Here is a 72089-nt window from a genome sequence, read left to right on the forward strand (position 1 = left end):
TTAATTTGGTATTAAATATATGTTTGTGGGTGAATATCAGGAATACAGCACTCTATTGTGATGTTAGCATATTAAAAAGCAGAGACATTACTTTGCCAACAAAGGTCCATCTAGTCAAAGCTATGGTTTTCCCAGTAGTCATGTATGGATGTGAGAGTTGGACTACAAAGAAAGCTGAGTGCCAAAGAATTGATGCTTTGAACTGTGGTGTTGAAGAAGACTCTTGAGAGTCCCTTTGACTGCAAGGAGATCCAACCAGTCCATCCTAAAGGAAATCAGTCCTGAATATTAATTGGAAGGACTGATGCTGAAGCTGAAGCTCCAATACTTTAGCCACCTGATGTGAAGAACTGACCACTTCTTTCCTAGGCCTGACATTTGCTTCTTCTCATCATTTCCACATACATATTGCCTGGAAGCAGGGGACTGAATCCCATGGCCAGACCAAAGCCCAAAAGTAGGGAGAGGACTGACTTGCAGCCCTATAGGTTACAGTTATGGTTAGCCAAGAGTTTTGGTTGTTATTGTTTTGTTTTCATTTGCTTATCTTTTAAATTTCCTCTTACCCACTAGGATCCTTTTATCTACCACCAGCTTCTCAGAAAATTTGACATATCAGAATAGCTTGGCATGATAACGTTGCAAAGAATAAATGGAGGAGAATTTTTCTAAATGTGGCCTGCCCTACATTTATCCTTCTGTGGGGATAAACAGTTCAGTAGAACTGTTTCCCTCTGATGAAATCCAGCATGACTTTGAACACATATGCCCATGTGCTCCAAGTGGTGACTGGCAGCAAAGAGAGGTTTTCTCCTGGTGGAGTTAGGAAAGATAAGGAGAAGCAGATGGTGCAGTGAGGCAGCTTCCAAGGGCTCAAGAGCCAAAGTGTTCCTTCTTCACACTGGTGAAGTGAACTTTAAAGTGTGTTTCCAAAATTAGGGAAAATCCTTTACTGAGAGTTAGAAATGTGTTGAGTGGAGGGCAGATATTTGAGAAAAGTGGAAAAAGTATGAAAAAGGTGAGATAGAGGATGGCAGAGAGATGTGATGGAGAAACACAGTTCAGATGGTTTAGTATCCACTGGGTTGTCTTATTTCTCTAGTAGATCACCCATTTAGAAATGGGCTGCAAGGGGTTCACCCCCTTGGTATTTGATCAGGAAGATACAATACAATGGGAGAACTGGGCACTGGAAAGGAAAAGGAAGTGAGAGGTCAGAGAATCTCAGTCAGAAAAGGAAGGATTGTAAACAGGAGCTGAAAGAAAGTGGAGTCACTCAGTCGTGTCCGACTCTTTGCCACCCCATGGACTATAGCCTACCAGGTTCCTCCATTCATGGGATTTTCCAGGCAAGAATACTGGAGTGGGCTGCCATTTCCTTCTCCAGGGGATCTTCCTGACCCAGGGATAGAACCCGGGTCTCCCTCATTGTAGACAGATGCTTTACTGTCTGAGCCACCAGGGAAGAAAAACAGGAGCTGAGAGAGAAATAAAAAGTAAAGGAATCTATGAATTGAAGAGGACAAACAATGGTAGACTGAGAGTAATTGATCAAAGGTTTATGTTCAGAGTTTGCTGTCTAAACAAATATTTTTAGAGCTGGAACAATTCTAGATGAAAAGTTCTAGGGTGTGCCTATGGAAATGGGTAGCTGAAATTTCACTGGAAATGAATACATGGAAATAAGTGTCTAGGATGTTAAGTGTGGATATGATATCATCCTGAAAATGAGTGGATATTGGGTGGAGGAGAAGACTGTGAGGATGCCAAAGCCTTCAATGAATCAAGAGCAGTGGTGAAGGGAGGTCAGGAGCTGACAGCAAGCAGAAGGCATGGAATGATATTGCTTGGTAGAACTGTTTCCATAGAGGCAGGTTACTTTTCAAATAGTGGAAGAGAAAGAATATGAAATTGACAATGTGGAACAAGCAAATTATTTACTAATAGAAACCATGGAATTGGCAAGGATGAGTTGGTATTTTTATCTTTTCCTTTTAGAAAAATTTAAATAGAAAATAAATTAGCATCATGTAAATGACATGCAGTTTGTTCTCTAGCTTGTATATTTTCTTTGTCATGTTTTCTGCCTCTTAAGTTTATCCTAGTTTTCATCTGTCTTAAAACTGATCTGTTCTGCTCTGTGCCTGGTAGAAGAGTTTACTTGTTTGTTCAGCCATGTGGTATATTGTGACAGAGCATATTATGTACCACACCCAGATCTCTGTAACTTCCCTGTTCATCATTTCCTGAAGCTTGCTCAAACTCATGTCTATTGAGTTGGTGATGCCATCCAACAATTTCATGCTCTGTTGCCCCTTCCTCCTCCTGTCTTCAATATTTCCCAGCATCAGGGTCTTTCCCAATAAGTTGGCTCTTTGCATCCAGTGGCCAAAGTATTGGCGCTTCAGCTTCAGCATCAGTCCTTCCAATGAGTATTCAGGGTTGATTTCCTTTTGGATTGGCTGGTTTGATCTCTTTTCTGTCCAAAGGACTCTCAAGAGTTTTCTCCAGCACCACAGTTCAAAGACATCAATTCTTCAGTGCTCAGCCTTTTTTATTGTCCAGCTCTTACATCCGTACATGACTACTGGAAAAACTACTGGAAAAGGTTGAGAGATATTTAACCACTCATTTGCAGGTAAGTGATCTGATAGTTTATTATTACAAGACCATGAAAGGTGGCTGCTATATGCACAGCCCTTGACAAAGAGAGCTAATGAAAGGAAAGAGAATTTAATCAAATCTCTGGTCCTTGGCAGCTTCACTCATTTGCCCATTTATTTACATGTTTGTTGAATGTATCATATGTCATAAACCACTAGACAAACACAAAGTTAGTTTCTAGAAACATAAAGATGATTTGTTCCTAATCCTTATTCTTGAGAGGCCACAGTTTGGTGGCATTAGCAAATAGAGCTGGCCATTGAATAAGATAGCTTTGAACCTTGTGGGCCCACTTATATAAGATTTGTTTCCAGTAAATACTACTGTACTAGATGATGGTTGAATCTCGAAACGGTTGAATCTGTAAACCATGGATGTGGAGGGCGAACTATGAGACTTGAATTTCCACAGATTTGGGTATTTTCAGTGGTTCCTGGAACCAATTATGTATTGTTCAAAGGTCAACTGTAAGTACAGATCAGTTAAATGCTGTAATAGAATACTGAACAAAGCATTATGAATGTCTGGGTGGGAAGATCACAAACAAACCACAGCTTACCTGCATCTTGAAATAAGAGAATCTTAGGTAAAGAGCCTAGCGGTTGAGGTTAAAAAGAGTACAGCACAGAGGAAAGAGCACATAATTCAACTAGGCTTTAGCATCAGGTGAGTGAGGAAAGAGGCAAGTGATATCAAGGGGAAGGTAGAGAGGGAGCAGATCATGAAGTGGGTTGAATGTTATGTTCAGGAGTTGGAATTCTAGTCTATGAAAAGTTAAGGCTATGTAGGATTTTAAATAAATTTCTTTAAGGTGGAAACACTTGTAGCACAGATTGAAAATAGAGTCGGGGTGAGGGTAGGGTTAACTCAATGCCAGAAGATAACATAACAAATTATTACAAAAGAAAAAAACTGGTATGGTAAAAGAGAAAAGGAAAAAAAAAACAGATGTTTAGGAGGTTGAATTCATAGGACTTGGTGAATGATATAACATGTTGAAAATGAAAGAAAAATAGAGGAATTCTAGAATGACTGTTGGAGTCTGGCCCAGACATACTGTTATCTTATTGTGCCATTAATTATGATTAGAAACACTAGAGGAAATGAAAGTTTGGTTGAAGAAGAGGTTAGAGTTGCTGGTTGGACAGGGGCATGAAACTATCATTTTTACAGGGTGGATTTGAGACAGCTCTAAAAAATTCCCATTAATGGTCTCTTTACAAAGCAGTTGGTTATGTGAGTCTGGAACTCAGGAGAAAGTTCATATTGAAAGGGCAGTTTGGATCTCAGGGTCTGGATTTTCACCAAGATAATGAAAGTAGACCCTAGAAAGTAGGCAGAGAGCACTCAGCCTGAGAGGCCTGAGATGCACATTGGGGCACCCATGAAACAGATACACACAAAACTGTTTTTTCTTTTAATTCCTTTCCTGCTACTTTGAAAATTATCTTTGTTGTAAAGAAAGTATTGTTCCCCTGACAACACAAATAGGGTAGAAGTAGGTGCTACTGTAGAGTCTGACAACCTACAGTCATAACTGGATGAAGGACATTGGGAGTGTGGAGAGCATTCAGCAGCCAAAGGAAATAGTCTCTACTCCACCCTGGGAGAGTGTAAGCCTGGGGAGACACAGACCCGGTGCGGCCTAGTCTGACTTTTCAAGGAGAACATGAAATATGATATTTTATAAGAAATATTCTGATTCAAAAAAACTTTGTGCATGAATTCATTTATTTAACAAATATATGTTGAGCACCTACTGTATTCCAGGCATGATTCTAGGATCTGGAGACTTCTCAGGGAATAAAGAAGACAGCAATCTTTTTTTCTGGATAAAGTTTACCTTTAAGTGTGGAGACATATACCATAAACAAAAGAAATGAGTAAATTCCTTGCTTAGTGAGTACAAAGAGTCCAGTGCAGCTGAGGCAGTGAGACCTAGAAAGAGTCTGGGGAGAGATGAGGTCAGAGCAGTAAGAAAGAACAGGATCCTACAGGGTCTGGTTGGCCATCGTCAGAGTTTGGGCTTTTATCCTGGTGGAGACAAGAAGCCACTGGTTGCTACATTGAGAGCCTACTTCTCCAGAGTCAGGACAGACCAGGAGATCTGGGAGGAAGCTACTGCAGTCACCCAAATCAGAAATGAAGGCTGCTTGGACAAGACTGGGATGAGTGGAGGTGGGGAGATGGAGAAAGACTTGGGATGTACTTTGGAAGTAGAGACAATGGAATTTGCTGATAGATTCTATGTAAGACTTTGGCCACCTCATGCGAAGAGTTGACTCATTGGAAGACTCTGATGCTGGGAGGGATTGGGGGCAGGAGGAGAAGGGGACGACAGTGGATGAGATGACTGGATGGCATCACTGACTCGATGCCCGTGAGTTTGGGTGAGCTCCAGGTGTTGGTGATGGACAGGGAGGCCTGGCATGCTGCGATTCATGGGGTCGCAAAGAGTTGGACACGACTGAGCGACTGAACTGAATTGAACTGAAAGAAAATAAAAAATGGGGCAGTGGCTGAAGGGAGGAGAGAGGACTTCTTTCTTTCTAAAGATCAGAGTAATAACAGTATGTGTATATGTTCGTAGGAAAGATCCAATTGAGAGAAAAAAGCTGATAATACATGCAAAAGGGGAGACATTTGCTAGAAGAATATCCTAGAGTAGGAGAGGTAAGGCTAGGACCTGGGGCCCGAGTGGAGGCTTGGAGTCTAGACAGACAATGCATATCGAGTTCTGGGTCCAGCATGCAAGCCACTGGTTTGCAACCTCTGCAACCTTTGCTTATCCTGAAAATATACTGGACATTGTGGGTCCTTCACAGTAGAAAAGTCCTCCTTTGGAAACATCAATATTCAGATCTTCCTCAGTGTAAACATTGCCAAGCTAAATTTGCTGCCCATAATTGGTGGAGCTTTGAGGGAATCATATACTCTGAAAGTGGTCAGCTGGATTTGGGTTTGGAATGAAGAAATAAAACCTGAGTTGATTTCAAATTTCACTATCCACAATAGAAGCTTACATCTCTTTTTAACAGTTTGGCCTTAGCCATGAGAAATAGATAGCCATACCATTTCAGCTCCTAGCCTAAAACTACTGACATCTCAAAGAATCTGATTTGTCTTTTAAGTGCATGCTGATATCATCACAGAACAAATGATTAATTTGGGAGCCCCTCTTGGAAGCTTGAACTTGTCACTTATCTGAAATGATGAAAACTATATTTGTCAAGCAATACTTCACCTAAAAGTAAACACAATAGTGCTCTGTGCACAGACTGAGCATCTGGGGCCCTTGGCAGCCCTTCTGGATTGGCCCCTTTAGAAAGGGAAGGCTCCCCTTGGGCCAGCATGCCATGCTGTTTCATCCATGGGAGGTACTGGTGTCAAACGGTCAATAGGCCTACTTCCTGGCACAAAATGGGGGCACGATGGACAGTTGCTAAATTAATGAATAAAACTGATTTCTGTCTGATATCTGAAGTACTGCTATCTCCATTAGACTCTGGACTTTGAATTATCATTTTGTCAAGTGATCTTATTAAGAAATGTGACTACAGCCTGAAGACTTTCTTTAATAATGCACAAGAAAATTAGCTTTGGGGGGCACATATTGATGCACTTTGTCACATCTGAGGTAACATTTGGATAAGAAGAGCCTACCTTCTAAGCCATTTAAAAGGAATTAGCTAATCCACAGTTGCCTTACTTGCTGGATCTTTCTGTCCTAAGAACAAAGAATTTTCAATTTATGCCTCTTTAATTTTATTGACACATCCAGTTTTCTTAAAGTTCCTACCTGGATGCCAATGTCAAATAGGAGATGGTAAGAGTGAACATTGACATTTTAGGAATCAGTGAACTACAATGAACCAGGATGGGTGAATTTAATTCAGATGACCATTATATCTACTATGATAGGCAAGAATTCCTTAGAAGAAATGGAATAGCCCTCATAGTCATCAAAAGAGTCCAAAATGCAGTACTTGGGTGCAATCTCAAAAACAACACAATGATCTCTGTTCATTTCCAAGGCAAATCATTCAATATCACAATAATCCAAGTCTATGCCTCAACCACTAATGCCAAAGCAGCTGAAGTTGAATGATTCTAAGAAGACTTACAAGACCTTCTAGAACTAACATCAAAAAAAGATGCCCTTTTCATCATAGGGGACTGGAACGCAAAAATAGGGAGTTGAGAAATACCTGGAGTAACATGAAAATTTGGTTTTGGAATACAAAATGAAGCAGGGCAAAGGCTAACAGAGTTTTGTCAAGAGAACACATTGTTCATAGCAAACACATTCTTCCAACAATACAAGGATATCACCAGATGGTCAATACTGAAATCCGATTGATTATATTCTTTGCAGTCAAAGATGGAGAAACTCTATACAATCAGCAGAAACAAGACCAGGAGCTGACTGTGGCTCAGATCATGAACTCCTTATGCAAAATTCAAACTTAAATTGAAGGAAAACCTCTAGGCTATTCAGGTATGACCTAAACCAAATCCCTAACGGTTATATAGAGGAAGTGACAAATAGATTTAAGGGATTAGATCTGATAGAGTGCCTAAAGAACTATGGACAGAGGTTTCGTAACATTGTACAGGAGGAAGTGATCAAAACCATCCCCAAGAAAAAAAAATGCAGAAAGGCAAAATGTTTGTCTGAGGAGGCTTTAAAAATAGCTGAGAAAAGAAGAGAAACAAAAGGCAAAGGAGAAAAGGAAAGATATATCCATCTAAATACAGACTGCCAAAGAATAATACAGAAAGATAAGAAAGCTGTCCAAAATCAATAATGAAAAGAAATAGAGACAAATAATAGAATGGGAAAGACTAGAGATTTCTTAAAAAAAAAATTAGAGACACCAAGGGAACATTTCATGCAAAGATGGGCTCAATAAAAGACAGAAACGTATGGACCTAACAGAAGCAGAAGATATTTAAAAAGAGGTGGCAAGAACACACAGAAGAGCTATACAAAAAAGATCTTAATGACCCAGATAATGATAATGGTATTATCATGTCCCTAGAGCCAGATGTCTTGCAGTCTGAAGTCAAGTGGGCCTTAGAAAGCATCACTATGAACAAAGCTAGTGGAGATGATGGAATTCCAGTTGAGTTATTTTAAATCCTAAAAGATGGTGCTGTTAAGTGCTGCAGTCAATATGGCAGCAAATTTGGAAAACTCAGGGGTGGCTACAGGACTGCCAAAGGTCAGTTTTAAATTCCAATCCCAAAGAAAGGCAATGCTAAAGAATGTTCAAATTTCTGCACAATTACACTCATTTTACATGCTAGGAAAATAATGCTCAAAATTCTCCATGCTAGGCTTCAACAGAACATGAATCATGAACTTTCAGATGTTCGAACTGGATAAAGAAAAGGCAGAGGAACCAGAAATCAAATTGCGAAAATCTGTTGGGTCATAGAAAAAAAACAAAAGGATTCCATAAAAACATCTAATTCTGCTTCAAGGACTGTGCTAAAGCCTTTGACTTTGTGGATCACAGCACACTGTGGAAAATTCTTAAAGAAATGGGAATACCAGACCACCTGACCTGCCTCCTGAGAAATCTGTATGCAGGTCAAGAAGCAATAGCTAGAACTGCACATGGAACAATAGACTGGTTCCAAATTGGCAAAGGAGTATGTCAAGGCTGTATATTGTCACCCTGCTTATTTAACTTATATGCAGAGTACATCATGAGAAATGCTGGACTGGATGAAACACAAGCTGGAATCAAGATTGCTGGGAGAAATATCAATAACCTCAGATGACACCACCCTTATGGCAGAAATTGAAGAGAAACTAAAGAGCCTCTTGATGAAAGTTAAAGAGGAGAGTGAAAAAGCTGGCTTCAAGCTCAACATTAAAAAAAACTACAATCATGGCATTTGGTCCCATCATTTCATGGTAAATAGATTGGGGGAACAAAAGGAAACAATGATTGACTTTATTTTCTTGGTCTCCAAAATCACAATAGATGGTGACTGCAGTCATGAAATTAAAAGATGCTTGCTCTTTTGAAGAAAAGCTATGATCAACCTAGAGAGCATATTAAAAAGCAGAGACATTGCTTTGCTGACAAAGGTCCATATAGTCAAAGCTATGGTTTTTCCAGTAGACATGTATGGATGTGAGTTGGACGATAAAGAAAGCTGATCATCGAAGAAATGATGATTTTGAACTGTGGTGTTGGCGAAGACTCTTGAGAATCCCTTGGTTTTCAAGGAGATCTAACCAGTCCATCCTAAAGGAAATCAATCCTGAATATTCACTGGAAGGACTGATGCTGAAGTTGAAGATCCAATACTTTGGCCACCTGATGTGTAGATCCGATTCATTAGAAAAGACCCTGATGGTAGAACTATTGAAGGCAGGAGAAGAAAGGGATGACAGAGGATGAGATAGCTGGATGACATCACTGACTCAGTGATGCCTGGTGTGCTGCAGTCCATGGGGTTGCAAAGAGTCAGGCACGACTGAGTGACTAAACAACAACATATATATATACATAATGACTTTTGATTTATAATGATGAAAATTGAATATTCATGTTTATTTTTACTCTTTCTCAAAATGCCACTAAAGTGACAAGAAAGGAATTTTTTTACAAGTTAGAAAAACACAAAAGATTCACAATGGGTGAGCAGAGGCACACAGGTGTCCCAATAGTAACTGATTTAGCTGAGAGTAGGAACCTAACTCCCTTCTGAGACAGAAGCCAGTATGTTTATGAAGAACCTTAGAAAAGCTGAGAACTGGAGGCACCAAGAACCTCTCAACTCATGGGAGTGAGTGCTTGGACTGAAAACAGAGAGTATGTTCCAAACATATATGAATTATACATGGATTCTTCTTATATACAGAGTATACAGGTGACTTATCTTGTCAGTAGGAAGTGGGTATTAAGTGGAAAAATTAACTCACAGTAATTTTCTACTTTAAGATACTTCAAAGTGAAAGAAGAGGAGTAGGAAAGGCAAATATTAAGATCCCAGGATATTAGTAGCCAGGCTTATGTCTCTCTGTTCCATCCAGGCAAGGCTTTGGAGGATTTCTTTCCAGAGAAACAAATGGACCTGTAAGAAATTATTTTCAGACAATAACATATAGAGCTACTTCCTCCACACAATAACCCTACAGTCAAGCCATCCATTCAGGAAATCAACCAGGACCACACACACACACACACAGAAAAGTCTTACTCTTTGATATTAAAGGAAAATTACAAGTTATAAGAGAGTTGAGAAAAGACTCCAGCATGAGAAACAGAGGCCAAAACTAAAAAAGCAGAAAGGAAAAAAAAAAAAAAAACACACACACACAAAAATTCGAACTCAGAAGACACATGCAGACAATGCAAATAGCAGAATGCTTATCCACCATCAAACCAAAATAAAATTTACATAATTAATATATCTATGAAATTAGAAAAGGATACTGGTAAAGGCAAAAAAATATTCAGAGAATAATTAAGAGATGATGGTAATTGAAAAGCCATAGCAGTAATACAAGTTCAATAGAAGAACTAAATGATATAACTAAGGCCATCTTTAAGAAAATATAACAAAAAGAAAAGAGATAAAAGATAAAAAGTTTAGAGAACTAACAGGAATCTCAGGACTAATGATCTAACTAATGGAAGTTCAAGAAAAAAGAATACAGAAAAAAAGTTATCAAAATAATAATGTGAGAATACTTCCCAAAACTGGAGGACATGAGTTTCTAGGTTGATCTGTCCAGCAGAGCGAATGAAAAAGTATAATACAAGGCATATTGAGATAAAATTTTGGAGATCCAAGTTCAAAGAAAAGAAAGTATAACTTTATAGAGAATAAAACTGGATCAGACATAAAGAGTTTGGAGTCAGAATGATATCTAAATTCTGGAAATTAGTAATCTTGAAAATAGAGATGCCTTTCAAAATTCTAAGGGAAATAAATTTCAATTTAGATTTAAAAAATGTAGACAAACTTTCTGTCAAGCTTGTAGGTAAAACCAAGATCTTCTCAGACATTAAAAAATTAAGAAAAAAACTATGTCCTATCCCCTCCTCCTTGTCCCGCATTTCAGGAAGTTAGCAAAATGAGGAGAAACACAAGACAAGAAGACACAGGTACAGGAAGAAGGAAATCCAATAACAATAATAACATAAGAGACAGAGTTAATTCTCTCTTCTGGCAAAAGGAAGTCTCAAGATGACAGAAGTACAGATTGGCAGAAAATAATGAAGGACTACAAAAGTTTGTACTCCAAGAGGAAGAAAAAGTGGAACCCATAGTTTTATTTAATGTTTGACCATATTTTAGGGAATTTTATACTCAGTTGCTTAGTCGTGTCTGACTCTTTGTAACCCCATGAACTGAAGCCCACCAGGCTCCTCTGTCTATGGGATTGTCCAGAAAAGGATGCTGGAATGGGTTTCCATTTCCTTCTCCATGGGAATTTTACGGTACTGAGCAGTTAGTGAAAGGTACATAGGAAAACTGAGCAAACAGCAGAATGAGACAATTATCACTGGAAAGAAATGTTTTAAAAATTAATGCAAAAATTAATAATGTACTATATACCAATCTGTTAATGTTATAGTAATAATATATAAATATTGAATATTAATTCAAGTAAAGATTATTATATAACTGTATTGAGAGGCTGAGGGAGAGAAAAGAAGTAAGTATGGGAGGTTGGGGTGTAAGAGACTTAAATTCTAATCTTCCATAATAGGAAGTCAACAGATAAGGTCTAAAATTGATAAAGAAATAGTAAGACATGAAGAATAGAGTACAGAGGTATATACCAGAAGATACATTAAAGACACTGAAAATTGCTACCTTTTAGAGGGACAATAGGTCAGGTGACTACTGTTTCATATCCTTAAGGAGTACTGTTTGGACTTTTCAATTGCATACACACACTCATAACCTAAAATTTGAATAAAAAGTCACATATGAAGCAATGTAGGAGAGAAGATTTATTGTGACTATTTAAAAAATGTGTTATAGCATATAATATACTGTTGATACATATAGATTATTAATAAATTCCTAAAAAGTTTTACTAGTTGCTAATATAAAGGTTGTCTCATTATCAGAAAAATCAGCAAATACATAAACATTTTTACTCTTCATTCCCTAGTAAAACATTTTTTACTAAGAGTTGTGGATGATCAGAAATATGAAATATACTCCTTACACTAAACTAACAGCCATGACAGCTAATATTTAATTGGTGTAAAATGTATACCAAGCATTATTCCAAGTACTTTAAATTATCTCACTTAATTCTGTGAGATGGATACTATTATTATCTCCATTTTATAGATGAGGCCCGGTAAAATGAAGTAACTTATCCAGGTCACAGGACTTGTAAGAGATGGGGTCAGCATTCAAACCCAAGCAGAAGGCTTGAGAGCCAGTGCTATTACCCACGGTGTCACACTGCTTTATAACCTAGTTGAGGAAAAGAACAAACAGAACTAAACAACCTTATAAGATCTAAAAGAGTCCAACATAATGTCGGAAGAGATGTCTCAAATGCACGCAAGCATACTTTTGGGAAAATAAGTGTATTACTGTAGGATTCAGAAGAGATGGAGAATCTTTCTGGCTGATGGTCAAGGAAGACTTTTCTTGGACCAACCTGGGCAGGGAGGGCATTCTTTGAGAGAAAGTCAGGATGTAGAGGTAGGAACTGGATGCCAGAGATCAGCAAGGAAAGAAGTTTCACCAGGGCATTGCAAATTTTGTTCATTCATACATGACTGATGAGAACAAAGCAAGGAGGACCTAATGTCAAATTACAAAGGGACTTGTTGGTGTCAGGCTAAGAAGACTGGACTTGATCCTCTGCAAATGGGAAGTCATTGTTGAGCAGATGATAGTTTAATCTGGACATTGTACCCATAAGTAATGAAGAGGAGGTGACAAAAACAGGGAAGGGTTTATTGTGACAGTCTGGATGAGAGTGTTCGAGATCAGAGAGTGGTTAATGAGAATGCAAATAAAGGGCTGCATCCTGGATGGGAAGAATTTGACATGCCAAAAAATGTTGGAATTTGTCTTTTCTACCAAGGAGAAATTTTTTCAAACTAGAAAGGATGCAACTGATATGATGAAAATGGAATTAAATTGCACGAAGTTCAAGTAGAATGAATTCAAATCACTAGATTCAAACAAGTTACAACCGAGAGTGATCCAATCAAATACTGAGCAATTATGATCTTGAAGCAGATGATAGGATTTCTTTTAAAATAAGAAAAAGTTTTCTAGAATTAATAGTAATGTATGCTCAATAGAGAAAATAAAAACAGAAAGAAGAAAAAATCAGTAAGCTTACTCCACAGGTATATACTTAGATGACATTTTGGGTTACTTTTTTCTTTTATTTATAACTTTTTTTCATGTTGATAAATAGTCAAATGGATGATGCTATTATATATAGAACTTATCATTTTTATCTTGCTCGAATAACATTGTAATAAAACATTCCATATTCTGTTAGAAATTTATTTGTATATATAATTCTTAATCATTATATAACGTTCAGTAATGTAGGTATACATACTAAAATATATTTAACCAAATATAGTTGGATATTTAAACGCTTTCTAAAAAAATTTCTTTTTACGTAAGTGTAGTATCCTTTTATTTACTCTTTTCTGAATTGTGAACTGTGTCTATAGACTAGTATTCCAGATAAAGCTTTTTGGAAAAAACAGGAGAGTATGAAAAGAGCAGCCAGTTTAAACATAATTTCTATTTAGTCAGGGATGAAACAGTTAAACTGCAAAACCTTAGTGAGACAACAAAATGACCGTTTGTTTTAACCACACTGCTGCCCCTGAAGGACAACTGATAAAGACACATGGGAAATAGCATGTAGAAAACATCCACGGAGGCACAACTAGGGTTTGATAATTAACTGCAGAAGCACACTCTAGTTAGGTCTATATTTGTGTGTTTTCATATTCCATTTACATTTATTTATATGTATTTGAGGGTTTCTTGGACTGCAAGGAGATCCAATCAGTCCATCCTAAAGGAAATCAGTCCTGGATATTCCTTAGAAGGACTGATGCTGAAGCTGAAACTCCAATACTTTGGCCACATGATGAGAAGAACTGACTCACTTGAAAAGATGCTGATGCTGAGAAAGATTGAAGGCAGGAGGAGAAGGGGAAAACAGAGGATGAGATGATTGGATGGCATCACCAACTTAATGGACGTGATTTTGAGCAAGCTCTGGGAGTTGGTGATGGACAGGGAAGCCTGGCGTGCTGCAGTCCATGGGGTTGCAAAGAGTAGGACATGAACAACTGAACTGAACTGATACATATTGGTTAAGTTAACTGGGAAGAAGGACATAGTACATTCTTAAGTATGGGTACAGTTATCCCCCAATTCATCCTCAGTTCAGTTCAGTCACTCAGTCCTGTCTGACTCTTTGTGACCCCATGAATCGCAGTACGCCAGGCCTCCCTGTCCATCACCAACTCCCCGAGTTCACTCAGACTCACGTCCATCAGTCAGTGATGCCATCCAGCCATCTCATCCTCTGTCGTCCCCTTCTCCTCCTGCCGCCAATCCCTCCCACCATCAGAGTCTTTTCCGATGAGTCAACTCTTCGCATGAGGTGGCCAAAGTACTGGAATTTCAGCTTTAGCATCATTCCTTCCAAAGAACACCCAGGACTGATCTCATTTAGAATGGACTGGCCAATTCATCATATTGTTGTTTAAAAACCCTGAGTTCATGGAAATGGTAAAGTTTATGGAAAAGTGATATCTGAGCCAGTTCATAACCCACTGACACTTACGAGTGAAAACAGTGTGTTTAGAGCAAGCAGACCAAATATACAGCACTCTGTGGTGTCTGCAGTTGTTTCATTCTGCAAGACTGTATATTGTGATGTGTGAGTGGTGTGATGATCACGTGCAAAATCTTTAGTACACTTGATGGATCAAGTGCAAAATCTGGTCATCACTTTTGTGTAACTTTGCGCTGGTTAGGTAATCCTTGAAATTCACTTAGGGGAGGATCATAACACTTTTGTCAAGGAGTGGATGGAAGACTAACTGAGATATCGGTGATGAACACACCAGAGCATCTGAATTACCTCCATATCATACTAGCACAAGATTTAGTGGGAACTCATAGGATAGGTCACTGGAGGACAGCCAGAAATCCTCCTCACTAACTCTGAGAAAACATTACTAGCTCCTCAGATGGAGCAGTGAGAATAAGTTGGGGTCAAAATTGGATGGATGATGGAATCCCCTAGGTTTTCACTTAATGGGAAGTCACACTTGGAACTTCCCATGGATGTACTGGTAATAATGAGCCCTCTGATTTGACCATCAGGCACCGAGAGTGCCTCTCAGAATATAGTAAACAACAAGGGTTATACTATCCAAATCAAAAGGTTTATCCAACATGCTTATAAGTGTCTGTCATGTTGTCAGTTTTCTCACATATATAAAACACAGTTTTTTGGAAGTCAGCAAAGGTCACTACTGTTGTTCCTTATAGGCTAAGATTACTGGACAGGCTGAAATTATAGCACAAGTAAGGTTAACACTACTTAATTAAATCTGATCTATTAGATAAGGGGGCAAAAAGGAAAAAGATACTTTTGATTATAGGACTTCTATGGTGGCTCAGCGCTAAAGAACCCGCCTGCAATACAGGAGACTCAGGTTTGATCCCTGGGTCAGGAAGATCCCCTGGAGAAGAAAATGGCAACCCACTCCAGCATTCTGGCCTGAGAAATCCCATGGACGGAAGAGCCTGGCAGGCTACAGTGCATGGAGTCACAAAAGAGCCAGACACACTTTGAGACTAAACAACAACACATTTGATTGTGCTGTTCTTGATATAATGACTTATTTGGTTCTTTGCTGCTAAAGCCCACCAACTCCAGAGCTGAAAACTCTGATCTCATTTTTTATCAACTTTATGGGGGTGCTATTTACATAAGCCAAATGGCATCATTTACAGTATTCTGTGTGATGAATTTTGACAAATGCATACACACAAAACCACCACCCCAATGGATGTTATACAAAGCTTTTTTTTGTCGCTCTCAGAATTTCCCTGTTGCCCTTTTGCAATCAGTCCTCTTACCTCTTTGGCGTGCCCACTTTAGATGGTCATTAATTATATTTCTATCATAGTAAATATTTTGCTTGTTCTAGAATCTCACACAAATGAAATCATATAGTATATACTCTTATGTGTCTAGGTTCTCTTGGCCAAGCATGTTTTTCAGATTCATTCATACTGTTGACAGTAATCGCTGCTACTGCTGCTGCTGCTTAAGTCATATCAGTCATGTCTGACTCTGTGTGACCCCATAGATGGCAGCCCACCAGGCTCCACCGTCCCTGGGATTGTCCAGGCAAGAACACTGGAGTGGGTTGTCATTTCCTTCTCCAGTGTATGAAAATGAAAAGTGAAAGGAAGTCGCTCAGTCGTGTCCGACTCTTTGCGACCCCATGGACTTCAGCCTACCAGGCTCCTCCGTCCATGGGATTTTCCAGGTAAGAGTATTGGAGTGGGTTGCCATTGCCTTCTCCCATGGTATCACTAATCTGTTCCTTTTGAATACTGAGCGCATATGAAAGTACAAGTGTATGCATGCACTACGGTTTTTTTAATCCATTCAGCTGTTGATGGACATTTGAAGTGTTTCCACGTGTGGCTATGATGAATAAAGCTGCTAGGAGCATTTATGTGCAAGTCTTTTGTAGATATGTCTTTCTTTTCCCTGGGTCAATACTTAGAATTGGAATTGCTAGGTCATGGGGTCACAAAGAGTCAGACACAACTGAATGACTAACATACAAGGTATCCATTTAACTTTTTAAGAAGTGACCAAATGTTTCCCAAAGTGGTTGTACTATTTTACACTCTCACTAGCAATGTACAAGAATTCCAGGTGTTCTTATCCTCACTAATAAAAGGTCTTTTAAAACTTTAGTCTCTCTAGTGGGGAGTTAGTAGTAACCTACTGCTTTTGATTTTCATTTCCTTGATGAATAATGATGTTGAACTCCCCCCCCCCCCCCCGCCCCATGCTTGTTTTGGCCATTCAAATATTTTTTTTTTCCATAAAATGTCTTCAAGTAATAGGAGCAAGAGATGGGGAGGTACCTAGATCTGAATGGATAACGATACCATTCTTTGAATAAAGCAGATTTGAAGTAGAGAGAGGGGTGGCTGAAAGTTAAAAGAAGCTCACTTTCATGTATTTCTCAAATAAATTCAAAATCATCTTATCTTTTATCCTGGAAAATTCTTTACTCTCTTTTCTACCTATTGGGGTTCTAATCAGATACAGAGGTCATGGAAGATTTATCTAAATTATGGATTATGAGAGAGAAATGGCCAAAGTTGAATTAATGCTTTCAGTCCTTATCTTAGTATCTGCTGTGTTTATTAAACAAGTCAATAAATTCTAGGGTCATAAGGAAGATAGACTGGTAAATATAACAACCATGTATTCAATACTTACTCTGTGCATGAAATTGCACTAGGGAATAAAAGACAAAATGAAAAATTAGATCTTGTAATTGCCATAAAGAAGTTCAAACCTTCTTGCAATTTAGAGTTATCCTTCAGTGAGCCCATATGTGGCAGAATGTACTAAAAAAGAATCAGCAAGGAGAGGCAAAGGGCTTTGAAGCACAAGGATTAATATGTAGGAGGAAGAAGAAAGGATACTACAGAAGTATTAGAGGAGGTGGTAAAAAATGGAGACCTCGAGGAAAGAGCATTTTCACCAGTGATTGCAGTCAATGTTTGTTTGAATCACCTTCTGTATAGCAGACTATTTGGGTTTACATGAAAAAGTACAATTTATTCCAGGGAAATGCTCATCTTTAGGTAATTGGCTTTTATTTGACAACTAAAAGTGAAGTAGTAAGAAAATATTTACCCACTAATGAATCCTTCTGAGAAATATCAAGGAACAGTTATCTTTAATTATGTATCAACAAATATAAAGTAATGCGTAGTGGACAGAGCACAATTTTAAAGCTACTGAGACCTGGATTCAAATCTTGGTTTTGCTATATGTATCTCTTGATCCAATCATTTTCTCCTTTGAGCATTTGTTTTGTGTGAAAATGGATGTACTAGTCGTTTGCTTGTGGCATTGCCAAGATGGCTAAGCAGTGAGGTTAGTCCTCAAACTAAGAGTAGCATATGTGATGTGATCCTTAAGTACACATTTCTTTTTTCTCTCCTTACCCTTGTGCAATTCTAATGAGCTCAGATTGTAATTTTGCTTTTTAATTTGCAAGATCATAAATCAAGGCAAACAAAATGCAGATGGGATTACAGGGGAAGTAGGGAGGGGGACAATGTTAAACAAATCTGAATCTTTGTAAATGACCTAATTTTGCCAATGGTGAAATTCTACTGGGTAAGGAAAGAAGAAGGGGAATAGTGGAATGGTCTCAACACTATTAGCATCTCATTGATATTTCTGTTATAGATTTTTCAGATTCTCGGTCATGATTTTTTTGAAATACATTACATGAAAAGTGGGCATGTCCTGGTATATGAAGTGCTCATTCATGCCTGTCATTGTCACCGATTGTTGGTAATAGTCATTGAGTATTTACTGTGAGTCACACAAAGTACCAAGTGTTTTACATACATTACCTTACTTATCTTTCACAAAAACCCTATGAGGTAGGCAACATTATCACATTACTTGAGTTACAAATAAGTGATTTGTGTCACAGTGGTTGGCTACCATGCCACATAGAAAGTGAGGGAGCAATAGAGTCAGTATGTGAAATTAAGACAATATGACTCCCAAACTTCCCACTCAGCCTTTGTGCTGTGTTGCTTCCCATCACACATTCACACATATACACTAACACACATATACTCACACACACACATGAACGTACATACGCACGCATACACACACATACACGTTCACATACATTCAGAAGCACAGCCACACACACATTAATACGCATACACACATGTATATAGACACAGAGTCAAACACACAGATACATACACACACATACCACACAAGTTTCTGGTTCCTGCCACCACCTCTACTTTGGCAAAAATTCACTGTCGTCTTACAAAATCAGGGCTTGGCTAGAAACATTTGCTCATGTGAGTCAAGCATCATGTTTCCATCTAGCCTCTGAGCCTTTCCTCACACACAAGGAAGCCAGAGGCAGGGCAGGATGCCACCATGCCAAGGGCAAACATCACATGATATTAAGTCATTTTTATGGGGTACTGCTAAACCTACCCCTAGTGGAAAAAAAAAAAAAAACAACTAAATTTGATGCAGTACACTGATATCTTGATTAGTGAATTCCTGAAGAATAAACTCCCCTTAAAAGAAGCAGGAGTCTGCTCTTCAGTTTTCATTTACTTTTTACAAATACACTTATTCTATGCAGCACAGCTGCCCTGGTTTGCAACTGTGTGACAAAATATCTCAGAAAAAAGTTTTGATTTTCATTGGCGACTTTAAGATTGATGGGATAATTCTAGGCTGAGTTATGAATGCAAATATGAAATAGACTGATTTAGAATTGAGGAACTGAAAGATACTGAAAGGTGGTGGTCCTTTGGTACTGGGTCTGACTTTGTGAGCAGGGGGTTTTGCAGAGAGGGTGATGCTGAGCAGTGTAACAGAGGGGTTAAGGTCCTAAGCCCCAGCTCCACCCTTCACTGCAAAGTGATCTGGAGGCACTTAACCTCTGTAAACACCAACTGCCTCCCTGACAGATAGAGTGATAATATCTGGCTTAAGGTTTTGTGTCTCTAGGCTTCCGGGAAATGGCACTTCTTTTCTTTCCACTGTTCCCTCCTTCCCCTTTATTATTTGTACTGTATTGTGGAGGCAAGGGATTGATGGAGCAAGGCTTATACCTCAGGCCTCTTCGAGTTTCTGTCTACATTCTCTCCCTTGGTTACCATGCCTTCAGCCATATCATCTAAGCTCCAGCTCAGTTCTTATCTACATTTTCATCTTATGCTATAGACCTCCATGTGGACACCCTGCCAAGGCATTTTACTTTTAATAAGTGCACCGAATTTTTATTTCTTCCCTAAATTACCTCTTGACTTTGAAACAGTTCTTTCAAATAGGACCTCTAGGCTCAAACACCAAGGCGCTGAGTCAGCTTTAACACTTCCCCCACCTTGTTTCCTTATCTATGAGTCACCAAATTGTAAGTTCTTCCATTGAAACATGTTTGGTAAGAACAATCATAAAAATTCAAATGGCTATAATAATCATGTCAAGGGTTTTTTAGAGTAACAAGATTGTTTCCTTAACATACATTTATGAATCTAAAATTAAAGACATTTCTGTTTTCCAATCTTAAGTGGCTCAACCACTGCGCAGTTAGCTGTAAAATTGAGTCTTTGCTCAGTCACCCCATTGCAACATCCTACACACAACTGTGAAATTCACTCAACTTCCTGCTTAAAATCCTCAACAGTCCTCCAGTGCATCTGAGCAGCACTAAATGTAGAAAAGCCTTGCATTTAAGGTTCCCTCAAATCTATTGCCAGTCTATGTTTCAACCTTTTATTGCTCCAATTCAGTTCTACAAGCTCTCCTTAAATGAAACTCCTTACTCCTCTTGGAATAAACTGTGCTTTTCCTGACCCCAAATCTCTGCTCATACCATGCTTATCTATTTTCATATTTTCCCTATTACACTGATATTCATTTGTCGTATTTAGTTGAATCACTAGGATGTCAGCCTCCTCTGCGCCCAACAGCCATGTTCCTTTCTGTCTTCTCTGAACCGTCATAGCACATTGATTGTGGCATGCTCATGGCATTTATCACATAAAACCTCTCTCTTAGGTTACAGATTCTGGAACACAAGTATCACCACTTTCTTAGTGTGCTTCTGAGTACTAAGTGGCCCTCAGTGTATTGAAAACCTTTGATGTAGTCATTGAATGGTGCCTGGGACAGTGGTGGAAGCCATGTTTTCTAACCTCTGAGAAAATCATAGAGCTATTTTCTATTTTGTTAAATGTTTTTCAACCTAATTATATAAACATTGCTTTGGAATTGCAAAGCTCTGTAGAGCCTATTTTTGTCCCAAATCTTTCTTGATCAATGGGTACCTGAGTCCCTGAGAATACACAGATGGTTTTTTATGGATCAAGTATGAAGGCTCAGGACCACTGCTGTCATCAGATGTAGCTGGGTCTCAAATAATCTCCCCAAATTGCCTAATTCAGAGTCTTTCACATAGAAGAAAACTTTGCTGATTAATTCCGACAAAAAGAATATAGTGTGGTAGAGTAGGGTAGGTAAGTAGAGGTTTGGGAATAAGACAAACTGGATTTAGATTCTGGCCTGGTCACTTACTAGCTGCACAGATTTGGGTAAATTGCTTACCTTCTCAGCTTGCTTCCTCATCTATGAAACGTGGACAGTTATCTCCACTTTAAGAAGTTGTCACGGCAAAACAGTGTATAATGTCTATATTGGAACACAACAAATTGAGGCCAAAATAATCTTCAGTAAATAACAAATTTGAATATTTAATTTTTCTTAATCATGCATAGATTTTTATCATAGAACCTTTTTCTAAGTTGAATAAGTGGAATTTTTTTTTTTTCAACATTCTGAGGAAATGTTGAAATTTGGGAGTGTTGTTACTGAAAGTATTACTAGATTCCACTCAGTTACTTCTCATAAAAGTTCCTTTAAAAAAGATGAATTATCAACTAAGTAATTTGGAAGGTAAATGCTTAGAGCATTTAGTGTGGTTAAGCTGGGTGATAGACATTTTTTCCCCTACATTTGCAGACTTCAATGTTTTCTTTGAATAAAAAGTTATCACATTCACTTAATAAACAGTTCTAACAGGCCTCATAGTTAAGTCTTCTAGCAACTCCATAACTGGCCTTGATCTCCAACTATTTTTTATGATGCCACCTTGCCTTTCACACCATTTCTATGAGCTCAAGCAGGAATGTACACTACCTGCCTATGATGGTGTAGCAAAAGGGAGTGGTAGTTAAAGTCAAGGGAGGCTCTTGGAAAAATAAATGAAGATCTGGTATAACTTCTAAAACACTCTGAGCCCTTATACACTTTGTGATTTTATGCCAAATATGGAAGTAAAAATAAGGTATTTTGGTATCAAGTTTGAGGATCACATTAGTTGGTTTTAAAAGCACTCCCTTCCCCTTCTAAGGTGAAGGGGAAAGGGTGTTTTAAACTCTTAAAACTCTAAGGTGTTTTAATACTAATTGGCTTCAATGAAAGCCTATAGGAGTTCCTTTCCTGGAATGTTCCTAGCACTGGGTGACACAGAGTTGTGTTCAGTACAGTAAGCATGAGTCAGAGAAAATACTGTTGTTGAAACTGTTGTTTTCCTCCTTGTAAAGCTCACACTAACCAATAAAGAGTGGTCAGAAAGCATTTAGGAAAGGATAAGAGGCATGGACTCCACAGCTGGTCGGCGGACCAAGGCATAATTTCAAGTTGGGGATTTCATTTAATCAGGTAAAGGGTCTGGGGGGATAGGAAACCCAGGCTAGGACTCTGCTAACCAGCTCAGTTAAACTATTGAAGGGAAATATGTTCTGAGTTGTTCCCAGGAAGGTTGAATAACTGACCCTTTCATCAATGTCCTTTCGTGTTTTTGACCAGCACTGTCATAGCTCTGTGGTTCTCAACCTGGCTGCAAAGTAGAACTACGCAGAGCGCTTTAAACAATCCTGATGTCCTCCCGGTCCCAGGGATTTTAACTTCAGGTGTAACTTGAACATTTGGATTTTAAAAACATCCCCATGTCATTTTAAGGTGTGGCCACCCTGGCAAATCTCTGGCATATACTTAAGGTTTTTCTAACAGTTTCCTCTTAAAATCCACCCTCTTACTATTTAGCTTTCGAGCGCTCCGTTTTTGTTTTTACAACTTTCTCCCAGCCGACACATGCTTACAGCACAGGACGGTGACTTTCTACTTGCAGTCACACTACAGCAGTCCCTAAGTAGAATCCAAGAGGTGTCCTTGGTTTATAAGGAATACCCCTGGCGATGAAAGCGATTCTCATGCAGACATGCTAAGAACACTGTTCACTCCCTGCTGTTTCTCGACCTGTTTTCTCGGATGGTTTCCCGTTTGCTGTTTTCAGATTACAGAATGTTCAAGGAGACAGAACGCGGTGGTTCTTCCCTCTCATCTTCTTGTTGCCACTTGACAGACCTCCAAGTTGAAGACGCCAGGTCCCTGGGTGGGTCCTGTTTCTCAGCTCCCGGGGAAAACTCCAAGCCTGCCGCACCTACCGCTCAGCTTTGCCGCACTCAAAGGCGCTTCATTAACACTTAAACTAATCCAGATTCCGGGAGGAGGAACGCCTACCTACGCCGCTTAACCATTCCTCTGGCCTCCTTTCCCCCCATTATTTTGTTTACGTAAGAAAGCAGATATTTACATTTCCACTCGGCGGCTCATAGCAGGCCCCACCCTAGCAAAGAGAAAGCAAGGGTCCCAGGGTCCGGCGCCGACGAGCTGCTTTCCCTGCCTGGGGCCCCTCTTTTTCCTCTTTTTCGGATCCCAAGGGCCCGTGAAGATGGGGCTCCCGCCCTTACTCCGCCCAGCACCTGGTGTGAGAAAAGCCCTCGCCCACTCATCTCGTTCTCAGTCCTTTGGTGAGTCAGAGCCCCGGCCCCGCCCAGGGCGCTAATCTAACTGTTATTGCTTAACTTCAGAGCGCTGCCCCGACTTCAGCTCGGGTTTTCAGCCCGCTGTGTCTTCACCGCGGAGGCCCACGCCGGGTCCCCGTCCCCGCGCGCCATGAGTCCCGTGCGCCCGCGCGCCCGCGCGGTGCTGAGCCTCCTGGGCGGGCTGGGCCCGCAGCTGCTGCTGCTACTCCTGCGTCCTCTGGCTGCGTCGGGTGAGTGGGGGTCCAGGGCCGAAAGCCCAGCCCTGCGGCTCAACCTTCGGGCAGGGTGGAGGGGGTGGAGGTCGTCGGCACGACAGCCGAGGAGTCCGCGGAACGCGGCGGGTGAGCCACGTGGGCATCCCTAATCGTTCCTGGAATCCTCCACCTGTAAGGGTCAGCCCTCCTACTGGCACGATCCCTGGGAACGGAAAGAGGCTCTTCGCTGCTCACCTGCCACTAGGAGGTTTACTATGCTGGACCCCAGCTGGCAGTGTTTTAGGAGTGAGCCTTCGCGGGGAGAGGGGGCAAACATGGAGAAGCCAAAAAGACAGGCAGAGGTCGAAGAGAGTGAATCCTTCGCGTCTCCTTAAGGTTGGGAAGCCAGATCGTTGACCACCACAGGGTCCAGTCGTGCACAGACTTGGCACTACAAGTTTGTGCGTCGTCTCCTCCAGGTGTAACGTTCCAAGGGGGCGTCTGTCTGTATTGTGTGCCTCGAAACAGTATCTCTGTGAAACTCTAAAGCTCTCTCTATGTATATGATAACGAGGGGCAGGAATTTCTTTTAGTTTTGAGTTAATTGACAGACAGGAAGCCTTGCAAGTTCTTGATGTGTCAGCTCAGCACTGGATGGAAATATGTAGGCATCAAAAGCCTTTGCTGCCTCCCTTATTTGTCTTGGAAAAGAATGTTGCTATGAATTGAAAAGTGGTATTTCCTTCAGTTTTGTTTATTCCTTCCTAGGTGACTGCAGCCTTCCCCCAGATGTGCCTAATGCCCAAGCAGCTTTGGGAGGTCTTACAAGTTTTCCTGAAAAAAGAACAGTAACCTACAAATGTAACAGAGGCTTTGTAAAAGTTCCTGGCAAGGCAGACTCAGTGATCTGTGAGAATAATAAATGGTCAGAGCTTGCAGTATTTTGTAATCGTAAGTTCTTCATTTCATTTTAGAAAAGTTATGGGAATGGAATGTTTCTTAAGTTTAATTTTATCCCTCTTTGGAATGACTGGTAATTGATAGTTTTCTAGCATTATTAATCACCTGGGCATACCTGTTGGCAATTCACAATCTAGCTAATTGATGGCATTACTTCCTGGAATAGGTCCTGCTCTTCATTAACAGGTTTATTTTTTTTTCCTAACAGTGTAACTCTTGAACTGATTAATAGCGAAAATAAACAATAGGTACTGTTTAGGGAGTAAATTATCTATAACTATGTTTGGTAGTTACCTTGAGACACATAAGAGAGTCCTCTGTAGGATTTGCCCAGTACAACTCTGTGGTGATATTTTTAAAAATTCTCAATCTTTAAATATAAATCTATCTTTATAGTCATTGCCCTAGTTTAGCCTTGACATGTACAAGTAAAAATAAAAATTTAATTCCTGTGTTTGAACAACTTGGAGCAATAGAAACTACAGTGAACATAGAAACTGCCACAAGTACTTTTTGAAATCAGGTGTGAAATCAGTGTTAACGTTTTGTTTTTATTTATCCATGATCCCAAGGCAGGAGGTTGAAGGACATGTCTCTACACATGTATCACGCTTTAGTGTTTACAACTGAATAGAGTTATTCTGCATAGACTACTTTGTCTAATTCTTCAAACAACTCCCTGAGGTTAGTTAAGGACTTATCCACACTTTACAGTTGAGAAAGCAACTCCCAGTTAAACAATTTCCTTGGGATCAGGAGCTCCTTATGCAGAAGAGCCAGTGAGTCTGTTGATCATAGATCTAATGCCCCTTACACTATATGATGCCACTATAAATTTGCATTTGTCTAGATGATTCCAGTTTTTAAATACTTCATGTGCTCCATTGGCTCATCTGATGCTTGCCTCCATAGGTTGTCCTGAGGATTAAATGAGTTTACATGTGTAATACATTTACCAGTACTCAATAAATGTTAGCTATCATTGTTAACTATTACTATTGTCCAGGACACTAGCCCAGGGATCTGGAAATGCTGGTTCTTATCTATCCCTATGATACATGGGACAGGGTAAGGGAATTGGCCTTCATTGAGTCAATGCCAGAATGATGCCAGGCGACTGAAATAAGTTACATTTTCTGAATTGTGGACATAGTGACTTTGGTGTACCAAATCTACTTCACAGGGCTCTAGTAATTAGGGAATGAAAATTTCTATGTGAATATGCTGATACACTATCAATGCCATAGTGACATTAATATGAATACTATGTACAAAGAAATACAGATAAAGAGTGATCTAAGGACCAGATAATTAGACATCGATTATAACAGCAAGTGATACTCATTTTTTGTTGTTGTTGTTTTGTTAATACTTTTAGGTAGCTGTGATGTTCCAACCAGGCTACTTTTTGCATCTCTCAAAAAGTCTTATAGCCAACAGAATTATTTCCCAGAAGGTACCACTGTGGAATATGAGTGCCGTCAGGGCTACATAAGGGACCCTTCTCTCTCAGGAAACATAACTTGTCTTCAGAATTTTGTGTGGTCCAAACCTGATAGATTTTGTAAAAGTGAGTATGGTTTTAAAGAGTAATCTTAATCATATGGTGTTTGGGGAAAATGATGTTTCTTCCTTCACTCATAGCAGAAGTCTATGTGTACATATTATTATTTAGAATGTTTCTTAAATGAACCATTAGAACCAATTTGTTTTAAATTAGGCAAACTAAATACTTGTGAGCCAGAAATATTACTTTGCTCACTGATTTCACATTTAAGGTTTCAGTTCAGTTCAGTCGCTCAGTCGTGTCTGACTCTTTGCGACCCTGTGAACCGCAGCACCCCAGGCCTCCCTGTCCATCACCAACTCCCGGAGTCCACCCAAACGCATGTCCATTGAGTCGGTGATGCCATCTAACCATCTAATCCTCTGTCATTCCCTTCTCCTCCTGCCCTCAATCTTTCCCAGCATCAGGGTCTTTTCCAATGAGTCAGCTCTTCGCATCAGGTGGCCAAAGTGTTGGAGTTTCCAACATCAGTCCTTCCAATGAACACCCAGGACTGATCTCCTTTAGAATGGACTGGTTGGATCTCCTTGCAGTCCAAGGGACTCTCAAGAATCTTCTCCAACACCACAGTTCAAAAGCATCAAGTCTTCAGTGCTCAGTTTTCTTTATAGTCCAACTCTCACATCCATACATGACCACTGGAAAAACCTTTAACCTATGATTAAATTTAGTTTAAGGTTACCTAAAAATGCAATATTGGTAAAGAACTCTCCTGCCAATGCAGGAGACTTAAAAGACGTGAGTTCGATCCCTGGGTCGGGAAGATACCCTGGAGAAGGAAATGGCCCACTCCAGTATTCTTACCTGGAGAATCCCATGGACTGAGGAGCCTGGCAGGCTACAGTCCACAGGGTCACACAGAGTTGGATGTGACTGAAGTGATTTAACATAGCGCAAAATAACTTAAGTGTATATTTTAAAGAAAGTGAAAGTTGCTCAGTTGTGTTTGACTCTTTGTGACTCCATGGACTAATACCTTGCTTTCTTGAAACTGATAAAATGAAGGTACAATTTTAATAGTTGGATAAGTAATAGCAATGGTTCAGATGGTGAATTTGCATAGACATGCCTGATAATTTAATGAAAAAAATAAATTTATATTCTTTCCTAGAAAAATCATGTCCTAAGCCTAGAGAAATAGAAAATGGTCATGTCAATATAACAACTGACATACTACTTGGTGCAACCATCTATTTTTCATGTAACGCAGGGTAAGTCTGAGCATATGAAACACTATATTTAACAACTGGAAAGACAAATTAGAATTTAAGATAGAAACTTTTAGATTTGTGACAAGCAATAAAACCACCCTCTGCTCAATGATGAATTCATTGCAGTTAAAGTTAGTAAAATGGGGCAAGAAAGGAATATTTTTTATAATACCACCAAAATTCTCTCAATCACTAGATTTCATTATAAAGTTTTAACTGTGACTTGTAGATGAAAAAACTTGTGATAAGTTGATGATCCTTGGAGAAATTAAATCTTTTCAGTGTTGAAACCAGTCTTTACCTAAATAATGAGTTTGCATTTGTTTGTTTTCTTTGTACGCGAACAATCCGTTATAAGATATCAAGGGTTAAAAACAATCATTCCTAGTGTAAAAATATCATTCTGACCTAAGATCTTTTGTGAGTCCTCTATGTATGGGAAAGGAGTATTATCATTGAGGATTATCAGTGTTTCAAGTGCTGCTAAAAGCTTTATATTCATTTTCTCATTTAATATCTGTAAATTGGACTATGATATTTTATTCTGTGTGTGTGTCCCTGTTATTTATAAAGCTACCAGTATCATTTGTCTCCTGTACTAAACACAGATATTTGGATCATTAATAACAAATCTGGGGATACTTTGAACCCTTTAAATATAAGTACATTCTACTATTCTATGGAATCTGTATTGATCTTTTATAACTCAGAAATAGAAAAGATTTAAGCATCTGTATTCTTTAAAAACGTTTTAAAATATTTTAATATTTTCTAACATATGCCTTACCCAAATAAAAAATATTTTGCTTATCTTACACTTTTTTATCTTTGATGTCACCCTTTTAGATATAATTTTTTCTTTTCCTTTAAACTGCCAAATGAGCTTTTATCAACTATTGTTTTGTCTCTATCTACTGGTGTAACAAATATTGTAAGGCGCTATTCTGAAGGATTTAAGGGAAGTCAAATATGTGTGAGTGGAACTTAATGTTTTTTTTCTTCCCTCATTATTTTAGATACAAATTAGTTGGTGCAACTTTTAGTTTCTGTGCTCCTGTGGGAAATACTGTTGGGTGGACTAATGAATTTCCAGAATGCCAAGGTAAGACTGAAAAAATCTAAGCACTCTGCTGTGGGACTGAATAATCAATGATAAATTGCTTTTTGCTCTTTAGAATTACCGTCAGTATATGTTTGTAGTACCCTCACCTTCCAATGTGTGAATGTTTTGCCTAGTTTATATAACTCTATTAGTAATACGTCTTAATTTATTAACCATGAGGATAAAGGATTAAAAAGTTAACTAAGGTTTATATTGTGCTTGGTCATTTATTATCTTATCATTCCTTCTAACAGTCAAATAAAATAGATTTGGGATTTTTTTCCCCTCCTTCATAATTTTTAATTTTTTGGTGGTTAAATACTATTCATTAAAAGGTCTGTACGACTTGACCCTATATGCCAAAATAAGTGGCCAAAGTAGGCACTTAACCCAGACCTCTTGATTTCAAGCCCATCATTCTTCTAAGACCTAGTGTTACCTTACACTAGATTCCTTTAAGGATTGTTAACTGAGCTAATTATGTTGAAATGTTTTAAACCATGAAATACTTTTATCTTTGGAGAAATAAGCATATATCGTAATGAAGAAATATCTGCACTTGAAAATTCTGTCTTCTCAAGAGGGAAGAGGGCACAGAGGCTAGTTTCCTAAAAGGGTATATCAAGTTAAATATATGTGCATTAGAGACATATGTCTCCTGAAAACAGAGGAATATGTATGTGCAGTGTTTTAAAAAGTAGGCTTTATTTCTCTCATCCTCATTGAAATTATTGCTCGTTTCAAGTTTTGGTGTTATTAAGTGCAGGAAACTTGAGTAGAGGTAGTGTAATTTAACAAGCGTCATGCTCTCTGGTAGGGAATGTGTGGGGTCAACTGATAACAAGACAAATGAAATGAAGCCTTGCCAACAAGGAGTTTGCTCTTGCCACACCCGCCTTGGGCCCCACCTCCTATATCTACTATTTCTTCCTTTTTTTCATTATTAGTTTCAAATATCCATCCTTACTACCTACCATCACCTTTCCTATGTCATCCAGTTAGGAATGCTGTAACTGATACTAAAGCGAATATGGAAAGCAAGCAGGAGCTAGACAGTATCTTTCTTTCTGACAGAGGCAACAACTTGTCACAAAGTCTGGACAAGCAGTCTCCCAGTTGAGGCCAACATATTTACAAGCAACTGCTGTCATGAATTTCATAGAAATGTGTACACCAAGCATGCATTCCAGCACAGAAGAGCTTTTGTGCTGCAAACCCAGTTTCTCTTTGTGTTTGCTTTCAGCTAGTCCAGGTCCTGCTCTCTGTCTAATATCTTCAATTCTGTGGTAAAACTCCTGATGTTCATATTTTTCACTCTGACTCTCTTACCTGGCTCTGCAACTCTGCAATCACTGACATCTGTATTCTGTGGGAAAGAGCCCTTTTCATTCAGCAACCCCATGTCTTCAACTACCCCTATTAAAGCCCTACTTCTCCTAATGTAGACTTTCCACCAAAGACTTCAAGTAGAAAGTATAAATTCTTAAGCAATGAGGTTTTTGACCTCAACTGAGCACACAGCATATCTCAAGTATGCACTCTGGGCTTTTATCAGCACATGAGGCAGCATTGATGTCCCTTTGTGAATGTGGATATGGAGGTGTGGATCTAAAGAAGGAAGGAACAATGGACTTATTCAGAACTTTTCCTCGGTCATACGCCAATCACAGGTGATACTTGTTCACCTCTGAAGAAAGCCTCAATGTCAGAAACACCTGTTTTCCTATCTCTCTGCCAATATTTTCTTTTCAAAAATAATTTTAGTTGACTGCTAGTACACACTAGCCTAGAATCAGTTGCTGCTCTATACTATCTGTCATTCCAGTCCCCTCTCTTTATCTTAACCTCTCACTTATAATCACCAAATATTTTTTCCTTTATCTCCTTAATATATTTCTCAAACCTGTATTATCTTCTATATATAACACTTTTAATATGGTTTACTAGCTTTCATTTAGACTTTGCAATAAGAGCTATTTCTAACATTTTCAGGGCATAGGACAAGAGTATAAATGGAGGTCCCTAATCTAAGATTCATCCATTCTCAAGTTGGTGCCCCCTTCTTGCACTGTGAGGGGTCTCTGATGCCTGTAAATGGATAGCTCAATCTACACACCCAAATCATATCCCCTATAACCCTTAGCCCCACTCCATTGAATTCTGGCCTAAAGGTGGACACATCAGCAGTATAGACTATTGTCAAGAATATGGACAGGGAGAAGCCCTGAAAGGAGTGTTGGCCCAGGGAGTTCTGGGTACCAGTTCCTGGAGCGTGATTTAGAATGGGGTGGGGAGGAGCTCTCATTGAGCATACTATCTCAGCCCTGCAGATTCCCCATCTAATAGAGAGAGGCACACCCAGAGGAGGGCAAGAGCGTGGCCTTTCCATGTGGGAGCTAGGCAGGAGTTCCACTTGCTCAAGTGATGCTGACTGCAGTGGCCTCCAGCCTCCATTCTCACACCCCTTTAGTGTTTTATCCAGCCTCTACCCTGTCATGCATCTGAAACACAAATGTGACTGGTCTCTTCCCTTCTTGAAAGAGACTTGGTAGTATCTCCTCATCACGTCCAGCGCACCAGGTCTAAACCCCTGCATACAGTGTATAAGTCTAGCCACGGTCTATCCAATTCTCCACACTTTACATCTCACCCTCCTCCTTCACAAACTGCTGAGGTTGTCTGGATACCTCAGACTTCTTCATGTCCCTGCATCATTTCTTACGATACTGCCTTTGCCAGGAAATCCCTTCAGCGCCCCCTACCCCTTTTATTTTATTTTTTAAGAGTTTGCTCGCGAATTTCTCCTCGAAGCTTTCCCTGACTGTAACTGTTCGTTCTTTCCACACCACTGCGCGTGCTTCTATGATAATCCTCACCATTTCGTATGGAAATGATCTCTTTGAATGTCTCTTTCCACTATAGTTTAAGACAGAGGAACTGTATCTTACTTGGTTATACTTCTATTTATAGAGCAATGACCAGTATGTATTAGATGCTCAGAAACTGCTGGGACCGAACTGCTGTAATGTGTGTTGTCAATACCCACTCAGCCCAGTGTAAATCAGATTAGCTTGTTTTTGTCCCTTGCTTTGATCAGTGGCCTAAAAGTAATTCATAAATAGCTAGTATTGTCTGGGTACTTAAGAGTATTTGATGTAATTTGACGTCCCCATGTGATCACATTGCTTTCTTGCTTAAAAAAAAAAAGACAAGAAAAACAGGTTCATGTCTCTAGAGAATGTGGAACCACTGAATCAGGGGAGCTGCCAGGGAGAGGCCTCTTTTTATAATATAACAATCAATGCTTGTATTTGTTTTACAAATTCAGCTGCTCAGTAAGATTTACTTCAAATAAAAGGCCAAGAGTCAACACATGCTTTAAAAATTTTATCCTGAAAATCAAAGTCTAATTTTGACTTTTAAAATCTTTTGCTCTATCCAAAATTTCTGTTTCCCATGCATGCCACTTACATTCCCAGCTCCTTTCATTCGGTATTGTTTCTCCCTGGAATCAAAAGCAGAGCCCTCTTCTCTGCTCTAAGGAGGGTACATCTTAGGTTTAAACTCAAGTCCTTTTACTCCTTAAATGGAAGCCTCTGCCTTGCTTTCTCTGAGATGAAATGTTTAATTTAAAAGAATGGTATATTTTTATTTTTTTAAATAAAATATTTAACATATTTTAATCTTGTTTATGAAATTATCTTGGGGATTTAATTAACTTAACATATGTTATGATGTTTTAAAAGAAATTTTATGTCCAGAACCACCAAAAGTTGACCATGGAATGATTCAAGAGAAACAAAACAGTTATGCATATGGACAATCTGTAACATATAAATGTATGGAAGGCTTCACCCTACATGGAGAGAGCTCTATCTATTGTACTGTAAAAGATGACCAAGGAGAGTGGAGTGGCCCCCTACCTCAGTGTAGAGGTAATCCATTTGCAAAGTTACAATTCTGTTTGTTCTTACCCTTGGGTCTGTATATGGGCTTCAGAGAGTATACAGACTCCCTGAGAAATGAATGTAAAATGTTGTACTTAAGCATATTTGCATTTTTCTGGGGAATAGACTCTACGAGGGGGTCTATGACTTCCAAAAAGGAAGAAGCACTGATGTGGAGAACATATGTTATTGCTGCTGTTGTTTAGTTGCTTAGCTGTATCTTACTCTTTGCAACCCCATGGACTGTAGCCTGCCAGACTCTGTCTATGGGATTCCCCAGGCAAGGATACTGGAATGGGTTGCCATTTGCTTCTCCAGGGGATCTTCCCAACTCAAGAATCAAACTCGAGTTTCCACTTCTCCTGCATTACAGGCAGATTCTTTTACTGCTGAGCCACCATATGGTAAAATACAAATAATACACACATGACCTCTGTGAATATCTGTACATATATAATAGTGCAAGTATGTGCGTACTCAGTCATGTCTGACTCTTTGCGACCCTATGGATTACAGGCCACCAGGCTCCTCTGTCCATGGTATTTTCTAGGCAAGGAAGTGGGTTGCCATTTCCTTGGGATTGTCCTCACCCAAGGATCAAACCCATGTCTCCTGTGTCTCCTGCATTGCAGATGGACTCTTTATGGCTTGAACTGCAGAGTAGGATGGAGATGTATAATTATATATATATATATATATATATATATATGCACACATATATGTCTCATGTTTTTAGTGAATTAGCTTATATTTGCTGTTTCTTACCATGTTACTTTCAATAAGTTAATATAGATATATTCTTGTTTTTAAAAAAAGTGTTTAAAGTGGTTTATTTAATTGAGAGGAAATCTTAGATTGAACTGAGAGATCTAAATAATGATCTTATATGTTGTGACAACAAAGAGAAACTCTTGCCCACCTGTTGACTTCATTGAATTGTATTGTTTTCTGCCTCCAGAATTTCTCTCTTATTGACAATGCTCTCTTGTTTACATTTCTAGAACTTTCCTAGGAGGTGGCATTTATTTAAGCAGTACCATATTCAAATGCCAGTATAATTCAAACAAATAATTACTTTTATAATTATACTTGAATTGTATTAGCATGGTTTTTAAATAGCATTGCTTATTAATAGTAGTTTTTTCATATAAGTGGTATACATGAATATTATGAAGTAATGTTAAAACCAGGCTTCCCAGGTGGCTCAGTTGGTGAAGAATCCACCTGCAATGCGGAAGACCTCAGTTTGATTCTTGGGTTGGGAAGTTCCCCTGGAGAAGTGATGGGCTACCCACTCCAGTATTCTTGGGCTTCCCTGGTAGCTCAGACAGTAAGGAATCCACCTGCAATGCAGAAGACCTGGATTTGATCCATGGATTGGGAAGATCCTGTGGAGGAGGGCATAGCAACCCACTCCAGTATTCTTGTCTGGTGAATCCCCATGGACAGAGGATCTTGGCGGGCTACACTCCATGGGGTCACAGAGAGTTGGACACGACTGAGTGACTAAGCACAACACAATGTTAAAACCATGTTGATGATTATATAAAATGAAAAGCAAAAGTCTCTTCTAGTCCTATCCTCAGAAGTAGCCACTGTTTACAAATTTTTGTATTTTATTCTAAGAAATAAATATACATACACATATTTCTTTTAAAAATCATATTAATGATATGGATACATTATTTACTTAACCAGTCTCCTATTGAAGGGAATTTAGTATCTGTTATAGTTTTTTAAAAAAATATTTTAAAAAAAGTTCTACAGTAAATATTATTGTGTTCCTTGTATCTGTGCAAATACATTATTTGCAATAAATTCCTTGAAGTGTAATTACAATATCAAAGATATATGCATTTAAACTTTTGATAGATGTTACCAATATTGTTTCAAAAGAAACTGTACCAATTTACTGTCCTAGTAATATTGCACATTTGTTCTCTGTACCATTAATGATAATGGTTATTATGATGTAAAGATGTGATAGGTGTAAATTTCATTTAATGGTTTGAATTCATTTAAAGTGAGTAAATTTTGATATTTTAGATTTTAGCCATATGATCAATTCATATTTATTTCCCCTATTTTATTAAATAATCAGCTATCTAGAATTTACAACTCTATGGTAATGCTCAAGGATGTCATGGCAGGCCAATGCTGGCATGACAATAACTACAAAACCTGGGTAGATTTTTTTTAAACCATATTTTAAAGGCAAAAATTGTTCCCTCAGGGGAATAACTAGGGCTGAATGAACTAAAATTCTGAATGAAGGCAAATGATTCTGATGTGCACCTAGCCTGAGGATCCATCTTGAACCAGATAAAAGACCATTGGTCTCAGCAGTTGTGGTTAGCTAGGATAACACACTGGAAAATGGAAATCCTCAAATGCTGACCCAGTTTTTCCTAAGAGCCATTTGCTGATTTCTAGGAATGCAGGTGAGACTGGGGAGCTAGACCCCAAGCTGCCAAAGTACAAAATGAGATCTTCCTGAAGCTTATGGTATTTGGACAACAAACCCATCACAAAAACAGGCTTGTATCAAACATACAGTCAGTGTCCTTCTTACAACATTTAAGCTCATTTTGAAGCTTTGTGGAGAGAGAGGGCACTGCTGAAGAATAGACTTGGATCTCCCACAGTCTCTCAGGGCTGAGGAAAAAAGATGCACTTCCAAGCAGCAAAAGTAGACTGAGTCATATGGAAACTGTAACCCAGCTCAGTCCTCATAGGCTGAGGATGTGATCACCGCAAACCAATCTGCCTATCAGAAAAGGATACCCTCCCTTTGGAAGATCATATCATCTGAATTTTATACAATGTATTGCATACAATAAAAAATTATTAGATATGGAGAGATGCAAGAAATTATAACCAAATTAGGAGAAATGAAAAGCAAATAAGAAAAATCTAGATAATTGAGTTAGCAGACAAGGATTTTAAGTGATTAATATATTCAAGATACTAATGGAAAAGATAGAGAACTTCAACAGAGATTTGGAGTCTATAAAATGGAGTAAAATAGACATTCTTCAATGGGAAAATATAGTATCTGAGCAGTACAGTAGACAGGTTTAACAGCAATTCGGACATAGCAGGAGACGGTATTGGGAACTGGAAGAAAGGTTATTTAAAACTGAAGAACAAGGAGAAAAATGAAAGTAAAATACAGACCAAATTTAAGAGACATTTGAGATATGACTGTTCTAATTATGATTAAAAAAATAGAGGAGAGAAAGAGAGAAAGGGAGAGAAGCATAAGAAATATACTAAGAGATAATGACTGAAAAATTTCCCAAAGTGATGAAATTTTTCAACCAAGAGATTCCAAAAACTTTCAGGACTCTAAGCAGAATAAAAATAAAACCATCTCCAGGCACCTCATTAGTAAAACTTTTTGGAAACTCATTCATTTTACAGATGAGAAAACTGAAGCTTAGAGAAGTGGACAGCAATCTCTAATATCTGGTCAAACAGGCTTACACACTACTCAGTACTGCCTTATGAGGGAGATTGGATCAGCAACCCAAAGTCAAACAGACCTAAAATTTTAATGTTAGATTGGTGACTCTCAGAATAATCTGCACTTCAGATATTTGTTATCTCACCTAAAATCCAAAGAGGAACTAAACTTTTTTCTGTTTAAGGTTGGTAACCAACACAAGAGGAGAAAAGGGATTTACTGTAGTCTGATTGAATTTATTGCTTTAAAAGAGAAGTGAAACAAAACAAGTTCCCAAGGTCACTAACATGTCCTGACCACTTTGGAAAAAAGTGACTCTGTTGTGCTTATCTTTGTTGCTTCAAGGTTGCATCCTGTTCTTCTTTGGTCTTGGCATGAGGGAAAGAGGACACTTTATGAGAAAAACTCTTTATTTGAGGGGTATTAAGAATGAGATCACTGCCAGTTCTGACTTTGATTTCCTTTTTCAAATAGAAAACAGTTTTAGGAATCTCAATATTACTTTGGTGTAGATCCACTTTAGTTGCCTATAGGTGCAACTTATTTCAAAGCAAAGATAATATATAGCGTTTCAGTTCCTTGGGAAAGACATGAGAATACTTGGTTTCCTAAAAGTCATAGTTAGATTTTTGTGGGGAAAGAGAAGAGTCAGAGCAAACAATTCGTTCCTAAATCTTAACTTGGACAGCATTATTTACCTATTTTTACTATAAAATTTTTCTTCTACAGAAACTGATGTCACACCAACAGTTCCAAAATCCACTGAAGTAAATGTTCCAGGTACCAAAGTCCTATCAACTCCTCAGAAACCCACCACAGTGAATGTTTCAGCTACAGAAACCCCACCAACTCCTCAGAAACCCACTACTGTCAATGTTTCCGCTACAGAAACCCCACCAACTCCTCAGAAACCCACCACTGTAAATGTTCCAGCTACAGAAACCCCACCAACTCCTGAGAAATTCATCACAATAAATTCTTCAGCTACAAAGCCCCCACTAGTTTCTCAGACATACACCACTGTAAATGTTCCAGCTACAAAGGTCCCATCACCTCCTCAGAAACCTTCCACAGCAAATGGTTCTGCCACAACAGCCTGGAATTCCCCAATATCAAACACTGTCTCTACAGCAGCTCAGAATCTCCTCATGGCAAATGCTTCTGCAACCACACCAACAACCCAAAGATTCACCCCAGCAAAATCTTTACTTATACAGAATCTTAAAACTACACCAAAGTCCACTTCTGTACATACGACTAAGGGTCTCCATATAACACAAAGATTGACCTCTGCTCGTGTTACAGCAGCAAAAAGTACAGCTGTTCCCAGGACAACCCCACGTTTTCATGCAACAGGCACACCTCAAGGAAGAGGAAGCGCTCCTTCAGGTCAGTTGACTCAGTCCAGGTTTCCACATATGGATTTTATGTGCCATGGTAGAAATTTCAAATTCATCAGGGTTAAAAAATTAAGTAGTCTCTGGTTTATTGTAGGCAGAGTTTCTTCATAGCAATGTTCTGACTTTCTTCAGAGGCTAACTTTGGATTGTGCTAGAGCATACCTTTAAGAAAGAAATATTTTTGCAATGATATAGAAAAAGGTTGTGGTGTCATAAAAGCAATTCTAAATTAACGTCAGTAAAAAAATGCTGCTTTTCTTGTTAGCTTTAGGGAGCCACTGAATTCCTCATGATCCCTCAAAGAACCAAGTGTGTATAATCCTTTAGGTTGATTTCTAGGTCTGATTCAATGACAGAGACTCATCCCTCAAGCATGCTAAAGGACCTCTCCAGATTCCCTAGAGTTGCTGATTTGGTTAAGTACCTTAATAGTGTCTTCTAAGTAATTAAAAACACAGAGTTCTTTGAAAGCTTTCAGGTTAACTCTTTAAATGACTTTTCATAGTTTTTATGAAAGCAGAGTAACATAAGCTTTAGATTTCAGGAAAACCTACTGAGTGAATGAAACCCATCTAATTAATGCTTTTTCAGACTACCAGGATGTCTTCTTATTTTACGACTTGCTTAATGAATAGTCATTTTTATAGACACTCTTGTTCTTTAATAGAGATATGTGGATTTTTGGTTGTTTTTATCCGTTTGTTTTTATCTTTTTTTAAAATCTCAATACGACTAAGCCAAGAGGTAATTTTTTAAATTATTTTAACTTTTCATTGACATCAACACACAGAAAATTGTACAAAATATACATATAAGGCTTAATAACTTTTCTAAAGCAAATATCAGTGAACTACCACATATGTCAAGAAATAGAGCAGCATCAGCCGCTCACCTTCCCGATGCTCTGTGATTCTGAACTCTGTTCCCTGACTTCTCCAGCCAGTGAAACTGTGGCTTTCTGCTCTCTGTGCCAAGTGGCCTAGGGATTTCTCCCTGCTGTGCGCAGGCAAATCGCACTCCCTGCAGCTCATCTGCTGCCTGAGCTCTCTCAGCTTTGATTTATTTCTGCCTGAGTTAGTTTGTTCTTCCATGTCTTCAAATAGTTATCATTGTTGTTTTTTCAGTACATTGTACAAATTTCATAAATTTCCATGCTCAAGCTCATTTGGCCATTACCCAGAATCTTTAAGAACTTAAAACATTACAGATATTATTGTGGAAATTTCCTTTGTATGTTTCTTTATTCCTTTAGGTAAAAGGTCAAATACATAAAATCTCACTCCAATTAGTTCCCTTTTAAAAAAAGGGAACCTCAATTCCTGCCTGCTTTTTTTTTCCTGCTTATTTAAAAAAATTTTATCAAAGTATTATTGATTTACAATGTTGTATTCATTTCTTTCATACAGCAAAGTGACTCAGCTTATATCTATAAATCCCAACCTTCTAATTTATCTCTCCCTCCAACCTTTTCCCATTGGTAACCATAAATTTTGTGTTCTGAGTCTGTGAGTCTGTTTTTGTTTTGTAACTAAATTCATTTGTATCATTTTTTTCTTTTTAGATTTCATAATACATGATATCACATGATGTTTGTCTTTGTCTGACTTACTTCACTCAGTGTGACAATCTATGTTGCTGCACATGGCATTGTTTCATTCTTTCTATGGCTGAGTGATACTCCATTGTATATATGTACTGCATCTTCCTTACCCATTTCTCTGTTGATGGACATTTAGGCTGCCTCCGTGTCTTGTCTATTGTGAACAGTGCTGCAGTGAACATTGGGGTGCATATATCTTTTCATATTAGAATTTTTGTCTTTTCTGGATCTATATTCAAGAGTATTAGATCATGTGGCAACTGGACTATCTTGGTAGCTCAGCTGGTAAAGAATCTGCCTGCAATGCAGGAGACCCTGGTTTGATTCCTGGGTCGGGAAGATCCCCTGGAGAAGGGCTAGGCTACCTACTCCAGTATTCTTGGGCTTCCCTGGTGGTTCAGGTGGTAAAGAATCTGCCTACAGTGCAGGAGACCTGGGTTCGATCCCTGGGTTGGGAAGATTACTTGGAGAAGGGCATGGCAACCCGTGCCAGTAATCTTGTCTGGAGAGTCCCCGTGGACAGAGCAGCCTGGTGGGAGTCCATGGGTTCGCAAAGAGTGGGGCACGACTGACTGACTAAGCACACACACACACAGCAACACTAAGTTTTTTAAGGACTCTCCATACTGTTCTCCATAGTGGGTGTACCAGTTTACATTCCCACCAACAGTATAGAATGGTTCCCTTTTCTCTACGTCCTCTCCAGCATTTATTGTATGTAAACTTTTTGATCTTGGCCATTCTGACCGATGTGAGATGGTATCTCATTGTGCAAGCTCCCTCTCTGTGTTTTTATTCTTATGCTACACGTATGTCACCATAAGTAGTACATATTATAGCTTTGCATGTTTTTTTTTTATAATTTGCGTAAACAGTATGTCATATGTTTCATTACCTAACTTGACTTTTTGCACTCAACATTGCTTTGTGGCTTATATTGATCCAATTAGATTCAGTTAATTAATCTTAACATTTATATGTGGTTACTGACTTCTTAAAATTTTACAACATCTCTGGCCCTAAAAATTTTAGGTTGAATATATAGGTTTAATAGGGCAAGGTGAAGAGAAACAAGTTCACTTAGTATAAATTTGTTATACAGCTAACTGTGTTGAAATACTTTTTTCTTCATGAATATGATAATTTAACAAATTTAACAAACTTTTCAATTATTTTAAATTGATAAATTATGATAAAAATACAGTGAATATTTGGGATCAAATTTCTCTCTTATATACAATTAATTTATCCTTTAAATATTGTATGCCTTTTCTGCTTTTATTGAAAAAATAGTAGTAGCTACTACTGAGTGTAATCCATAGTGCATGTACCATGCACCTTCCATTTGTCATTGTTAGTCCTTACAGTAACCTTGACTTGCCATAAAGTCATATAACCAAATTTACATAGTATTTGTTTCACTATTCAATAACCCTTTAATCACATTTTATGTTTCTATTGTTGACTGACTTTGTTTAATAGAAAAAAAAGAAAGAAAGTGAACAGTCATGTCCAACTCTTTGCGACACCATGGACTGTAGCCTACCAGGATCCTCAGTCCATGGGATTTTGCAGGCAAGAGTACTGGAGGGGGTTGCCATTTCCTTCTCCAGGGGATCTTCCCAACCCAGGGATTGCACCTGGGTCTCCTGCATTGTAGGCAGACACTTTACCATCTGAGCTACCAGGGAAGCCCTTGTTTAATAGAGAGAGATACTAATGTGTGTTACTTGATTGTTAGTAATATGATTGCTTTCATTAATTTATTTATAATTGTTTCTTTTTAAGTACAGTTGATTGATAAACTTATATATTTATTAAATTGCTAGCAAATCAATGACTTTAAAACAGTTTTACTTTTGTAATTCTTTCCTTTTTTCCTTCTTTAGTTGCTAGCACCGTTGCATCGGGTAAGTGTGACTCTCTGAGAGTTCACAGAATTTGTCATCGCATTCGGATATATAATTCCTGGAAAAGAATATTGTTTTTTTACTGTCTTTGTTGTTGCTGTTCAGTCACTAAGTCGTGACCAACTCTTTGTGATCCCATGGACTGTAGCATGTCAAGCTCCTCTGTCCTCCACTATCTCCCAGAGTTTGGTCAAATTCATGTCCACTGAGTTGGTGATACTGTCTTAGGGATACTATCAGAATACAGTATGTGTGGGTGCCAAAGAGAAAAGAGGTAAAGGCATCTTATCGACATGTTTGTGGGCACCATTAGGTACTCAGTATGTTAGAGTACTCACTATGTTAAGAACATTTCCCACCATGTTCTTGTTCCAGGGTAATTTTAGGAGAACTTCAAGTCATTTGGCCAATCAATCAAGTATTATTGCATGCCTAGTGGCTCACTGCATCTCATTTTAGTGCCTAAGAATCACAAGAGGAGAGAGTTATCAATACAGTTGCTATCTTCAAGTGTTTTATAATTAAATGTAAACTACTCATTGACTATTTCTAGATTTGTCCTGTCCCAAGTAAAACAAAGAATGTTACTTTTGGCTATATCTTCTTCCTTTTCCCTTCCCTGTCAGTGGTTTAAAGTAAAGTTTCTCCAGAAAATGCTCTGTTGCTGTAGGCATGAGACCAAAAACATACCTGTTGCAGTTTCTTCTATCATTTGGTCCAGTCCTTTTTTGTTTGTAAATATATCATCTGATGTTATGTATTAACAAGAATAATAAGATGGTAAGAGAAATGTCTGTTAAGAAGTTATACAGCTAAATTGGCATATTGATAAGTAATGTCTAATGGAAAATACACATAAAAATTTGTAAAAAACACTTTGATTTATGTGTTTATAAGCTGAAAGCTCATCTTATGCATGCATGAATTAGCCATGTGACTATGAAACTGAAAGTAATACTTGCTTTTATTATTTTCATTGTTACTTATTATAGTTTTTGTGTTTTAGGCAAAACTTTTTTAAGCTAAAAGATTTATTTTGAAAGATTCCAACAGTTGCAATTCATTTTGTCCATTCTATATTTTAAATAAAAATAAATGTATTCTAAGTGAAAAATCTCATGATCTAATGGCTTAATGACATTTTTAATAGATGAAGTTAAAATTTAATAGATACACTTTTTCTTACCAGCTCAATGGCATTCAGTGAAGATTTGAGGTGCTTATTATTTTCCCTGAAATTCTTTAAGTATATATTGTGTGATTTTCCAGAAACTTTCCCTTAGGGTTAGTTGTAATTCCAACCTGTGCTCAAAAATAAAGAGGAATTCCTTCCCTCTTATAACAGACATATGGTAATATTTTTCTTTGGGATCTTACACTTATAAAACATAAACCTGAAAATTATCTTTACTTCTTAAAATGTATTCTGTGAATGAGGTCACTTTTCTCATTTTAAAGATAACCTCTACAACAAGGAAATTGCTTTTATTGATTCCACTGCAATGCACATGAGTGACACAAATGATACTAGAACTTTGCATTTGAATGCAAAAACTTTGAATTTTTTCCTGTTTAATTTTGCCAAGAAATAGACACTGACTGCTCATCTCAGAACTTGATCTGCTGTGTAAGTGAAGCCTGCCTTGTGATTTTCTTTAAAACATTTTATTTATTTATTTTTGACTGTCTTGGGTCTCAGTTGCTACATGTGAGATCTTCGTGGTGCAAGGGCTTCATAGTTTGCTGTCCATGGGCTGTCTGATTGAGGCCTAGTTGCCCCAAAGCATGTGGGACATTTAGTTCCCTGTCTAGGGATCAAATCTGCATCCCCTGCATTGGAAGGCATATTCTTAACCACTGGACCTCCAGTGATATCCCTGCAAGGTGATTTTTAAAGTTATTCTCTGCTGTGTATTAGTGTATTTTCCAAAAACAATGTTTTTTTTTTTTATTACCCTCTCCCCCTCAAGGATCTTGTAAGGCATTTTTTCCTAATCATCCCTATAAAATATTAATATTATAGATATAATATAAATCTATTTGTGTACTGTATGCACATCTGTACTTTATATGTAAAAAGTAAAAAAAACAAAAACAAACTTTTTCCCCTTTAGTGATGATACCAACCCCACTGAGAATACATGCTGTATATAGTTGTGGGGTTTTCTGTTTGTTTTTGATGACAGTATTTTACAGAAGGATGACTTGTGCTTTGGAGTCAGTCAGATCTTGGTTTCAATCTTGTTTTGGACTTTTTTTTTCCATTTAATAATTACTCAACCCAAGTGGTTTACTTAATCTCTCTGAGTCTCAATTTTTTCATTTATGAGATGGTGATCATGATTCTTATTTAAAGTCTTGGAAGCTTAATGAAATATGGGTTGTGAAAACTATTGGTATAGTGCTAAAAATTGGGTAAATCTCAGCTTTAATAATTCTTTATTATTTTTCACTATTATCTTTCTGAGATGGATTTCTGACAATTTTATCGTTCCCTCTGGCCACACCAAAGAATCAGATAGCCCTTTATTAGAGTGACATGTGCATCTTGAGTTGGTGGTAAGGACTGCATTGAAACATGCCTGTGTATTATTTCATTTACTTCTCACAGCAGTCCTGTAATGTAGCTGTATCCCACCTTGTAGCTGAGAGGAACTGTGGCTGTGCAAGATTCTTAACTTGCCCAAGGTCACACTGCTATTAGGCAATTGAATAGAGGGAGATGATTAGTTTCTTTAGCACTCAGTGCTTGAAAGGGTAGAAAAATTCTTTTCCTAGATCTGTACAACTCAAATTTAACAATTTAGTCCTGATTCTTTATAAGTGTTGCTTTTTTTCCCTTCATTGCTGAAATCCTATGTTGTGACACTCATAAGCTGCTTGTAGGAATTAGTAATAGTAAAGAAAAAAAAATTAAGAGAATGCTCAGTGAAGTATCTAAAGTACTTTTTCTTTTAAATATCACATGCTTATTTACTTATGCTTTTATGTTAAATAGGATTATAAGGAAGAACAAAACCTGTTCACAGCTTTCTTAGTTTTTCACAGTACAGAGAGTGCATTTCCACTTTATGGCATGTGTGTAAGTGAGACCTTTTGAAATGACTTGGATGAATCCACATTTCTTCAGGAAAGGAGGCAGCTTCATTCTGATTTGGGTTGTTCAGGAATGGAGATAATACTCTATTAATGTAATACCCATCTAATACAAATTTAGTTTGAGTAATCTCAGGTATTTTTATGGAGAAGATTATGAACAGTTAAAATCATGGATTTTTACTATTGACAAGTACCATGCCAGTTATTGGAGATAATGTGCTAATATGTGACAAACTGCTCTGCACTGTTTTAAGGACTAGGTAAATATATTTCTACCTAGTGGGGAACATTACTAAAATACTCCTTTTACTTAGAGAAAAACATTTCTAAAATTCTGTGATTTTCCTACCCAAATGCTCCTTAATGACACTGGAATCATAATCTTAACTTCATTTATAATATTATAGTTTAATTTATCTCAGGTTGTTGTTGTTGTTCAGTCGCTCCTACTCTTTGCTGCTCCATGGACTGTAGCACGCCAGGCTTCCCTGTCCACTATCTCCTGAAGTTTGGTTTGCTCAAGTTCACCTTTATTTAGTCAGTAATGCTGTCTAACCAAGTTGGCCTAAATTGTTTTAGTCTTAAATTAGTACTGATTCACCTTTGGGTGAATTTTAGATCATAAACTATTGCCTTTATAAAGTTTTCTTTGTTTTAATTTGCAAAATAGTATTCTCATTAATTATTAATTGAGGAATTATTTATTTAGAATTATACTTCTCTCACGGAGAAGGTGATGGCACCCCACTCCAGTACTCTTGCCTGGAAAATCCCATGGACGGAGGAGCCTGGTAGGCTGCAGTTCATGGGGTCGCTGAGAGTCAGACACAACTGAGCGACTTCCCTTTCACTTTTCACTTTCATGCATTGGAGAAGGAAATGGCAACCCACTCCAGTGTTCTTGCCTGGAGAATCCCAGGGATGGTGGAGCCTGGTGGGCTGCCGTCTGTGGGGTTGCACAGAGTTGGACACGACTGAAGTGACTTAGCAGCAGCAGCAGCAGCATACTTCTCATATTTCTGTAGTTTGCATTGGTTTTCTGTTAAAACATAAATGTTCACACTTTCTTTTAGAATCACATATATGTGCTGACCAGTGTTCTAAGAATATTCCCACTTTTGTCATCCAAACATTTGGGATCACTTTAAAAATTTTCGATCTTCATTTATCATTCAAATTGAAAATGGGATTTTTCTGCAACATTTGAAAATGGTGGGATTAATGGGAAGTGGTAAAACAAAAAGAAACCCCAAATTTTAAAGGAGCCATGACTTATTTTATTAGTGTAATCTTTCAAACTAATGCTATGGTGCTAAGGAATCAATTAAAGAAATTGGGTAAAATACTGTAAATTCTGTGGTAGAAACAGCTGTTTTTAAAATTATGTATCCACATGGCAGCTCAATTATGCGACATTTATCGTATTTTGCTGATTTGAAACTGGACACACTTGTTAGTCACATTAGCTTCAGTTGCTTTTCTAGTATCATTATACTTTGTAGTACAGATCAATAAAATAGAGTTCAAGGATTTGGGAGGGTGTAGACTTAGCAGCAGCAGCAGCAGTAGGGAGGAAAAGGGATACTCAGGTGGTGAGGAGAAAGGGCAGTGACTGGTTTTAAGAAGAAAGTTTATGTGTAAAAATCAAGGTATAAAATTTTTTTTTTACTGTTGATTAAATTATTTCATCAATTATTTGTTGTTGTTCCACTCAAAATAGTGCATTTAATATTGAAAGTAAATACCAGTTTCCCTAAATGAAATTTTATCTGCAATAGACTAAACACTGGAAAGCATTTCTGTAGTTTTACTCTCCGTGCCCAGATACTGATGCCTTTCCTATGATGGAAAAAGGCCTACATCTCTGTTACCTTTACTATGAACTGAGTAAATGGCCTTGCCATTAACCGCATGTAGAAGCTTCACCTTTCTCAGACTCAATTTAATTATGTACAAAATAAATGTGAACTCCAAGACATCTTCTAGTGCTGAAATGGTACATAGTACAGACAATGTTTAAATAATCAGTGATCAAATAATTTAAAATTAAGCATGGTGGGGTTGAAACATTTTAGAATCCTCTCAAATCTGTAAGATTTTATTTGAGCATTGTGATCTTCATTTTAAATATTTCATTTTCCCTTGAAATAAAACAGGATAAAGAACATGTAGATCTTACTGTCAAACTTGTGACATAAGCAAACAAGCAAAATATAATTCAAGTCTCCTGTTTTTTCTTTAACTTACCTGATAATCAGTATGTTTGTCATTGTGAATTACACTGTATATGTCATTGCTCATTTCTATATTGGTTAACTTACCATTTTTTCCCCCTCAAGGATGTGTTGCCGTTACTGTAATAATTGGTATCATAATTCTAGTCAAAATTTTCTGGGACGGTGGAAAATCAGGGTGAGCAAAAATTCTGATGATTTTTAAAAATTTGTTCTTACCTTTTTTCCAGTAAAACTTGACACTATAACAGTAGATAACTTTCTAAGCTTAATTGTATCTTTTGACATGCTATATCTTTATTCCTTTTGTCTGTATTTACTATCTTTGATGAATAGCCTGTCTTTTTAAAAAAATTTAGTTATCTCAGTATATACAAGAACATTAAGTGATTTGAAAGCCAAAGTCTCATCACAACCTGTTGATCAACTCATCTTTTTTCTCTACATAGTAAAATTTATGAGTATCTATGTGTTGTACAGAAGTGAAAATGTCTAGAAAAAGAAACTCTAATGTATTGCTAAATTGCATATGATTAGGCCTATGAATAAATCAGATTTATTAATAGATGCCAGTCTAGCCAAAGTCAGCCCAGTGGTTAAGAGGGCAGGTTAAGTGGTTAAGACCCTAGCTGCTTGATTCCAATTCAGGGTCTACTGTTTACATGCCATTTGACTGTGAGGAGCTTCACCTCTCTATGCCTCAGTTTTCCCATTTGTAAAATGGGGGAAATAATAGTACCCACTTCATGGGATTGTAGTATCTGATTTGTGGGATAAAATGAATCACCACCTGTAAAGGGGTTAGGATCTTACTTGGCACACAGTAAGCACTCAGGTGATAAAACAACACAGAAAGAAAAAAAAAATCAGTACTTGAAACGTCTGATCTGCATTGAATATACATGTGTTAAATATCAAGTCACGGTTGGCTCTGATATATCCTGTAAACAGAGTACTATTTAAATTGACCTTCTGTTTCGTAGATTTTATCATTCAGAAAACTAACTGCGGAGTTCACAGAAACTGAATTCTTTCTGAAGTGCCCTAAAGCCTGTCTATTTTTTCATTGCTTAAGAACAATTATATTTTAATGCTGTTACTCAATTGCCTTTTCAATTCTTTGGATGATGTATCTCCTTTTTAGCCTTCATGGCTCTTTCCCTTGTCTTTAAGTGAACAATATTATTTAAGCCTATTATAAGCTGAAGTATGAAAACATTCTTTAAATCATTAAGCAGTTCAGTCTTTTGCTAAAAGCATTTGGCCACTAGGTCCTGTTTTTTTTGGCAGGTTTTATAGATATTTGCTTACTGTCGATAAAATACTCTAGATGTTTTAAGAGCAAATGTAGTAAAATATGACTTCTTCAGATTTTTCTGAAACTTTTAAAGAATGTGCTTTATAGCTCAGTATAAATAACAGAATTCTAAGTCATATAAAGTGAGTTAAGTTGATACAGATGCCTTCTCAAGACTATTTTGGAAAAAAAGAATAAAGCATGTATTTTCTGTACTTCCTTACATTTAGTCCAGTTCTGCTTTTGAATTGGAGCATTATCAATATAATTCTCAAGCCAATATTCCAGGGCTTGTTAGGTTGAGGGGGAAGGAATGGAATGAGTTTTCTGGGGGCTTTCTCTTGGCTATCATCAGTTTCTTCAGATATTTTGGTAAAATAATTGACCATGATATTTTTAATAGAATGAAAAGTGCTGAAATGTAGAAGGAGGGAATATTTATGTTTTATTGGGATTTTGCTGTAAACCTAATTTTTCTATTTCTGAATGAGAGAAAATTCATGCAAACCCCTAAGAAAGAATTTGCCTTTTTTTTTTAATGTCCACTTAAAAACACTCCACTTGCCTTATTTTGAAAGTATAAGCTGTTGAGAGTAAGAGCTAACTTTATACATTCTTTGTTATTCTCTCAATTTTATGCTGATTTAATAAAATTTAATTTTCAACGAGACAGGGGAAAGAGCAAGTACGTGTGAAGGTGTCTCGTACTTTACCTGTTGATCTTTTGTGTTTGCCTGTCCAAGGATTTATTTACATCTTTTAGAAGTGTTGGTATATATGATACATTTTAGCTTATAAAAAGAATGTGATTATAAACAAATGCCCATGTTGCTTTTTAATTGAGCTTTAAACTTTCATAATCCAATCACTATTTTCCTTCTCTACTATTCAGCTCTTACTACACACATGAGAACACCACAGCACTTAAGTTTCATGATTCACTGTAACTGGTGATGCTGCAGAAGTAAGACCTCTGGTAATTTACAAAAGGTATATGGTTCAGTAAAATTACATTTCTGTGTCTTGGAAAATGTCCATTAACACAACTGGCTTGGTATCTATCTGTGACTATTAAAGGACAATAGAGGTTTAAACCTCTATTATTGTTAGAATTGTTTTTCTTTGTTGAATGATTGACTAACACATTGATCTTTGTTAATGTGACATGTCTTCAGCCTTCCACTCTTCAGCAATTTACCTATTATCTCATTCTGTGTTTTTTACTCAGTTGATTGAAATGTTTGGATGTTCACAATCCTGCAAATAATCTGGAAAAAGCAAAAGATTGATACATTAGGGCTTACAAATGGGAATGTTTTCATTGTGACTACGTGCGTCATGAGATGGTTGGCTCATACTGTATTTGTTTCTCCCATTTGTAATATTTAAGAAATATAAAATCTATTTTAAAGAGTCTTTTATAAGTCATGTTTATAGATCTTATCTCTATTATGTTGAGTCAAAATTATCAAACAAAACTGACTTAATATGTATGTGTGAAACTTTCTAGGTATCTTTTTCTTTTGATTAAACTTTCTTCTATTCTAGGGAGTTTTCATTGATTTTTAATCTGAAAGTATCTTAGTTGAATTTAACTTGGAAATTAATCACAAGAAAATAAAAACTCAAGTGTCATATTTTAGTTGGTGTTGCTTAAAGAATCCACCTGCAATACAGGAGACCTGGGTTTGATCCCTGAGTTGGGAAGAACCCCTGGAGAAGGGAATGGCTACCCACTCCAGTATTCTTGCCTGGAAAATTACATGGACAGAGGAGCCTGGCAGACTATAGTCCATGGGGTCACAAAGAGATGGATATGACTGAGTGACTAACACACTTTCATATCTGCTGCTGCTGCCGCCTAGTTGCTTCAGTCGTGTCCAACTCTGCAATCCTATGGACTGTAGCCCACCAGGCTCCTCTGCCCATGAAATTCTCCAGGCAAGAATACTGGACTGGGTTGCCATGTCGTTCTCCAGGGGATCTTTCCAACCCAGGGATCAAACCCAGGTCTCCTGCACTGCAGGCAGATTCTTTACCACTGAGCCACCAGGGAACTATACTGGGTGGGATTGTCCATGCTCTATAACTTACTAACTTTGCATTTTTTTTGTACCCCAAATTAACCAACTATTCTAGTTCATGATTTATCACATAGTAATTAAAAAATGAATATATATAACCAGTAAGTAATTTTGGTTTTAACTTTTTTTTTTCTTACTTTCAGGACATATGTGTATAACATTGACAATTTTGCTTATAATGCTAGAAACCATGGCTAACTGAGCCAAAGAAGTTGAGAAGAAAGTGTTTTGCATATTATCTTGTTTTTAAGATGCATAGGAATGTCCACGAAGCAAGGAAAGATGAATCTGTCCTGGAATCACATTCTCAACACTCCTAAGACCCTTGAAAATAGAACAATTCATAAGATTAAGAGTGATTACTTTCATAAAAGTGTGGGAAAGTGGAGAGATTTGTTCATGTTTAGAATGTGAGAAAGAAGAAAAAAAAGAATTTTTTTTCACCAAATATGTAATGTTATTTTTATTTATAAAAGACAAAAAAATTAAAACAATTGGATATTGAAAACAAATGAACCAGTCTCTTATAAGGAAAATTGTCAAAAAGATAAAACACATTATACAATAATTTTCCTTGACTAAAGGGCATTTTCTACTTTTCTTATTCTATTAAAATGAGCCTGAATTAGTTGGCAAATTTTTTTAAAGGAAAAACATGATGATGATCCAAGAGTGTTGAGTTTCTTGGGTTAGTTGGTGACAAAGGAAGAATACATAATGAAGGAATAATTCTTCCTTTTTCATTAATTGCAGATAGTGAATTAGCCCCTTATTTGTAAGATAGTTAGAACAATTTTTTCTATTTGAAAAAATGCCCCCATGAAAGAGTGAAAGTTGTCTTAGATTGACTTAATGTCTTTAAAACTCTGTAGAGATATTGTAATATTAGTATAAGAAAAGATGCTATATTTCTGAAGTGAGATATTCATATTCAAATTGTAAATCTTATTCTTTTGTAATATTAAGTTTAATTTATATTTATTTATGTTTTACATGTATATCAGAAAAAGTTCAAGGAGATATGTAAAGCAAAATTTATTTTCCCTAAGTAGAAATAACCACATTTTTGTCTCATGTATTATTTGACATTTATTTTCTTGTGTAAATTATTTATAAATAAGGGAGCCCCTTCCTGCCTTTCATAGGAGTTTAGAATGCTGCCCTTTGGCCTAGTGAGAATCACTTTTAATGTATTACTTGTTGTTGATTTAACTAAAGGCAATCACATCAGTTTTCAGATTCTTAATATGTTCTTGTCATCTTGCCACTTACATGTTAAGTGTTGGAATAGACTAGAATATATACATAAATAAATTTCACAATAATTATATTGTCACATTGCTTCATTGACTTTGTTGTTCAGTTCAGTTCATTCGCTCAGTCGTGTCTGACTCTTTGTGACCCCATGAACCGCAGCACGCCAAGCCTCCCTGTTCATCATCAACTCCTGGAGTTCACCCAAACCCATGTCCACTGAGTTGGTGATGCCATCCAACCATCTCATCCTCTATTGTCCCCTTCTCCTCCTGCCCTCAATCTTTCCCAGCATCAGGGTCTTTTCAAATGAGTCAGCTCTTTGCATGAGGTTGCCAAAGTATTGGATTTTAGCTTCAACATCAGTCCTTCCAATGAAAACCCAGGACTGATCTCCTTTTGGATGGACTGGTTGGATCTCCTACAGTCCAAGGGACTCTTAAGAGTCTTCTCCAACACCACAATTCAAAAGCATCAATTCTTCTGTGCTCAGCTTTCTTTATAGTCTAACTCTCACATCCATACATGACCACTGGAAAAACAATAGCCTTGACTAGATGGTCCTTTGTTGACCAAAGTAATGTCTCTACTTTTTAATATGCTGTCTAGGCTGGTCATAACTTTCCTTCCAAGGAATAAGCGTCTTTTAATTTCATGGCTGCAATCACCTTCTGCAGTGATTTTGGAGCCCAGAAAATAAAGTTTGTTACTGTTTTCATTGTTTCCCCATCTATTTGTTGTTAAAGTGTTTTAAAATAAATTCCATAAGCATCATGACATTTCACTATAAATATTTAAATATGTATTTCCAACAATGAGGACTTTTTCCCTAACTAGCCACATCATCACAACTAACAAGATTAATGGTAATTTCCTAATAGTTTCTAGTATTAGGAAATTCTTTTAACTTCCTTAGAAGTTCTGCAAATAGGCCAATGTCTATCTACTAATTCATTCATTTGTTAAATAGGAGAACCTACTCTACCTGCTGTGACAGTCTGTGCTTCCTGGGGTAGTAGCAAGGATAATGCTGATTTAGTTACTCAGAAAAATACCTAAGAGCCTACTCCATGCAGGTTATCATGTGCTAGGTGCTGCAGCTACCAAATGACTGTGCAGTATCTACCGACTTATCTACTTAAAAGAAGACCAAAACCATATACTTATTGAGAGAAAGAATGTAAAGTTATAAGTGTTACACTTGTACAGAATATAAGGAGTGCCTAAGCTATTTTTGCTAGGTGGTGGGCTGGGATCATTCAAGACTGTGCAAACTGAGAAAGGACAAATAGATGAGATTCACATGGCAGGATTGGGGACTGCAAACAGTGTAGCAAGCTCAAAGTAGGAAAGGCTTAGAGAGAGGACTATGGTGTGTCATATGTTTAGTGTAAAATAATAAATTCTGGCTAGTTTATTTTGATGTGATTAAATTAAAAGTTGGAATCAATGGTCACAAGTTTGTAGCAAGAGTTTTAGATACTGGTAAACATTAAACTTTGACAATAAATTATACTGAGTTAGTCTTTACATCTTATTACTTAGATAAAGGTATAAGCTGAAAAATATCTAACAACAAGTTACACGAAGAAAATAATAATAGAAATAAGTATGTTAAGTATAATGGGATTTTCCTGTATGACTTATAATTTGTATCCTGTAATCATGAAGGTGAATAGTTTTATATTTTCCCAAGGTAAGCTCTTCTATAATATTATACTTTAATTGCCAAGATTGTATTATTGCTTTTACTCTTGAGACTGGTGCTTATTTGTTGTAGGAAATTATACTTGCTCACCACAAGAAAGTTGTGTTTTATAGTATTTAACCCACAATTGCTATCAAATTTCTTGGAACATTTGAACATTAATTATTTTTGTCTTATCACACCTTGGCACTGTTTTTTAGTCAATGCCCAAAGTAGACATGCCTTATTTTCCACACACCCACTTTGACTGTTCCCTTCACCCCCTTGCCTAAGTTAAAAACTGCCTCTTCCCTAAGGTTGGTGAGTCCTTTGCAGCCCACTGCAGTGGTGGCTGGTTTATTTTCAGATTGCAGATGCTTCAGTGTGCAGAGGTCATGGTGTTTTCCTTGCTTCCCCTTGCCACTACTTCCATCTAAGGTCTCCCATATATTCTTTAAAAAATAATTATTCTTTTTACTCTGATTAGGTAGTTAACTAAAATGTTAACTTTTTTACCTGTAGTTTTTCCTCTCCCAATTTCAAACAGCTAGCCAAATTTCAATCTTCCTTGCCACAGGGAACAACATGGAAGCAGAAAATGTAAAGAAGCTTAAAAACAGTTTTCTTCCTTGTTTTGTTTTTTTCTCTGAAATTCTGTGTTTGCATCATAGACTAAGTTGTGTGAAGGAAGGTAGAATCAGAACCAGGAAGAGAGAAGATCCTTGTAAACAGCAAAGAAGACAGATGTTGCTCACAATCTAAAAGTTTCATCCTGATGGTTTCTGGGGTGGGGAGGTAGGGGCAGGAAGTGAACCTTTTGAAGTTGGATATTTTGAAGTTAAGGTTAGCAGAATTTCTTAAAGGATTAGGTGTGCAGTTGAAAAAAAAAAAAAAAAAGGAGTCAAGGATGACACCAAGATTATTAACCTGAGCAAAAGAAAGGAAGGTTGCCACTTACTGAGCAAGGAAAGATTTTTGTAACAGATCAGGAGTTTTTTTTATACATGGTAAGTTTGAGATGCCTTTCAGACATCAAAGTGGACGTGTATGAATAGTCCAGTTCAGTCACTCAGTCGTGTCCTACTCTTTGCGACCCCATGAATCTCAGCACGCCAGGCCTCCTTGTCCATCACCAACTCCCGGAGTTCACTGAGACTCGTGTCCATCGGGTCAGTGATGCCATCCAGCCATCTCATCCTCTGTCGTCCCCTTCTCCTCCTGCCCCTAATCCCTCCCAGCATCAGAGTCTTTTCCAATGACTCAACTCTTCGCATGAAGTGGCCAAGTGCTGGAGTTTCAGCTTTAGCATAATTCCTTCCAAAGAAATCCCAGGGCTGATCTCCTTCAGAATGGACTGCTTGGATCTCCTTGCAGTCCAAGGGACTCGCAAGAGTCTTCTCCAACACCACAGTTCAGAAGCATCAATTCTTTGGTGCTCAGCCTTCTTCAGTCCAACTCTCATATCCATACATAACCACAGGAAAAGCCATAGCCTTGATTAGACGGATCTTTGTTGGCAAAGTAATGTCTCTGCTTTTGAATATGCTATCTAGGTTGGTCGTAACTTTCCTTCCAAGGAGTAAGCGTCTTTTAATTTCATGGCTGCAGTCACCATCTGCAGTGATTTTGGAGCCCAGAAAAATAAAGTCTGATACTGTTTCTACTGTTTCCCCATCTATTTGCCATGAAGTGATGGGACTGGATGCCATGATCTTCGTTTTCTGAATGTTGAGCTTTAAGCCAACTTTTTCACTCTCCACTTTCACTTTCATCAAGAGGCTTTTTAATTCCTCTTCACTTTCTGCCATAAGGGTGGTGTCATCGGCATATCCGAGGTTATTGATATTTCTCCTGGCAATCTTGATTCCAGTTTGTGTTTCTTCCAGGCCAGCGTTTCTCATGATGTACTCTGCATATAAGTTAAAAAAGCAGGGTGACAATATACAGCCTTGACGTACTCCTTTTCCTATTTGGAACCAGTCTGTTGTTCCATGTCCAGTTCTAACTGTTGCTTCCTGACCTGCATACAGATTTCTTGAGTCAGGTCAGGTGGTCTGGTATTCCCATCTCTTTCAGAATTTTCCACAGTTTATTGGGATCCACACAGTCAAAGGCTTTGGCATAGTCAATAAAGCAGAAATAGATGTTTTTCTGGAACTCTCTTGCTTTTTCCATGATCCAGCGGATGTTGGCAATTTGATCTCTGGTTCCTCTGCCTTTTCTAAAGCCAGCTTGAACATCAGGAAGTTCACAGTTCACATATTGCTGACGCCTGGCTTGGAGAATTTTGAATAATACTTTACTAGCATGTGAGATGAGTGCAATTGTGCAGTAGTTTGAGCAATCTTTGTCATTGCCTTTCTTTGGGATCAGAATGAAAAGTGACCTTTTCTAGTCCCGTGGCCACTGCTGAGTTTTCCAAATTTGCTGGCATATTGAGTGCAGCACTTTCACAGAATCATCTTTCAGGATTTGGAATAGCTCAACTGGAATTCCATCACCTCCACTAGCTTTGTTCGTAGTGATGCTTCCTTCCTTCCTTTCTTTCTTTCTTTTTTTTTTTTTCCCCCGTAGTGATGCTTTCTAAGGCCCACTTGACTTCACATTTCAGGATGTCTGGCTCTAGGTCAGTGATCACACCATTGTGATTGTTTGGGTCGTGAAGATCTTTTTTGTACAGTTCTTCTGTGTATTCTTGCCACCTCTTCTTGATATCTTCTGCTTCTGTTAGGTCCATACCATTTCTGTCCTTTATCGAGCTCATCTTTGCATGAAATATTCCCTTGGTATCTCTAATTATCTTGAAGAGATCTCTAGTCTTTCCCATTCTGTTGTTTTCCTCTATTGATCGCTGAGAAAGTCTTTGCATTGCTTTCTTATCTCTTCTTGCTATTCTTTGGAATTCTGCATTCAGATGCTTTTATCTTTCCTTTTCTCCTTTGCTTTTTGCTCCTCTTCTTTTCACAGCTATTTGTAAGGCCTCCCTAGACAGCCATTTTGCTTTTTTGCATTTCTTTTCCATGGGGATGGTCTTGATCCCTGTCTCCTGTACAGTGTCACAAACCTCATTCCATAGTTCATCAGGCAGTCTATCTATCAGATCTAGGCCCTTAAATCTGTTTCTCATTTCCACTGTATAATCATAAGGGATTTGATTTAGGTCATATCTGAATGGTCTAGTGGTTTGCCCTACTTTCTTCAATTTCAGTCTGAATTTGGCAATAAGGAGTTCATGATCTGAGCCACAGTCAGCTCCTGGTCTTTTTTTGTTGACTGTATAGAGCTTCTCAATCTTTGGCTGCAAAGAATATAATCAATCTGATTTTGATATTAACCATCTGGTAATGTCCATGTGTAGAGTCTTCTCTTGTGTTGTTGGAAGAGGGTGTTTGCTATGACCAGTGTATTTTCTTGGCAAAACTCTGTTAGTCTTTGCCCTGCTTCATTCTGTATTCCAAGGTGAAATTTGCCTGTTACTCCAGGTGTTTCTTGACTTCCTACTTTTGCATTCCAGTCCCCTATAATGAAAAGGACATTTTTTGGGGGGTGTTAGTTCTAAAAGATCTTGTAGGTCTTCATAGAACCGTTCAACTTCAGCTTCTTCAGTGTTACTGGTTGGGGCATAGACTTGGATTACTGTGATATTGAATGGTTTGCCTTGGAAACGAACAGAGATCATTCTGTTGTTTTTGAGATTGCATCCAAGTACTGCATTTCAGACTCTTTTGTTGACCATGATGGCTACTCCATTTCTTCTGAGGAATTCCTGCCTGCAGTAGTAGATATAATGGTCATCTGAGTTAAAATCACACATTCCAGTCCATTTTAGTTTGCTGATCCTAGACTGTCAACATTCACTCTTGCCATGTCTTGTTTGACCACTTCCAATTTGCCTTGATTCATGGACCTGACATTCCAGGTTCCTATGCAATATTGCTCTTTACAGCATTGGACCTTGCTTCTATCACCAGTCACATCCACAGCTGAGTATTGTTTTTGCTTTGGCTCCATCCCTTCATTCTTTCTGGAGTAGGAATAGTAAAAAATACAAATCTGGAGCTTGGAGGAGGTGTTCAGGCTCGATATGTTTGGGAGTCATCAGTTGGAGAACATATGCTAGGGAACCAAAGAAAGGAAAAGAAAGACTAATAGTCAACTTCTGGGTTTACAATACACAGGCTATTGGTGGTCTTGTCCAAAATTATTCCAGGACAGTTGTTGTGGATAAAAGCCTGGATTGAAAGAGAAACCTGACAGACACCACGTTAATCAACTGATCAAAGGTAACATTACCAAAAATAGGACAAGTAACATGAAGTTGCTCCTGACAAATCACCTTGAGAAGAGCTCAGTATCATTTGCATGGTAGTCCTTTTAAAAATGCTTTTAAATCCTTTTAAAAATCTAGATCAATTTATGAGAAAGCATCAGAGAAAAGCAGTTCAAGGAACATTATACAAAATAGTTAGCCTGTACTCTTTCCAGAGTGTCTAGGTCATGAAAATCAAATACTGCTCCCTGCCCCCTGCAAATAATAAAGTGCAAAAATCTTTGAGATAGAATAGCAAAAAGTAATAGGGAAAAAACAATGAAATCAAAAATTAAATCTTAAGCCATACAACTGAGAAAATTCCATTTTGACTGATAAAGAATAAAAGGAGAAGACAAGAATTACCAGTATCATAGTATCAGAATGTATCACTCACTATAGAGCCTGGTCATTAAAAGAAAAATAAGATAATACTCATTTCATGCCAATAAATTCAACATTATACCAATAAGTTCAACAAAAAAAAGTTAGGTACAATGAATAAATTAGTTGAAAACACAAATTATATAAAGTCTGACCCAATAAGAATACACAACTTGAATAGCCCTATGTTTAAAAAAAAAATTCAATTAGAAATCTTTCCAAAAAAGAAAACTCTAGGCCCAGATGGTTTCACTGGTAAATTCTAACATTTAAGGAAGAAATTAGACCAATGTTACACAAATTATTTTAGAAAATAGAGGAAGAGAGACTATTCCTAAACTCATTTTATAAGGCCAAAGACATCAGAAAAGAAAATTATGAACCAAGATCCCTCATGAAAATAGACACAAATAGCCTTAACAAAATTTTAACAAAACAAACCTAACAATACATAAAGAATATGGTGCATCTTAATCAAATCAGTTTTACCCCAGTAGTAAAATGTTGATTTAATATCCAAAAATCAATCAGTATAATTCACCATATTAATAAAATGAAAAAAAAAATGATCAGTTCAGTGGGTGCAGAAGAATTTTGAAAAAGTCCAACATCAATTCGTGATAAAATCTCTCAGAAAACTAAGAAAAGGGAAATTTGTTAACCTAATTAAGAGCATCTTTAACAAACCTACTTTCTGCTTTCTACCTAAGGAAAGGAAGAAAGCATGGATATCTACTACTTCTATTCAGTATTTTATATGAAGTTTTAACCAGTGCCATAAGGCAATAAAAAGAAGTGAAAGTCAATGAATTGGAAAGATAGAAGCAAAGTTGTTTCATGAGCAAATGGTATGATTATGTATATAGAAAAGAGTCTACTAGAATAAGTGAATTTAGTAAGGTCACAGGATACAGTGTTAATATATAGGCAATTATAATTTTATAATTCATGTACCAGTAATGAATAATCAGAAAAAGAAAATTTAAAAACAATTCCATTTCCAGTAGCATCCAAAACATGAAGTATTGAGAGATACATTTTGCAAAAATGTGAAAGAACTCTATGAAGAAAACTATAAAACTTTGCTGAAATAAATTATACATCTAAACAAATGATATATCATTTTCATGGGTCGGAACAGTTAGGGGGATTAAAATGGAGGGAACCTTGTTTGGGTTTCATAAGCAGGAGAACAGGCCTCTGATCTTGTTTCTGACCTACCTGGACACTGCAGATTCAGCAGTGCCTGTTCACTAGGACAGATAGTCAGGCAACACTTTAGATAAGAAAGGGAGTGGGTCTTGGAATTCTTGAGCCCCTGGAGGTCTGGCCAACTGCACCCAGGGTTTAGTGAAATCCTATGACTCACAAGATAAACCAAATTTTACACCATTGTAAAAATGTTAAAGTAAAACCAGAGCTGCATTTTTGCATGCAAACCGATGATGATATCTATTTGCAGCCTGGGATTATAAGTGGGAATCCCTGAAACTGCAATTTGAAGTCTCACTCATGAAGTAGACACACCAACTTGGATCTTTTCCAAACTCAAACTCCAGATTACTGTTAACAAGGGACTTTCCAGTGTGTTGTTTAAGTCTGGATATTAGTCAGCCCAATCTGTTGATGTTTGTTTTGTTACTCTTTTTTTATTGTTTCTATTTTTCTTTTCTTTTAATGTTTGTATATTGAAGTTAAGTTAAAGAACCCTCTATTAAATGTTGAATTTATTTAGTTTGTGATTTTTTTTTTTGGTTAATAAATTCTTCAAATCTAAAATGAAAGTAAAAACTTCAGCAAAACATAAATTGGTGCTATGAGCAGGATTTGTTAATAAAATGCCACTCTGTAAAAAGAAAGAAGTTAAGACTAACCAAGTTTTTATTCCCAGATGAGAAGGTTTGCCTTACTGCTCGTTAGCTACTGAAAGGGACATATCACTGGATTGTGTGAGAACTGGAACCCCAAATTAAAGTGGGCCAAACCTTAAGTTATATGGAATGGTTGTGGCTTATGCCAATTGAGAAAGGACAAGACTGTAGCTTGCGGGGTCCAAGAGGCTGGATCCTCTTCTCTGCCTAATGTAAGATATATGAAACCAAATTAAAATTGGTTGAAGATAAATTAAAATTAGAGGAAGAGTTATGTGACTTGCAAGGATGATTGTCCATATTACAAAGTCAAAATTGCATTTTAGCTGACTGAGTCTCCATCAGTCAGTAGCCAAAAAGGCCTCTCTGTAAAGATTGCACAAGTTAAATATGGAAAGCAGTTTGGCAAGGTTAGCAAAAAGAAAAAAAAAAAAAAAACTGAAAGAAAAATCATTGGCAATAGCTAAAGCAGAGGTAGATTGGAACCCCAACTCTTGGGATGGGAGATCAATCTCTCCAAAATCCAGGGACCTGCCCAAACTGTAAAGCTTTGGGGAATAAAATGGGCTAAAGGACATAGAGAGATTTTACCTAAGGCTAAACAAAATATAATGAAATTTACAACTTACCAGGCAAGAAGGGAGGCTCAAAAATTTCTAGGGCTATTTGGTTTCTGGCAACAGCATATTCCACATTTGAGCCAGGTATTGAGTCCACTTTAGAAAGTAACTCAATATTATCTTTTAAGGAAAGAAAATGTAAGTAAGAGCTTTTCAGTTCAGTTCAGTCACTCAGTCATGTCTGACTCTTTGAGACCCCATGGACTGCAGCACACCAGGCCTCCCTGTCCATCACCATCTACCAGAGCTTGCTCAGACTCATGCCCACTGAGTTGGTAATGCCGTCCAATCATCTTGTTTTCTGTTGTCACCTTCTCCTCCTGCCTTCAATCTTTGCTGGCATTGGGGCTTTTCCAGTGAGTCTGTTCTTTGCATCAGGTGGTCAAATTATTGGAGTTTCAGCTTCAGTATCAGTCCTTCCAATGAATATTCAGGACTGATTTCCTTTAAGATTGACTGTTTGATCTCCTTGCAATCCAAGGGACTCTCAAGCATCTTCTTCAACACCACAGTCAAAAAGCATCAATTCTTCTAAACATCCAAGCATCTAAGAGCTTTTAGATATCTATTAAGAATAATTATGCTTTAGGAATGTCTGCCTAAAATAGTTTCTGCAAATGTTGGTAACTTAAATTGCTAGGGCTGTGCTAAATTGAGTGATGGAAGTTTATTAAATAGCTAAGCCACTCCCATATAAGATACTGAAGCTAATTGCTGAACACTGGCTTCCTCTTACATTAAACCTGTCAGTGAATGTTTGGTACCATCCTGAGATGTTCTCTATAAGAAAGCAAACATTTTAAAAATCATCACTGGTATTTATGTTCACCAATCTACAGAATGCTAATATAAAGGACAGTTCATTGTTGCTTAAGGGAAGTAGGAATACTTTAGTAAAGAAAGTATGAGGAATAAAATTGCATTTAGTTAAGAGAAAAGGAAGTAGGTCTTACTTATAAGTGTCTATTTTTGAGTGGGAACATAAAATAATGAATATAAAAAGTGATAAGAAAGTTTTGTGAAAAGTGGACTCTGAGAAAAGAGTTTTATGCATCGTACAAGTTTTTCTTGGGATGTTGTACAGCCTTTGATAACACATTTTAAGTTTCTTTACCTCTTAAAAGGGGCCTTCCTGGTGACTCAGCGGTGAAGAAAACACCTGCCAATGCAGGAGACAAGGGTTCAATCCCTGGGTTGGGAAGGTCCCCTGGAGAAGGAAATGGCAACCCACTCCAGTATTCTTGCCTGGGAAATCCCATTGACAGAGGAATCTTGCAGGCTACTGTTCTTGGGGTCAGACACGACTTAGTGACTAAACCAACAACTAACAACGTCTTAAGTGACCTATATTTGCTTTTGAAACATGTTATTATTACTTTGGCTGAGTGAATAACTATTGTTTCATAGTGACCTATGGTCTTATCTGACTGAGTTTTCTAAAACCTTTAATATTTTTGACCAACTTCCTAAAATCAAATTCGAATGAAATTCTTTTGACCTCTAGCTATCTTTGAGATGCTTCAGAGGGCTCCTGAGGCGTCCCAAAGAAAAATATAAAGCTAATTAGGTTCATTTGGTAGGTTAAAGGTACATGGGAAGTATTGTTAATAAGTAATAAATCTTCTCAGGTTGCATTGTATGGTAAATGGTACTAATATGGACATTCTGGAAATTATATAGAATTCATGAAGATCTGATACGTCCTGGTAAAATATTATCAGTCATAATTCCAGTTACTATCTTAAAGTATTACATGTCACAGCAGTAACCAAGTTACTTTGTCAATTGCATTGTCATCAGACTTTAAACATGCCTTCTTAAACCTTTTTGTCATTATAGAGAGCTATGGTTTCATTCTAATGCCTTAACAAAAAAATCTGCCTCTTCAAGATTTATAGAAAAGACTTTTTAAGATTAAATTAAAATTTAACTAGATAAATAAAATTCTGTTATCAACAGTAAGCTGGTATCAGACTGGAATTTGGCTTTCTCTCTTTGTTAAGAGAACAACGTTTTCTTGGAATGTGGCTTTTGATAACAGACTATGCATATTTCTTCACCTTTAAGTAATTTACATTTGTTTTTAGAATCTTTTGTTACTTTGGTAAAGTAAATATTATTTCACAATGATCTATGAAGATTGTGGCACACATAGATAAAGCTTGTTCTGCTTCCACAAAAAATTAACCACTCATTGTCAGACTTCCACTATCCTGATGGTCCATAAGATACGGCAACAGTCTACTCCTAAATCAAGGAATTTAAAATGGGTAAATAATAGCTGTAAATCACACAGCTAGGGTTATGGGAAGTCCAAGATGGCTGCTTGGCTTTTCCCAGATCTCTGACAAATCTCATTAAAAAATTTTTTAATATAAATTTACTTATTTTAATTGGAGGCTAATTACTTTACAATATTGTACTGGTTTTGCTATACATCAACATGAATCCGTCATGGGTGTTCATGTGTTCCCCATCCTGAACCCCCCCTCCCACCTCCCTCCCTGTACCATCCCTCTGGGTCATCCCAGTGCAGCCCCAAGCATCTTGTATCATGCATCGAACCTGGACTGGTGATTCATTTCACATATGATATTATACATGTTTCAATGCCATTCTCCCATATCATCCCCCGCCTCCCTCTCCCACAGAGTCCAAAAGACTGTTCTATACATCTGTGTCTCTTTTGCTATCTCGCATACAGGGTTATTGTTACCATCTTTCTAAATTCCATATATATGCGTTAGTATACTGTATTGGTGTTTTTCTTTCTGGCTTGCTTCATTCTGTATAATAGGCTCCAGTTTCATCCACCTCATTAGAACTGATTCAAATGTATTCTTTTTAATGGCTGCATAATACTCCACTGTGCATATGTACCACAGCTTTCTCATCTATTCATCTGCCGACAGACATCTATCTAGGTTGCTTCCATGTCCTGGATATTATAAACAATGCTGCGATGAATATTGGGTACACATGTCTCTTTCAATTCTGGTTTCCTTGGTGTGTATGCCCAGTAGTGGGATTGCTGGGTCATAAGGCAGTTCTATTTCCAGTTTTTTAAGGAATCTCCACACTGTTCTCCATAGTGGCTGTACTAGTTTGCATTCCCACCAACAGTGTAAGAGAATTCCCTTTTCTCCACACCCTCTCCAGCATTTATTGCTTGTAGACTTTTGGATAGCAGCTGCTATCCAAACCTCATTTTTTAAGTTGAAGAGATAAAACCTTCCCTGGTAGCAAGGTTAACACCCTCACAAAACATTTTTTATGCTTCACTGAATAAAAATTCTAGTTTTGTTAATTGAGATCTATGTTGACTAGGATTCACTACCCAGATAGTTTCTCTCTCTTTGGATAGAAATTAGTTATCTCATGAGCTACAACCAAGGAACATACAATTATATATGTTAATTGGCAAAATTATATATGTTTATGGCAAAAGCAGCAAGGCAAAAGAATACCTTTGGGCTTCTGGAGTAGGGAAATTTCCAGAGGCCAGAAGAAATTACACTACCTTTGAAAAACAGTAATTGGCTTATTATTGGGCTTTGATTGATATGGAACAATTTACTATAGATCATACTGTAATATTAAGGCCTCAAGTGCCAATCATGCAATGGGTACAAAATTTCCCAGCATCTACAGGATTGGGCAAACCTAGGAGTCCAGCATAATAAAATTGAAATGGTATATTCAGCACTAAGCCAAACCATGGCCATATGAGTTCACTGCCTTATATGAAAAGATTTCTGAAATTTCAACTGAACGACTCAAGCAAGAGGTTATAATTAAACTAGTGATAACTGTGTCCCTTGTAAAATGGGGAAAGCGCTTTGACACTTGAACTATACAGGAAAAATTGTATGCATTGTTCACTGATGGATCAGCTAAATATATAGGATCCACTCACTATTGGAAAGCGGTGGCATATAATTCAGTGGCTACTAAATTGCTAACAACTACTGGGGAAGGTAAATGCAAAAAGTTGCCTGAGGAGGCCTTACAAATAGCTGAGAAAAGAAGAGACACTAAAGGCAAAGATATAAAGGAAAAGGAAAGATATACCCATCTGAATGCAGAATTCCAAAGAATAGCAAGATGAGATGAGAAAGCCTTCCTCAGTGGTCAATGCAAAGAAATAAAGGACAATAATATAATGGGAAAGACTAGAGGTCTCTTCAAGAAAATTAGAGATACCAACAGAACACTTCATGCAAAGTGGGCACAATAAAGAACAGAAATGGTATGGACATAAAAGAAGCAGAAGATATTAAGAAGAGGTGGCAAGAATACACAGAAGAACTGTAGAAAAAAGATCTGAATGACCCTGATAACAAACGAAGGTGTGATCACTCACCTAGAGACAAACATCCTGCAATGTGAAGTCAAGTGGGCCTTAGGAAGCCTCACTACAAACAAAGCTAGTGGAGGTGGTGGAATTCCAACAGAGCTATTTCAAATCCTAAAAGACGATGCTGTGAAAGTGCTGCACTCAATATGCCAGCAAATTTGGAAAACTCAGCAGTGGCCACAGGACTGGAAAAGGTCAGTTTTCATTCCAATCCCAAAGAAAGGCAATGACAAAGAATGCTCAAACTACCACATACCAGGATCCAGCCCCGGTGGATCCAGGGAATTCGAAGGGGAGACCAGCTTTGGCGATCAGGATACAATAGAATTAAAGATATAAAGAGTGGTTAAATAGGGATAGCTCAGTGAAGAAATTTAGTGAAGAAAAGAGGCTGAATAACTTGGTTTACATGGAAAGCTAATAAAATTCCAACACAAGGAATTTGCGTCACCTACATAGGCCACAGGTGTCCTCCTGTTCTTCCGAAGGAGAGGAGACACTAAGGCCTCCCTGGTCAGATCTTAGAAGCCCAGGCATAATTAGTAGGCTTGACAAGCCTCCATGCTCCAGATGGGAATTCAGCCAGAAGGTGAGAGAAAGAACGACATGGGGAGACCAAGCTTCGTTGAACAAGGCCCGCACTTTATTTTCCAAAGTAGTTTTTGTACCTTAAGTTATGCATAGAGGATAAAGGGGGAAGGGGTAGAGTCAGCAGTAAACCAGGCTTTCTTCCTGCAAACTTATCATATGCAAAAGTTTAGGTGATTTACATCATCTTCTGGCCAGGAGGCCTGTTAACATTTTATGACCCTTTCTTCAGAAAACTTATTTTTCTTTAAAGGTGATTATTCTAAAGTCAGGTGCCATCCTCCAAAAGCATTAGATAAAGTTGCATTCCTATAGGGCAAAGGTGTGGTGGGCTATAACAAGAAAAGAATTAACTCAAGGGTCCAAGGTTACAAACATTAAAGCTACTACTTACATTCCTATACACCAATTATATTAATCAATACACTGCCAGGGACACAGTAGGTAAGGGATATAGAAACTTAGCAGCAAACATTGGCCCAACAAATGAAAAACCCTTCACCAATACAATTTCTAATCAATCTTTTAACTGCTCAAAGGAATCTGTAGTTAGACAATTTAGAACATCTCATGCCTCTCACGGTTGGGAGGCTGTGAACAATCACATGTGGCTGGAAGAACCTGTTCAGGCAGGCTAGAGGACTTCCAAAGGAGTTTGTAGGTTGAAACACTCTTGTCACACCCAGGAACTTTATTAACTGGAGCTGTAAGTTAACTCTTTTTCAGAGAGAGGTGGTGGGGGACAGCCCCCCGTTAAGTCAGAGGTGTAGGTGAGAGCACAAAGCAGTAAAGTAGGCAGACTCTGGTTTTGAGGGTAGATGCTCGAGAATTTCCAGGGGGACTCCTGAGGCTCGATTCTGCCTTTGTGTATGCCAAGCCTCCTTCCTTATGACTTTTGCCACGGGCGGAGTTCCTCACGCTGGCTCCCAGCAACCACACAACTGCACTCATCTCACGTACTAGTAAAGTAATCCTCAAAATTCTCCAAGCCAGGTTTCAACAGTACATGAACCATGAACTTACAGATGTTCAAGCTGGATTTAGAAAATACAGAAGAAGCAGAGATCAAATTGCTAACATCCATTGCATCATTAAAAAAGCAAGAGAGGTCCAGAAAAACATCTACTTCTGTTTTATTGACTATGCCAAAGCCTTTGACTGTGTGGATCACAACAAACTGTGGAAAATTCTTCAAGAGATGGGAATACCAGACCACCTGACCTGCCTCCTGAGAAATCTGTATGCAGGTCAAGAAGCAACAGCTAGAACTGCACATGGAACAGCAGACTGGTTCCAAATCGGGAAAGGAGTACATCAAGGCTGTATATTGTCACCCTGCTTATTTAACTTCTATGCAGAGTACATCATGTGAAATTCTGGGCTGGATGAAGCACAAGCTGGAATCAAGATTGCCAGGAAAAATATCAATAACCTCAGATATGCAGATGACACCACCCTTACAGCAGGAAGCAAAGAAGAACTAAAGAGCCTCTTGCTGAATGTGAAAGAGGAGAGTGAAAAAGTTGGCTTAAAACTCAACATTCAGAAAACAGAGATCATGGCCCCTGGTCCCATCACTTCATGGCAAATAGATGGAAATGATGGAAACAGTGAGAGACTTTTGTCTTGGGTTCCACAATCACTTCAGGTGGTGATTGCAGCCATGAAATTAAAAGACCTTTGTTGCTTGGAGGAAAAGCTATGACCAACCTAGACAGCATATTAAAAAGCAGAGACATTACTTAGCCAACAAATGTCCATTTAGTCAAAGCTATGGTTTTTCCAGTAGTCATATGGATGTGAGAGATGGACTAGAAAGAAAGTCTCGCACTGAAGAATTTTTGCTTTTGAACTGTCATGTTGGAGAAGACTCTTGAGAGTCCCTTGGACTGCAAGGTTATCTAACCAGTTCATCCTAAGGAAATCAGTCCTGAATATTCTTTGGAAGGACTGACGCTGAAGCTGAAACTCCAATACTTTGGCCACCTAATGCGAAGAACTGACTCATTGGAAAAGACCCTGATGCTGGGAAAGATTGAAAGCAGGAGGAGAAGGGGACGACAGAGGATAAGATGGTTGGATGGCATCACTGACTCTATGGACATGAGTTTGAGTAAGCTCCGGGAGTTGGTAATGGACAGGGAAGCCTGGCGTTCTGTGGTCTATGGGGTCGCAAAGTGTCAGACACGACTAAGTGACTGAACTGAACTGGGGAAGTTAAAAGTAGCTGATTTTCCAAGATGATAATCCCATGGATTGAGGAGCCTGGCAAGTGACTGTCCATAGGATCACACAGAGTGGGATGTGACTGAAGCAACTTAGCACACATGCACATCTATTTATCAGGTATTAAAGCAAGAGAATTTATCTGAATGACATCTATTCACAGATTCTTGATTGGAAGCCAATGATTTGGACCTGGTTTCCCCTATGGCTAAAGAATAACTGACAAATTCACTCCAAGGAGCTATGTAGAAATAAGTTATGGTCTGACCTTCGGGAAATTGTTCAAACTATTAAAGTTTCGGTCTTCTTGTAGATGCTCACAGTGTTCCAAATTCTAAAAAATAATGGCATAACTCTATTACAGGTAAACAAACATTAACCAAGCAGTAGAAGTCAATCCAGACTCCAGTGACTTAAAAGGCTTGACTTTTGGGGCACACCAAAAATGTGGCCATCTGAGAGAAAACACAACATATGGGTAGGCTCAGAATCAAGGTATTTCTTTAACTATGGATCTCATTAAATCTGTTATTTCACAATGTCCAATTTTTTAACATATTAAACAGGAGCTTGCCACAATTAGTCAAAGGACAATTGACACGTGACAAGCTGCCTGGGCACATATGGCAAATTAATTATATCGGTTCATTGATTTGAGATAAAATATGCCAATATGTATGTACTGCTGTGGACACCAATTCTGGATATTTAGTGGCCATGTCTTTTGGGAAAGTTAATCAGACTAATATAATTAATTTATATTATGGTGTTCTACTTCAAAGTCAGTGTAGCAGTGGATCACATTTTAAAGGTAAATTAATACAAGAATTTGCTCAGAAACATAATATACAACGGATTTTTCATATTTCTTATTGTTATCAAGCTGCTGGCTTGATTGAAAGAATGAATAGTTTGCATAAACAGAAGTTAATTACACTTGGAGAGGGCTCTTACAAAAATTGGAAGACTAACTTTATTACTGCCCCCAAATTTTAAATAATAGACCTATAGGAGAATCAGAAACTCCTTTGAGAATGACTATTCCAAACTTACAAATTCATAAAATAGACTTCCAACCTGAAACAGTTGAGTATTGGGAAATCAGTCTAGGAGCAGCAGCTCTTTTCTGAGCTACTCCTGAGGCTTCTGAACTGGATTTGTACTCTATATCTGAATATAGACTTACTAAAAGATTGATATGTATTATTTCAAGTGTTGGAATTAAGATGTCTCCTGGACACCTTGGATTAATTAGAGAACATTCCAGTTTAGCTTTCAAAGGGGTCTATGTCTGTGAGGGAGTTATAGACCCAGACTGCCAAGGAGAAATATGGGTAATTTTACAAAAGGAAAAAAAAGGATGATCTATTTATCAATAGACATGATTTGTTGTTGTTCAGTCACTAAGTTGTGTCCAATTCTTTGCAACTCCATGTTCTGTAACTGCGAGGATCCTCTGTCCATGGGATTTCCCAGGTAAGAATATTAGAGTGAGTTGCCATTTCCTTCTCCAGTGGATCTTCCTGACCTAGGGATCAAACCCACATCTCCTGCATTGGCAAGCGGGTTCTTTACTGCTGAGCAACAAAGGAAGCTTCAGTAAACGGGATGGAATTGCTGAATTGCTGATTCTTCCATGTGTAATTGGAAAAGCATGAAAAAGAATATCTCTCATCTTACTAACAGTGAGGAGTGATGGCCAGTTTGGGTCCATAAGTGAAATGCTTGCAACTGGAGCTAAAGTCTGGGTGAAGCAACCTAACAGCCCTCCCATGCCTGCTGATATGATTATGCGGGGAAAGACAATAGCATGTTAGTGATAATCCCCTGACAGGAAAAAATGGAAATACTTATCATTAAGCTGGTGTTATTTTCATGAATAGATTATTCTTGAAAGCCTGACTGTAATGTGGATTGTCATTCATGCCTTAACATTCATGGATATGCCAATTAAAGGAAAAATATGAAGAAAGCAATTAAGAAATTTTTAGCTGGAGAAACATGAGCCAGACCCGAACTCAGGATAACTTCACCTGCCCTGCAAACAAGGCCTGTATTTTCTGACCTTTGCCTTTCTACAGACAAAATTTTATCTGTCTGCTAGATTTTACAGCACTGGTAAAAATATAGCTCAAGCCTTTAACACAAGTATTATGTGCCAATTTTGTGTGTTAATTTAATAATCATACTCACTTACTGATAGACTGTGACAAAGCTATCAAGGGACTGCTATATGGATCAACTTCTTTCATTTGGGAGCCCTACTTATTGGAGAACTCCATGAATATCTCCTCTTAATCCTTTAATGTGTGTGTGTGTTGTTTTTTTTTTTTTTTGAAATTGCTCCTCAATTTGTGTGGATGTTAACCAATGACTGTAGAAAATACTATATACTAGTTAGGAATCCCTTTTTCCAGAAGCCTAACACATTCTATCGTTTATATTGGAAAGGGACCACATATTACTTTCCCCTCATGAGAACTCAGGTATGGTGACCCAAATATCATTCCCTACTCTTTCTGTTCCAAATTTTAGCCTCCCCTGAGAACCCTTATGTAAAATTTGGCAAAAATCCAGAGTTATAAATTTTCATCAGTTCAGTTCAGTTACTCAGTCATGTCCAACTCTTTGCAACCCTATGGACTTCAGCACGCCAGGCTTCCCTGACCATCACCAACTTCTAGAGCTTGCTCAAACTCATGTCCATTGAGTCGGTGATGCCATCCAACCATTTCATCCTCTGTCATGCCCTTCTCCTCCTGCCTTCAATCTTGCCCAGAATCAGGGTCTTTTCCAATGAGTTAGTCCTTCGCATCAGGTGGCCAAAATTTTGGAGCTTCAGCTTCAGCACCAGTCCTTCCAATGACTATTCAGCTTTTTTATATGTTGTCTAGGTTGTCATAGCTTTTTCCCCAAGGGGCAAGTGTCTTTTAATTTCATGGCTGCAGTCACCATTGGCAGTGATTTTGGAGCCCAAGAAAATAAAGTCTTTCACTCTTTCCATTGTTTCCCCAACTATTTGCCATGAAGTGATGGGACTGGATGCCATAATCTTAGTTTTCTGAATGTTGAGTTTTAAGTCAGCTTTTTTGCTCTTCTCTTTCACTTTCATCAAGAGGCTCTTTAGTTCTTTGCTTTCTGCCATAAGGGTGGCATCATCTGCATATCTGAGGTTATTGATATTTCTCCCAGCAATCTTGATTCCAGCTTGTGCTCCACATTTCACATGATGTACTGTGCATAGAAGGTGAAAAAGCAGGGTGACAATACACAGCCTTGACGGACTCCGTTCCAAATCTTGAACCAGCCTTTTGTTCCATGTCCAGTTCTAACTGTTGTTTCTTGATCTGCATATAGATTTATCAGGAGGCAGGTCAGGTGGTCTGGTATTCCCATCTCTTTCAGGATTTTCCAGAGTTTGCCGTAATTCACACAGTCAAAGGCTTTGGCATAATCAATAAAGCAGAAGTAGATGTTTTTCAGAAACTCTCTTGCTTTTTCAATGATCCAACAGATGTTGGCAATTTGATCTGTGGTTCCTCTGCCTTTTCTAAATCCAGCTTCAACGCCTGGAAGTTCTTGGTCACATTCTGCTGAAGCCTGGCTTGGAGAATTTTGTGCATTACTTTGCTAGTGTGTGAGAAGAGTGCAGCTGTGCAATAGCTCAAATATTCTTTGGCATTGCCTTTCTTATGGGTTAGAATGAAAACTGACCTTTTCCAGTCCTGCGGCCACTGCTGAGTTTTCCAAATTTGCTGGCATATTGAGTGCAACACTTTCACACCATCATCTTTTAGGATTTGAAATAGCTCAACTGGAATTCCATCACCTCCACTAGCTTTGTTTGTAGTGATGCTTCCTTAAGGCCTACTTGACTTAACATTCCAGGATGTCTGTCTGTAGGTGAGTGATCACACCTTCGTGGTTATCAGGGTCATTCAGATTTTTTTGTACAGTTCTTCTGTGTATTCTTGCTAGCTCTTCTTAATATATTCTGCTTCTGTTAGGTCCATACCATTTCCGTCCTTTATTGTGCCCATCTTTGCATGAAATATTCCCTTTGTATCACTAATTTCTTTGAAACTCATAGATAAATGTAACTATATCCTGATAGGTTTTCAGGCTACAGTCCATGGGGTTGCAAATAGTCATACAGGACTTAGTGATTGAGTACATACCTTGATAGAATATTCTATTGTTACTACTATTGCTGCCAATGAGTTATTGGATATAGGAGCAGATGTACAAAAACATACTTCTCATTCATGGTAGGACTTTTTCTTTACTAAACCCCTTACTGTCAAAAAATCGTTTCCTTCATTGCTTAACCTATCACTCATTTCTTTGATCACTTTATTTATATTGACAATCTAGAATTTTTATTTGGCATATACAGTTAAGAAGGCTGCTTACGTTATCTTGGCCTTATTCCCATGCTCTTCAGCCTACACAGTCCTGAGGCTGTTAAAGGAAATTACAATGGAGGAAGTCTTGTTCAGGCTTCACAAGTTGGGAGAGCAGGTATCTGATCTTATTTCTGACCTGCCTGTACACTGCCCAGATTCCGTTCCTACCAGCAAGCACATTTAGTCAGGCAGCACTTTAGATAAGACAGGGAGTGGGTTTTGGAATTCTTGCGCCCCTAGGGGTCTGGCCAACTGCACCCAGAGTTTAGTGAAATCCCATGACTCATAAGACAAAACAAAGAGCGTTGTAAAAATGTTAAAGTAAAGCCAGAGCTGTATTTTTGCATCCAAACTGATGACAATATCAGTTTGCAGCCTGCGATTATAAGCAGGAGCCCCCAGCACTGCAATCTGAAGTTTCAAACAAAAGTGAAACTTTTGGCAAAACAGGAACACACAACGTTAAGGAATCAGTTTTCCACACATGGTTCTATAATCCCAGCAGTGATTTTAAGAACTTGATCCTAAATCTAGATCAGAAGTATATATTTTTTTCTCAATCCTCCTTTCACAGTGTCATTTTTTAAAAGGGTCAGAAAATGAAGACTGGACACACTAGAGGTAATATAATTAATTGAGATTGCAATTTGAAATGATTCCATTGTCCATTTCCAAGATAAGTTGTTTTATATCTGACAGTCTGTATTTCATATCTGCCTTACTTAGTTTAATTATTAATGAATGTTTATCCTTCATTGAATTCTCAAAACACTTATTTTGGTGTTTCTATCATAGTTTTTTTATTAAAAAAAATTTCACCCATAGTGAATTCCTGTTAAAATGTTGATTTCTATTGGTTGTTTCCTACATTTTTTCACATATTTTATACTTTTGATTTGCAATTTAAGATAGCCTCCCTTGATCTAACAGCAAGAAGGGATTTCTCCCT

General features: G+C 37.8%; 1 protein-coding gene across 10 annotated transcripts; it reads left to right on the plus strand.

The window, feature by feature from the left end:
- Window positions 1–22086: 22086 nt before the first annotated feature.
- CD55 (CD55 molecule (Cromer blood group)) lies at window positions 22087–50774 on the plus strand. Of its 10 annotated transcripts, XM_024976222.2 has the most exons (11): window positions 23424–23597; window positions 24330–24512; window positions 25900–26091; window positions 27200–27299; window positions 28316–28401; window positions 32148–32336; window positions 36544–37203; window positions 40704–40724; window positions 46163–46235; window positions 48247–48344; window positions 49582–50774. In XM_024976222.2, the coding sequence occupies exons 1-10, from the start codon at window positions 23498–23500 to the stop codon at window positions 48299–48301; spliced, it is 1659 nt and encodes a 552-aa protein (XP_024831990.1). In that variant the 5' UTR covers window positions 23424–23497; the 3' UTR covers window positions 48302–48344; window positions 49582–50774.
- Window positions 50775–72089: the final 21315 nt, after the last annotated feature.

The sequence above is a fragment of the Bos taurus genome, chromosome 16 (genome assembly GCF_002263795.3).
Source record: "Bos taurus isolate L1 Dominette 01449 registration number 42190680 breed Hereford chromosome 16, ARS-UCD2.0, whole genome shotgun sequence".
NCBI lineage: Eukaryota > Metazoa > Chordata > Mammalia > Artiodactyla > Bovidae > Bos > Bos taurus.

Bases quoted from the DNA above. Each gene is read 5' to 3' on its own strand.
- CD55 (XM_059875387.1), top strand. From the start codon at position 23,498: ATGAGTCCCGTGCGCCCGCGCGCCCGCGCGGTGCTGAGCCTCCTGGGC. The intron at 32,337-36,543 runs GTAATCCATTTG...TTTCTTCTACAG, and splicing joins CCCCCTACCTCAGTGTAGAG to AAACTGATGTCACACCAACA. The intron at 40,725-42,182 runs GTAAGTGTGACT...CTCATTTTAAAG, and splicing joins TGCTAGCACCGTTGCATCGG to ATAACCTCTACAACAAGGAA.